At 35.9% G+C, this 72,089-nt stretch overlaps 4 protein-coding genes across 4 annotated transcripts; 3 read left to right on the forward strand and 1 right to left on the reverse strand.

The window, feature by feature from the left end:
- Positions 1 to 14,162: 14,162 nt before the first annotated feature.
- LOC136221833 (root phototropism protein 3) lies at positions 14,163 to 17,236 on the forward strand. Its single transcript, XM_066009284.1, has 2 exons — positions 14,163 to 14,968; positions 16,381 to 17,236. The coding sequence occupies exons 1-2, from the start codon at positions 14,228 to 14,230 to the stop codon at positions 16,966 to 16,968; spliced, it is 1,329 nt and encodes a 442-aa protein (XP_065865356.1). The 5' UTR covers positions 14,163 to 14,227; the 3' UTR covers positions 16,969 to 17,236.
- Positions 17,237 to 28,478: 11,242 nt separating this feature from the next.
- On the forward strand, positions 28,479 to 31,901 carry LOC136224255 (pentatricopeptide repeat-containing protein At1g15510, chloroplastic). Its single transcript, XM_066012530.1, has one exon. It carries the CDS (start codon positions 28,770 to 28,772, stop codon positions 31,377 to 31,379), a length of 2,610 nt encoding a protein of 869 aa, XP_065868602.1. The 5' UTR covers positions 28,479 to 28,769; the 3' UTR covers positions 31,380 to 31,901.
- A 1,016-nt stretch (positions 31,902 to 32,917) lies between these two features.
- LOC136221600 (uncharacterized) lies at positions 32,918 to 36,496 on the reverse strand. The gene is made up of 7 exons (XM_066008987.1): positions 36,222 to 36,496; positions 35,668 to 35,783; positions 35,439 to 35,557; positions 35,189 to 35,351; positions 34,865 to 35,091; positions 34,403 to 34,724; positions 32,918 to 34,304 (listed from the first exon to the last, which is right to left on the reverse strand). The coding sequence occupies exons 1-7, from the start codon at positions 36,378 to 36,380 to the stop codon at positions 33,101 to 33,103; spliced, it is 2,310 nt and encodes a 769-aa protein (XP_065865059.1). The 5' UTR covers positions 36,381 to 36,496; the 3' UTR covers positions 32,918 to 33,100.
- Positions 36,497 to 69,853: 33,357 nt separating this feature from the next.
- Positions 69,854 to 71,643, forward strand: LOC136224711 (molybdate transporter 2). The gene has a single exon (XM_066013119.1). The coding sequence runs from the start codon at positions 69,900 to 69,902 to the stop codon at positions 71,364 to 71,366; it is 1,467 nt and encodes a 488-aa protein (XP_065869191.1). The 5' UTR covers positions 69,854 to 69,899; the 3' UTR covers positions 71,367 to 71,643.
- Positions 71,644 to 72,089: the final 446 nt, after the last annotated feature.

A 72,089-nucleotide genomic window follows, 5' to 3' on the forward strand; every position in this document is an offset into this window, starting at 1 on the left:
TATTAGGGGCCCAAAACAATTACCTACTTGCTTTGCTTGCCTTTAATCTGTTTCAGTCAGTCTTCTGTTTGTGTTGTAAATATTAAATATTTAATTTAAATTATCAAGAACAGCTGCCATATATATAGTAGTATTTTTTTTGGTTTCGGAATAGTTGTGCATATTTCCTCCCTGCTCACAATTGTTTTTACAAATAAAATGGAAAAATCAGGATCTTATATTTACCTAATTTTTTTTTAATAAAGTTTCATTGTACTGATTTGTATATAATTAACTTCTGTAGTCTTAATTAATTAAGGAATAATAACAAATCTCTAAAATTTTATAAATGTGAAACAATTATTAAATTTGTAAATTTTTTAAATTTTTAACTAAAATTGAGGATTACACACAATTTATAAGTTTTCTAAAATTTTTATCCACTAATTTCTTAAGGACATGGAGCTGTTTTTATTTATTTATTAAAGATAAATTTTAAAGTATGATTCTAGTGGTTTAGAGTAATTTGGTGTTGTTAGCCCTTTAACTTTTTTATTTTAATAAAATTTGGGCTTAGATGTTTTGATAGATTCATTAACGAGTGTCAATCTAGTTGGGATGTCCGTCAAACTCATTTTCATCTAGTCTCCAGCTTATAATAAGAAAAAACTAGAATTCATATATAAAGAGATCCGATTTTTTCATCTCACTCCGAGTCTCTAAAAGATCAGAAACGGCCATTGCTATTAATTTGTGGATTCTATTATTAACATATTTAAGCTATATGTAGTGAGTAGTTATTTTCTCATTGGCATACATTTTTCAGTTTCTTGTATAAATAACTAGTCTTTCTTTTTGTTTTTTTGATCAACAGAAATTGTGATCATCTCTTAATTTCTATTCATCTAATTATAGTTTCGATTCTTATGAGTTTGATGTTCTTTTCGTTACAATTTCAATATGTAAACATAAAAATGGAAAAGATAGAAACTAGAAAATGTTCTTTTGAGGATGTTCATGTGGACCATACAGTTATATATAAGATGCATAAGAATAATAAAAAACATCCAAAGTTCACGTGGGAAGATTAGAGTAGTATTTTATTGACTTTTTTTATTATCCCAAAACAACCCAATTTCCCATAATCTTCTCCATCACTTTTTCTGTGCAAAAACATTCATCAAAATTTGTACTCATCTTTTTTTATTTTTATTACATATACTTCCAACTTTATTTATTTCTTCAACACCACCACCCAGATTCACATTCATATAACTCTGTATCAGCACTACTATATTAAGAAAAACAATTTATAAGATTATTTCCAGTTTCAATATGTTTTATGTACAACATGTGAGACATGATCCTCAATATTCAATGTTAAATATATTTTAGTAGGGTGAGTTAAGTTTTATTTACAAATTATATGAATTCAACATGTGATCTCTTCTCACCAACTTAGTTTGAATTACTAACCGAGCTACAATTTTTGATATAGTTTATCCGTTTCCTCGGTTCAAGTCTCATCAGAGCTCTTTTAGTGTATGATTAAAGCTTCTGTCTACGTTAGGATTCAAACACGAAGGCCCTGTTTGGGAATTAGCTGTTAGCTGATTACATTAGCTGTTAGCTGGTTACACTAGCTGATTTGATTAGCTATTTGTGTAGACTTGTTTGGTAAAAATTAGCTGATTGATAATAGCGGTTTGTGCAAAAAGACGAATAAGGGCATTAATTTTGGCGCAGGAGAAGAGGGAGTCTAATTATTAGGGTTAAAGAAGTCCGTTAATTTTAATATTGCAAAACGCTAATTGAAAAAGCTCATTTTAAGAGCTTTTTCTAAATTAGCGTTTTCATCCCAAAACACTCTTCCAAACCTCTCTCCACCAAACACTCCAATTAGCGGTTTCAGTGGTCAAATCTCTAAAGTTGGTCAAAACCGCTCTTTTTATCCCAAAACGCTCTTTACCAAACATGGCCGAAATCTAGTTTAAGTAATTTGAGACATTTAACTGCTGAAACATACCTTAATTGATATAATTTTTCAATTTTTATACATTGTCACATCTGAGTTTTGGATAGTTTATAATCACAATTATTAAGTTTGGAAAAATGACATGGTCAGATGAGAATATCAGATTTGGCTAAAAGCATGTGATATGTTTTATTCATATTTGAGATTGCATTTTTGACATTAGGATATCTGTGATATCTTACAGTAATAGAAATAGAAATAGGAAAATTTTTGTTACAGAGAAAGAGGAGAAGGTCGAACAGCCATGGAGAAGAAGAGAAAGCCTCTTCGTTTTCCTTTTTCGTTTCTCAAGTCCAAGAAGAAGATAAGATAATCAGTAAATTACTCAAATACAAATGCTCCCAAGTCATTTAAATATAAATGTAATAGTTAGTTATTATTTACAAGAAATTGATTTCTTACCTCATTCAAATTAATATGGTATAAGAGAAAATATCTTTCTAAGGGTTCCTCTTTTGAACCACCATGACTGCTCCTTTGATTACCTCTAGCAGCCTCTATCATCTGCCTCAAAATGAAACCCCTGCCCTGTCTCTGGTATCCCAAGTCCTCACCAGACCAAATTACACCATCAATGGTCAAGAGCCGTAAAGGTCGCCCTGATGTCAAAAAATAAGTTCTCCTTTGTCGATGGCACCATTAAAGCTCATGCACTCGACGATGCAATGTACAACCAATGGGAGAGGTGCAACAACATAGTCATGTCGTGGATCCACCATGCGTTGTCACCATCTATCGCTCGGAGCATCATGTGGCTTGATAAGACGGACCAAGTCTGGGCAGACCTAAAAGAGCGTTTTGCACAAGCAGACTCACTCAGAATACTAGAGTTACGCAGGGAAATACATAGCCTTAAGCAAGGAAGTGGTAATGTTTCAGAATATTATACCTGCTTGAAAATCCTTTATGATGAGTTGATGAACCTCAGGCCAATGCCCAAATGCACCGGCAGATTGTGACGCTTTCAAGATCCTCCGAGATTAACAGGCCGCACACCAAGTCATAACCTTTCTCCAGGGGTTAAACGACTCTTACTCGACCATTTGCTCACAAATCCTTTTGATTGAGCCCTTGCCCCCACTAAACAAGGCCTTCGCGCTGGCAATCCAGCATTAACGGCAAATAGGCCTTGCACCTGCGAAAAACAGTGAAGGAGATGAAAGCAACGTATTTGCAGGGTTCACAAACACTCAGAACAAAGGATACAAACAGGGAAACTCAAGGTATAACAATTGAAAAACAAACAACAAAAACTCATCTTTGTGTACATATTGTGACAATCCAGGTCATACGGAGGAGATATGTTTCAAGAAACATGGGTACCCGCCAAACTATGGCAATAGAAACAGAAGCAGTCCTTTTAGAACCAACCAACCAATCCAAAGCAAATGCCGTAGTGAATCAGAGTAGGGACAATGGAGATTCAGGAGAGGAGGATAATAGACAACCAAAAACAAAACCTTTCTCCCTCACCCAAGAGCAAACCACACACTAGTCGCCCTATTGCCATAGAAGCCTCTAGGGAAAGCTCCGACCTCGGGGAGTAGTGTTAAAACCTTCGTCAAAGGAGAAGGTTTTGGTAACGCTTCAAATCCTAACTCTATCTCATCATTTTGGATAATAGACACAGGGGCCACTGACCACATCATTTGTGATACTAGGCTATACAGTTCATATGCCATAATAGAAAAGTGTTGGGTCAATTTACCAAATGGTGAAAGGGTCAGAGCCTAGTATATAGGCACATTGATTCTTAGCACAGAGCTTATACTGCATAATGTCCTATGCATACCTGCTTTTGATTACAATCTAATCTCAACCAGCAACTGTGGTGAAGCTCTTAGCCTGTTGGTTGAGAGCTTACCTATGATCCTAGAGGTCATGGGTTTGAATCACATGGGTGGGGTGGGTTGAGGGTTTTTCTTTCTCTTTAATGTAATTTTCCTTTGTTTAATGTAAGTACATTGCGCACAACTTAAAAAAAAAATCTCAACCAACAACTGTTGAACACAGTAATAACAGGTTCAATGTGTGAAATACAGGACATAGCAAGTTGGAAGAAGATTGGCTTGGCTAGAGAACATGAAGGCCTATATTACCTGAAATACCCACTACCGAATAGTTTTCATTCCGCTTTTTCAATCAAAGCCGATATGTGGCACTTACGTTTTGGCCATCCCTCTTATGAGCGATTAAAAGGCCTTAACCTATCATGTAATGATTTCAATTTCTTCAAGGCAATACCATGTGATATTTGTCAAAGAGCCAAACAGAAAAACAATCATTTCCCTTAAGTCACAATATATCAGAGGAATGTTTCGACGTAATTCATGCTGCCATATGGGGACCAGTAAAAGAATCCCACTCTAACAAGCATTATTTTTTAACCATACTTGATGGCCATAAAAGGTATACATGGATAACATTAATGCAGACTAAAGGTGAGGCAAGCATCGCACTACAACATTTTTGCAAATACATCAACAATCAATTCAGCAAAAACGTGAAAGTTATAAGAACAGACAATGGCCCCGAGTTCATCATGAAGGAATTCTATGCCACAAATGGGATTACGCATCAAACATCCTGTCCTGAGACCCCACAACAAAATGGACGAGTAGAAAGAAAACACATCGACATTATTAACACCACAAGGGCACTCATGTTTCAGAGTTGTTTTTATCAAAGAGTATTGGCCGGAAGCAGTCAGTCATGACGTCTATCTTATAAACAGGCTACCCTCAGTGCCTATTTAAGGAAAACCCCCTTATGAGCGTCTATATGGAAAACAAAGCAACTTAGAAGACCTCAAGATCTTTGGGTGCTTAGCTTACGCATCACCTCTAGATAGACATAAAAACAAGTTTACAGACATAGCAATAAAATGCGCCTTTTTAGGCTACAGACACGGCACAAAGGGGTTCAAATTGCTAAACTTAGCCACTAATATGATTTTCTTTTCCAGACACGTCAAGTTCTTTGAGGATCATTTTCCCTTCAGCAAACAAACGACAAAAACATCATACTGCAGTGAGGAGGAGCTAGACACTCTACACATAGTGTCTATGAATGATGATGAAATTGATTTGGAAGAAGACCAGTTGCCACAAGATGAGATACAATAGGTGGATATTGTGCAAGCAGAAAATGACACAATATATACAACACATGAGCAACCACAACAAACAACAAACAGACCAACAAGAACAAGGCAACCGCCTTCATATCTCAGAGATTACCACCTGGCCTTAGTGCAAGGTTCCACCCTGCCATGCCCCACAAATTCACTACATGCCCTTTCCAAGTATCTCTCATACGACAAACTATCTCCTACCAAACACATATTCACTATCAACCTCACTTTCCATAAAGAACGTGCAACATATAATGAAACCAAATCAAACACACAGTGGCAACATGCAATACAATAAGAGTTTGATGCCCTGAAAATGAATCATACGTGAGATTTAACTTCATTACCTCCTGGGAAGAGACCTATCAACTGTCGCTGGGTGTACAAAATAAAACACAAAGTGGATGGGAGTGTCGCGCGCTTCAAAGCCAAATTGGTGGCCAAAGGTTATTCACAGCAAGAGGGGGTGGATTTCACGGCTACCTTTGCCCCTGTAGCAAAATTCACAACAATTAGGGCCCTTTTAGCTATAACAATTTTAAAGAATTGACATTTACACCAACTAGACATTGAGAATGCATACTTACATGGGGATCTTGACGAGGAAGTCTACATGCAGTTGCCACCAGGGATGTCACCAAAGGGTCCTCAACAGGTTTGCAAGTTCCGAAAGTCACTTTACGGTCTCCGACAAGCCTACAGACAATGGAATGCTAAACTTACAGCAACCGTAAAGGCCATGGATTTTGTGCAGTCTGTTGCAGACCCCTCATTATTCACAAAACAGTAGGAAGGCCACACAACAACCCTTTTAATTTACGTCGATGATGTTATTTTGGCAGGGAGCGACATGTAGATGATCAATTTAGCCAAAAAAACATCTCAACGAATCTTTTTGCATCAAGGACCTGGGGCACCTCCATTACTTCCTTGGCTTCGAGTTTGCACGAAACAGGCATGGGCTCCACATGTCACAAAGAAAATACCTATTAGAATTGCTATAAGAAACAGACTTTCTAAATAGTAAACCAGCTTCCTCACCCGCCTTACCAAACCACAAACCTAGCCCAAAGACGAAACCACTCCCAGACATTACACCTTACAGGCAATTAATAGGCAAGCTATTATACCTCACCCACACAAGACCCGACATTTCGTATATCAGAAATAAACTTTCCCAGCATCTTACCCAACCAAACACAGATGATCAAAATAGAGTATACAGAGTACTATTTACATTAAAGGAACGATTGGTCTGGGCCTTTTCTTATCTGCATGTAAGTCCGTCACTGGCTACGTATTTTTCCTTGGCCCAGCTCTCATCTCTTGGCGATCCAAGAAGCAAAACACAGTCTCCCGTTCCTCCTCTGAAGCAGAATCTAGGGCTATGGCATCTACATCTTGCGAGCTTCACTGGCTCACAAATCTCCTTCGGGACTTACATCAACCACCATTTACGGTGTCTCTCCTCTTCTGCGACAACACGTCAGCCATGCATATAGCCCAAAACCCCATCTTCCATGGATGCACGAAGCACATAGACATTAATTGCCATATGATTCGTGAACGTGTTCAGGCCGACCTCATTTGTCTCATACCGATCTCCTCAGCTCTACAACTTGCAGATTTATTCACGAAGGCTCAGCACTCACCGCATCTCCATTTCCTTATTGACAAACTCGGCTTGAAGAATCCCTATCAAGTCTAGTTTGAGGGAGGATCTTACAGTAATAGAAATAGAAACAGGAAAAGTTTTGTTACAGAGAAAGAAGAGAAGGTCGAACAGCCATGGAGAAGAAGAGAAAGCCTCTTCATTTTCCTTTTTCATTTCTCAAGTCCAAGAAGAAGATAAGATGATCAGTAGATTACTCAAGTACAGTAAAACCTCGATAAATGCATATCATTGGGATCGGAAAAAATATTCATTAAGCAAGATTGTTTATTTATTGATAAATAAATAAATTATTCATTTATCGATAAATCAATATTTATTATTTTATAGATAATTTTTCATTGTAAAATGCATACAGACGAAGAAATTATCCAGTCAATAATGAATAATGATGATGGAAATGATCCAGAGCCAGATGACAGTTGCATTGTCGCAAATATATCGTCAAAAGAGGGTTTTCAAGCAATGGTCACCTTACACAACTACTTGCTACAACATGAGCAAAATATATCAGAAGTTGTGTTTGCACTACAAAAAGTTATGATGTTCATTTTGGTTTAGGTGGAAAGAAAAAACAATCAACTATAGATGCATTTTTTTTCAGAAGAAATGACTTCTAGTTGATTGATTGAAAGGTTTTGGTCTATATATATATATTTTGTATGTAATTCAATAATTATTAATTTATATTTTCATTGGGCCCTTAAGGATTTAAATATTTTTATTACTTAATGCATTTAGCGAGGTTATTACTTTAGTCCATTGGCCCAAGTCGGGACTGAAAGAATTTATTATATAAATGAGGTTATTACTTTATTGAACATTTATTTATCGAGGTTTAACTGTACAAATGCTCCCAAGTCATATAGTCATAACACGCTAACCCTTCATCTGTCCAAGGGCGTTTTAGTCTTTTCGCTAAGGCTAGGGGCAGTTCCGTCTTTTCATCATGATGATAGATTCTAAAAGAGCTCCATAAGTTTACAATGAGATCAACCACACTCAAATCCTCCACAAGAGCATCACCACCATTCATCACAAGGATTGTGATCAATGGCTACAATCAGAACACTTGTCCTTATTTTCCTTGCCCGTTAAGTTTACTTGATTAGCACATCTAGCATTTAAATATAAATGTAATAGTTAGTTATTATTTTCTCTTAATGAGAAATACAAGAAATTGATTTCTTACCTTATTCAAATTAATATGATATGATTAAACAAATCAATAATTTTTTTTAATTAAAATTTATAGTTCGAGACTGTGTTTTTAACTAATTTTGATGTTTATAGATGAGTTAAATGATAAAATGGAATTTATCTTGTATAATTGATAAATAGATGGCTGATTAAAGGAAAGTAATGATGGCTTTCTTTTTGTAATCACTCATGTGATTGCTAAAGTTTCAGTGGACCCTTATTCATATCCTATATATTGCTAACTCTTTTTCATCTCTAATTAAATTGATTTCTCTTATACATAATCTGTGCATACTTATTGATATACACAATTTTTCATTATACACCACGGTCAATGAGACAATTCCTCCCTCAATATAACCATCAAAGCTACATAGACTAGAAAGAAAAACCTCAAAGTTATATACACTCCTAACCGTGTCTGACACTGTGTTTTGCAAAATCACAGGTGCAACCATTACAACCGTTTCCAGTAGGTAGCAAGCTCTCTCCATGGATTAACTATTGCATGCACCTCGATTCTCATTTTAGGGCTCACAACCCGATTTTCCTATAAATACAAAGTACATAGTACACTTTACTCGCCTAAGTTTACACACTCAGTATCTTGTTTTCTCACTGATTTAGGAATCAGAGCAGGTCACCAGACCCCGACCTCCCTTGATAATTCTTCTATCTTATTTCAAGTACATAAGGGTCACATCAAGCTCAACTTAGATGGAATCACATCAAATTGGTAGAATGAGCATGAATATGCAAGATGAACACCATCACAGTTAAATCTCTTTGTGATTCTGGCATCCTATAACATTCCTTCGATTTCAACTCAACCATCAAGAAGTAAAGCTCTTGTGGATGCTAATGAAAACCCGCTAGAACCTCTTGAGGTTACACCGAAGTTTAACAAATGAATTGAGGCATGTTTGGGCTCTTTGGATCCAGAGCAAAGGAAGTTCATGCATGAAATTACCAAGCAGCTCCTCTATAATATGGGTTCAGTCTAAGAATCCATGAACATCCTTAGAGCCAAACATGACGCAGAGTTGGCAGCAATGAGAGCGAAATCGAATGAGGTAAGAGAAGAAAATAGACGCCCTGATAGGCAAGATTCCATTATTTGTTCTACTGCATCATATCAGTCACATTTATCTGTGAAAGAGGGATCTGTCATTAGATTCTCACTAGGATGGAACCAGAGGAAGATCAAGGAGATAAGAATCTAGCCCTCGGGGGCGAACATGTCATTATTCCAAGACACCACCTCACAAGCATCGTCACTACTCTAACGTATCCAAATCACCTTAAAGAAAGAAGACTATCCATCAAAACTCTGTCGAATCTCACTACAACAATCAAAACGAGAATCGTCTCAAAGCTTCAGGTCCAAGATCTAAAGATCAATGACAATCTAAACCGGATCAAAGAATCAGAGATGGTAAGACTCCTCGTGTCAAAGAGGAATTGTACAACCTTTTTTGCAGGGACCTCCGGAACGCTATGGGAGACACTGATATTGACTCTAAAATCCTTGAAACAATGGATACGAGCTCACCACCACTTTATACAAACATACTAACCAAATCCATGCCTAGGAGATCCCACTATGCATGTCAAAAAAATTCGAAGGTATTTAAAAATTACTACTGCCACGTATGCTCTCATGTGGCAAATTATAATCCTAGTCTCCAAGGACATATATGAAATTTTTATGGATGAAAGTTCCAATAAAGAGGGTGATGACATCGATGTTTATGTAAAAGACCCCAAAGGAATTACGTTAAGGTATGTTGCCCCTTTGTAAAAAAATCTCAGCATGCTAAGTGTGAGCGCATGATACTTCTGGGATGACGGCATCACCCGGGTTGCCTGGAAAAGAAGTGATATCTCATCACGAGTGGGACGCGCACGTTTTAGCTATGCTTGGTAAAATATGATATTGAACAACTTATCGCTGAATTAAATGGAGTTGCCACCCAATCTACCATACTGGGAAATCCAGTATAGTAGATAGAGCGATCGACTACTGCACCCTTAAAAGATTACTCATCTCTAATGTTAATTTAATTTAAATTTTTATACTTAATTTATTTCAAATGATACCACAGTTGATTGATTAATGTGAATGTGAGTATAATGGAAAGAGGTAAATAAATAAATAAATTACATATTTACATAAAATGGGATGAGTGGGCAATACAAGATACCAAGCTGGGATATACACCATGGGAACAATCTTAAATTATATACAACTATTTAACCCGCAAAACAATGACAGCTAGGGTTGCGTGACTTTGGGCCGTCTTCGGTGCTTTTGGGATGCCAGACTCGACATACACAATGTATATCAAGAAAGACAGATATGAAATATACAGAGTGAGGAATGTTATAGGGGATACCGTGAAACATGATTAATTCTAATCAAATAACCAATTAATTATTAAAAATGTCTTAACCCCCACTTCAACAATTGGATAAACACCACTAGATATCCTAGGGGGCAAAAACGCGCTATGTTATTTGGACGATAGGCTAGCATCCATCTTATTCAACTCTCGATAAGAGTCTACAACCCCTATTAGTCATTCTACAGTCAAGGTTGAAGGTTGGTCATACAACAATCAGTTTGTTTGCTTTGAAGGGGCAACCTTTTCTTTGTTTTGGGATTTTTCTGGATTTTTAGCATATTTTGACTTTTGATGAGCCATTACTGTATTTTGAATATTCAGAAAGGAGGTCGAATCTTCAGGATTCTTAAAGTTGGCAGATTTTTTAGAATTCTTTCGTCTTAAACCTTTCATGCAACAAAGAAAATAAACGGAGACAAACAAGCAAAATGAAAACTTACTATGTTGAGTTGTGGACAAATTTGCAAAAGATTGCGAAAGAAATCGGAAAAATCATTTGAAGTTTGATCTTCTTCTTTCGTGGGGTTATAAGGGAAGACAATGAGACGACGCAATTTATAATGTGGTTTTTAATCATTACGCTATTTTAAATAAATTGAAAAGTAAAAAAAAAACGGCATAAATACATTAATGATCGTCACTGATTAACCTAAACAACATGTTGGAACAACATATGTCGGGAATTCAACCTGTAAATCGTAAATGCAGTAAAAATAACATCACGATACAATTTCACATCGCCGATATTGATTAATAGCACTATCTCATACTTCCACCTACTCCTCTCATTAGATTAAAAAGAATGCGAGAACAAGTCAGCAGAAAACCTCCAAAAACAGATGGAGATTTTCAAATAGTTTTATCGAAGGATAGTTCTAACTCAATAAAAGACGAAGTTCATTCTCAACCAGATACTAACTTCCATCAAACGAAGCACCAAAGGAGTCGACCCTCGATCATCCGCCACAACGAAGTCCTTAAGCACTTCGGTCAGGCAACTTTTGGTGGGGGATATTTGACATCACACAATTTATCATAACACATGTATAAGACATCCCATCTCTCAACAGTAATTGTCGAAGTCACATGGATCGGTTTAAAGAGATCTTAAAGTCACGTACATTCCTACTCACCTCCGACACTGTGATTTTCGAAATCACATGTGCAACCGTTGCAACTGTTTCTGGTTGACAGCAGACTGTTACAATTGATTGGCTGTCTCACTCTTATTTTAGTTAAGGCACACAATTTGAATCTCTTATAAATACAAAGTACATAAAAATAATTCATTCTCTTTTTTCATCTAAGTTTTACACCATTCAATATCCTTTTTCCTTTAGGATCGCTGATTTCTGACCCTCTTTAAATTTTTTTTTTTTTTTTTGTGTGTGTTATTTGAGACACTTAAAATTCCATCAATCTCCACTGACAATTTATCACATACCCAAATTGTTATATTTAAAATCCATGGGAAATAATAATACTATTGTAGGATAGCTACAAATCTACTGTGAAGAGCATCATTAATAAATGGTGCAGCTGCTAGAGATCCCTATCGTTGCAGGTTTGGAAAATCTAAATTATAATAAATGTTGGTTGTCTTTATAATATAAAATGTCCAGAATGTGTCATTGGAATGGAATATTTGGCATTAATCGCATTTGTCTTCTCCATTTCCTATCCTTGTTCTTATGTATAATGTATACATTTCTTTTTCCAAAATTTGGTGCCTATCTTCTCTACACTATATCATAAATATTCGATTGATTTATGCATTTTAGATAACTCATATGTAAAATGGTTAATGTTTTCTTTTTTTTGGAAAATAGAGTTTTAGACATGCTCAAGTGGATTACCACATTAATTCACATCCTTTCAATTCGTAGCTCTCATGCAATTATGATTAGATAGCCTAATAGATTAATTTTAAATATCCCAATCTTTGGATCCTCTCTGGTTCATGAAAAACAGGATAGATCAAGTTAACTAAATCCTAACCCTTCATTCCACACGAAAGGTTAGGATTAAAAGTTTACAATATTAGAATGTTTTATCTAATAAATAATATTTATTCTTTTTTAATCACAAAAAACAGTAGATCCTATTTAGTAAATAATTGTTAGTTGATAGATAATTATATTAGAACATTTTCAAGAGATTTTTAGTACTGATGATACAAGAGAAACTTTTGATCGGATCACGTCCCTGTGAGGCGCCGTTGGGATCGGCCGGGGACACTCCGATGCCAAAGTCAGTAGAATATAGGGAGAATAAACTATATTGACGAAGCTTAGAGAATATAAAAGTAAGTGTACCTTGATAGCATGGAAAGGTAGGCTATATATAGTTGAGAAATTCGTAACCCCTAGGTAACTAGAAAGCCTCCATTAATGCTCATTTAATGGCGGTTACATGTTACTCTTAATTTGGCGGTTTGAGACTATTTAATGATTCATTTAATAATCACTTATGGCCGAGACGGCGGCCAGCCGTTATAAATGGAGAGATTCGCCTAAGAGATCCGCCGACGGATCTCTTAGAGCTGATCTAGGATGATCCGCCAGACGGCTTCCTTTGCTACGTGGCATATCTTAAGGTAATTACTCCTTTTGGTCCTTATGATTATATCCTAATGTTATCAAGTACACTCTCTAAAAATAATATAAGTAATTGATTTTTAGTGATTTAAGAGTAACTAAAACAATATAACCTCCAATAATACTCCTTATATTTACTCTTATTTATGGTTTTATTATTAAAATTATTAATTATTGTTATATTTATCAATAGTGAGAGGAGAGAAACTAATCAATAATAAAATATTAATAAAAAATGAAATAAAGAATCACTAACAGTGGAAAGAAGCTCTCTATTAATAGAGGGACAAAGAAACTATTAGTGATTTGAAGAGCCACTAAGAGATTGTTGGAGCTGATTTTAAACTCTCTCTCCTCAAATATTAACTTAAGAGCCAAACTAAGAGGTCGTTGGAGATGCTGTTAAGTGTTAGCTGATTATTCTTTTGGTTAGTAACTGATTATGTAAACTTGTTTGGTAAAACTTAGTTGACTGTTCATAGGTGTTTGTGTAAAATGACAAGTAAAAACATGATAACACTTTTATTTGAAGTTAAATTAGAAAAGTAATTAGGAATAAAGATGTCTTTGAGCAATAAACTAATTGAAAAACAGCTTTTTGGACTAATAAGTTTTTTCAAACAAATTTTCACCAAATGTCACTGTTAAAGATTTGACTAAAGTCACTCAAACATCTAACTTTACCTAAAAAAACTATTTACCAAAAACGAACCTTATACTTTTTCTTATGTCCATCAATAGTTAATTCAACCTACTATTTTTATTTTCTTTCTTACTATTATAATCAATCTATAAAATTTATAGATTATTTCGATAGCTCATAAATTATTTAAATTGACTTTTTGGTCCTCTAATTTGTTTAGGTTATCAAGTAAACTTATTTATAGTGATATATTAACCTTTGATTTTCCTTAACCTGATATATATTTTAATTTGTCCAAAACTTCTTTTATTCCTCTACATGAATTTAGAAAGTTAATCAATTTAAGAGACTAACGAGACACCTATAGACTAAAAAGAAAACTCCTAATAAATTAATCCAATACATAAATAATACATATATACATCCATGAATTAATATGTATATATAGTGTACAATATGTACCATCAAAATATCTGTATAAAAAGCAAAGTAAGATATCATATCATTGCACATAAAAGTAAGTAATTGCCCCTCTTCTTCTTCCTTACTTTATTGTCAGCCAAATGAAAAATTTTAGTTTACAAGACCCAGTCACTTTCCCGGGAAAAGTATCACCATTCGCGGCAGAATGCTGGTTCGACGACGCATGCATACTCAACATGGATTATTTCGTGAAGACCCTCGCCGGCGTCAAGGCAAAGGGTGTCCGTCCAGAATTGGTGGGCTCAATCATAGCTCACTACGCATCAAAATGGCTACCTGAACTATCTTCCGGTGAAAGATCAGGAATGACCAATAATTACGAAGAATCATCATCACCGGAAAGCGTGACAGCATCATGGATGAAAAAGAGATTCTTCGTAGAAACCCTGGTCGGAGTTCTTCCGCCGGAGAAAGATTCGATTCCGTGCAATTTCCTATTAAGGCTTCTCCGGACGGCGAACATGGTGGGGGTGGAGCCGACGTATAGGATTGAGCTTGAGAAGAGGATATCGTGGCAGCTAGACCAAGCTTCGTTGAAAGAGTTAATGATACCGTCGTTTAGCCACACGTGTGGGACAGTGTTGGATGTTGAGTTAGTTACGAGGTTAGTGAGGAGGTTTGTTAGTTCGGAGATAGAAGGTGGGAAAAGTGGAGTTGCTGCTTTAATTAAGGTTGGGAAGGTTGTCGATTCTTATTTAGCAGAAGCTGCTTTGGATTCCAATATGAGTTTGGAAGAGTTTGATAATCTAGCTTCTGCTATACCTTCGCATGCTCGTGCTACTGATGATGGTTTATACCGTGCCATTGATACTTATCTCAAGGTATGTTTATGTATGCTTTTTTCTTAATTAACAGGTTCCTTAAACTTTTTTGCAATTTGGTAAATTAAGGTTTTAATAAAAGGAAGTGTAAATTTCACCCTAGTTCAAAATAACTTCAATTTAATTTCATTGTTTATAAGATGATGTAATTACAACTTGTCTAATTAATCAAAGAAGAAAAAGATCGAACTTTAGGATTTAATTGACATCATTTTATAAATATTGGATTAAATTAGTACTATTTTATAAACTTTGAGATTGAGGTTAAATTATTGTTATTTTGTAAGTGTCATCAAATTGTCACTTTCCCAATAATCTTGATGTTGTTTTGGAACCTTATCACTTAATTTTGTGAAGTTAAAAACCAATATTTTGAATAATTGAAAAGATAAATACTTAAATATGCTTTTAATCTTCTTTTTATTGAATTGAATACGTTGTCTTTTATTTCAACATATTATGTTTTATATTATTTACTCTTTGTATCACATTAAATTTATGTTTATTAAATTAATTAAATTTAGAGGTTTTAGGAGTAGTTAAAAGAGTGATATTTATTTGCTCAGTGTTTGAAATGATATTTTCTCTCATTGGAAATAAGATTTTTAAAATTTGTTATATATATAGTCACATTACACATTCTCTTTAATAAAATTTTATGTTAAAAAAAGTACTTTTTCTAATTATAAATAGTTTAATATGAAAAAAAGCACATAAGGAAAAAAAAAAAAGTCATTTCTTTATAAATATTCATCTTTATTAAAATGCTTTATTCTCCTTCTATATTTATCTATAATTGATCTATGAACCTCATAAATTTATAAATTTTAATTTGTCAAAATCTTTTTATATTTATATTGTGCCATATTAATTTAGAGGATTAGATGTGACTTTAAATAAATTTAAAGTCTATTCATTAAATGTGTATACAGTTGAAATTGTAGATTAGAGGAATAGAGATAACTGTAAATTAAAAGGAAATGAAAATTAGGAATAAGGAAGTGGTGACAACTGGTATTCAGATTCTTTCGTAAGATACAAATCGCCAATTTGGTAGTGTGGACCGTGGTGGGTCAAGGTTTGTTGCATGGTGCAGTACAGTACACAAATATATTTACTTATATGCCCTTTATCTGCATCACCTGATGTTAGCCTTTAGTTTTGTGTGATCACTATAACCTCTTGGACTTTATGTGTCATAATATGATATCTATTCTCAATTAGATTTAAACTTTGTTTTATATCATCCTCGAAATAAAATCGTTACTAAGATTCCTATCCCCATATATAGTGGAGGAAAGTGATTCCTACATAAAAGATAAAGATGACGATTAAAAGTTAATTTGTAATTAATTAAGATCCTATTATGATTAATTAATTTGAAAATGATGAAACATTTGTAATTAGAACAGGCACATCCAGGAACAACAAAGCAAGAAAGAAAAGCAGTATGCAGATTAATAGACAGCAGGAAGTTAACCCCAGAAGCATCACTCCATGCTGCTCAAAACGAAAGATTACCAGTTCGTGCTGTAATTCAAGTCTTATTCTGTGAGCAAACCAAGCTCAATCGTCACATAGACTTGAGTGGCTCATTCAGCGCTGCTCGGAGTCCCAACCCAGGCTTCGACCCTTCCGCAGGGCCTGCGCCTGGGCGCTGCCATTCGAAGCGTGAAATAAATGCACAACAAATGGAGCTGAAGCAGCTGAGGGAAGATGTAGTGAGGCTGCAGGGGCAGTGCAATGCGATGCAAATGCAAATGGATAGAATGGGGGAGGCTAAGAAGCAGAAGAAGAAAGGTTTGTTTAAATGGAAGAAATTTGGGATCATTTCTGGGTTTAAAAGTAGCAGTGTTAATGTTGTTGAAAGGGAAAGGGAAAAGGAAAGGGTTGAAGAAGGTGAAGTTGGATTTTGGAAGCAGACTCCGGTTAATATCAAGACTAAGTTGGTTAAAGGTAAAACTCATCCTCCCAAGTGGAGAAGATCTACTGTCTCTTGAATCTTACTATATCTTCACTAATCACTTTAATTACCTCTTTGTTGCACCTTTTCTTTAATGAAGTAACAATTTAGATTAACATGCCTCATCTTCTCATGAAATGTTGTGTTTTTAGCAATGTACATTGCTAATATATTGTCACAAAACATAAGAATATGATGTTTATGTTTAACTTTAAGATCTTTCAACAAAAATATTAGCCATTGTAACTCACATCATGTTGTTGCCATTATATTATTTATTATTTGCAAGAAGAGGTTCTTTTGTATCACTCAAATTTATGACTGACAATTTACTAACTAATTGTTAATATTAACAATTTACTAACAAATTGTCAACATTCTATGTTATGCAAATGAAAGATAATACGAGACAAAATATAAATTTTGAGTATATAGCTCAGTAGAAGTAAAAGTAAATAGTAATGAAAGAAATACTCAGTAGATTTATGTTAGTTCGGCCTCTTGCCTACGTCCAATCTTCAAGATACATTCTCTTGAACTTTAATCCACTATTGATCTCTTTCATAGGTAGAGAACAAACTTTTACAGAAATATCTAAGCTTGATTGAATTGCTCTCCTTCATCTAACGCTTACTCTATTTCTCACTTTGCTACTTATAACCGAAGTTACAAACACTGCCGAGTACAATCGAAAAATTACAAGTTCTTTAGATAAAAATTGTATGAATTAATCTCTCTCAAACGATTACACAAGTAGGGAGTTTTGATGTGTTTTTGCACTTGCTCTATTATTCTTGTATATCTCCGTTTGCTTTTGTTCGTCTTGTTGCACTTTGAGCTGGAGCTTGCATTATATAGTCAATAATTCAAACTAGCCCGTTTGAATGCAGAAGATGTCTCAATTGTTCTCTTGGATTCTGATCTGTCTCGAGAATTGCCATATCTGGAAACTACTTGTTTTGACTCAGAGGACCAGTGAGAAGTGTTATCTTCAGTTTTTCTTTGCGATTCTGGTCAGGCTGGAGCATTTCCATTTTCGTGTATGGAAAGAGATGGGTTGTTGCAGAGACATTACTTTCTGCGCAGAACTAGAACAAGGCAAGTTTAGGGAAGACAACCTTGTTGTCTCTTCTGGGGCGTAGGGCTTCTGGTTCGTTGGGATTTTGCTTCTATTCGGGCCTTTGTTTTGGTGATGGCTTTTTTCTTCTATTTGTTCAACGGATAGAAACAACCTAATTGCTTTGAACAATATTTCATACTTATAACAAATTGTTAGCTCATAAAAGCTAAAGCAATTATTTAACTCTATGCTGGTGTCAAATAGAAGAACTTAAGGAAGACAAGAATTGGACTGTAAAGTCTGTATTTTATTGAATGAAAACACTTGCTTAAATACATAAATATCTTAACAGAAAATGCAATAAATCAGGAACATATCCCACTTCTAATCAGATAAATAGGAAGTAACAAACAAACAACTAAATCCCTATAAAATAGGAAATAACAACTAAAGAATCAGAAAATATATTTTAAATAGGCTGTTGTAATTCAAAAGAATATCTGTAGCCTTGTCATCATGCCAACTCAGCGCAATCTAATTTACAGCTCATGAGGCATATTTCAACACTCCTCCTTGCATCAAGAGCTGCAAACTCCAAGCTTCATCCTCAAATATTCAAACACACTTGCTGGAAGTGCTTTAGTGAAAATATCAGCAGTCTGAACTTCTGTTTTGCAGTACACCAGATTTACTTCACCTCTGTTTTGCACTTCTCTCAAAAAATAAAGTTTTACATTGAAATGCTTGGTTTTTCCATGGAATACTGGGTTGTTAGAGATGGCAATAGCAGCTTGGTTGTCCATGAATACCTTGATGCTTTCCTTTTCCTCCAAACCTAGATCAACCAAGTTTTTCTTTATCCACAAGGCTTGATTAACAGCTGCTGTAGCAGCAATGAACTCAGCCTCAGCTGTTGATTGAGCCACAATTTCTTGTTTCTTTGAACACCAAGAGAAACTACCTGAGCCAAAATTGAAACAGTACCCTGAGGTGCTTTTCATATCTTCAATAGACCCCGCCCAATCACTGTCAGAAAAACCTTGAAGGCCAAAGTTCTTACTTTTGCTAAATCTTACTCCAAAGTCCATTATTCCTTTGACATATCTAAGCACCCTTTTTGCAGCCTTCATATGCATTATGCTAGGAGAGTTCAAAAATCTAGATAATACACTTACAGTATACAATATATCTGGTCTTGTTGCTGTAAGGTACATCAAACATCCAATCAAGCTTCTGTAGCTTCCCTCATCTGCTTGATCAGCACCATCTTCCTTCATCAACTTCTCCTTTTGATTTTTGGGAGTACTCAAGCTTTTGCAATCTTCCATTTTGAACTTCTTCAAAATTTCTTTTGCATATTTTTTCTGACATATGAATATTTGATCTTGAGATTGTTTAATCTCCATGCCAAGAAAGAAGGCCATTTCTCCAAGGTCTGTCATTTCAAAGACCTTCATCATCTCTCCTTTAAATGCTTCAATAAGAGCAGTGTTGCTTCCTGTCACTAACAGATCATCAACATACAGAGAAATTATCACAATGTCAGATTGAGTATGTTTTACATACAAAGTTGATTCACTTAGGCTTTTTTGAAAACCCAAATCAACAAGATGATTATCAATTCTACTGTACCAAGCCCTTGGGGCTTGCTTTAACCCATAAAGAGCCTTTTTTAGTAAGTAGACTTTGTCTTCCTATCCCTTTACAGCAAATCCCTCTGGCTGTTCAACATAGATTTCTTCGTGTAAAAAGCCATTGAGAAAAGCTGATTTGACATCCATCTGGTAGATTTTCCACCTTTTTTGTGCTGCACTTGCTATAAGAAGTCTGATTGTGTCCAGTCTTGCAACTGGCGCAAACGTTTCTGAAAAATCTACACCGAAAACTTGAGCATAGCCTTTCACCACAAGACGTGCTTTGTGTTTATTCACAGAACCATCTGCATTTAGCTTTGTTCGGAAGACCCATTTGACTCCAATGTTTTTTCTGTCATTAGGTCTTTTAATCAGCTCCCGTGTTTTATTTTTTTCAATCATGGCTAGCTCCTCCTGCATTGCTGCTACCCATTTTTCTTCCTTTTCAGCTTCAGAATATTCTGCAGGTTCAAGGACTGCTACGCTGCAATTTTGATAAATTTCTGAGAGGGAACGAGTTCCTCGAACGGGAAAGTCATCAATTTTCTCGTCGAAACTTGTCAGCTCATCAACTTTCACCTCTTGTTCTTTTTCTTCCCAATTCCATTGCTTTTGTTCATCGAAATGCACATCTCTGATTATTAGAATTTTTCCAGTTTGTGGTTGAAAAATTCTATAAGCTTTAGAATGCAATGCATAACCAATGAAAATTCCAAGTTCTGCCTTCTTATCAAGTTTATCCCTTTTCACTTGAGGAATGTAAGAAAAACACAAACAACCAAAATTTTTGAAGTTGGTTAGTGAAGGTTTATACCCATGCCAAGCTTCAAAAGGTGTTTGTCCAGCAACTGCTTTTGTAGGCAGCCTATTCAATAAGAATACAGTAGTGTTTGCTGCTTCTGCCCATAATTTCTTTGGAAGCCCCTTCTCGTGCAACATACATCTTGACATCTCTATGATAGTTCTATTCTTCCTCTCGCTTACTCCATTTTGTTGCGGAGAGTAAAGTACAGAAAATTGTTGTTCAATTCCAGCATCAGCACAAAAGTTTTTGAATTGATTTGAAGTATACTCAGTTCCATTGTCTGATCTGAGCACTTGTATTTTGCAGCCACTTTGATTTTCAACCAAGGCTTTAAACTTCCAAAAAACTTCAGCAACTTCGGATTTAAATCTTAAAAAATAAATCCAACACATTCTTCTTAGATCATCAATAAAAATGATGTAGTACCTGCTCTCGTTTAGCGATGGAGTTCTTTGAGGACCTCCAACATCTGTATGAATGAGCTGCAACTTTTGGGTTGCTCTCCAGGTTGTTTTTGTGAATGGAAGCCTTGTGAGTTTGCCAAATTGGCATGCCTCGCAGTTTGAGAGTTCATTTTGAAGTGGAGGTAAACCTCTTGCTAGCTCATTTTGTTGCATAAACAAGAGAGCTTTATGATGAAAATGGCCCAACCTCTTATGCCATATATCGGTGTTGGATATCGAACATGAAAAAGCTATTTGCTCCTTCTCCATAGGCTCCAATGTGAAATTTTTGCTCTTCATTTTGACTCTGAATACTTCATGATCTTTGACATCTTTAATTAGACATTCTTGGTGTTGGTGTGCCCTAGTTCTTAGGCATTGGTTCATGTATATTGTATTATGCTTTTTTATTATTCTTGCATAGATACACTATTTGTGTTACATTAATAAAGGCATTAATCTAGTTCATTTATATCTTGTGCTATAATATGAATAGAGAATCCATTGATTGATAATCGTAAAACCATATCCCAAGTCTATTCTATCATGGGAATGATTAGGACCACAGACTTGTATATTCGACGACTGTATGGTAGTAATTGATACTAGCCATAGCACTTGATAAGTCAGTTGTGAATATGGGTACATGTTGTATACATGTGACTGGATCGATCCGCCTGAGAAAACTACATGGTAGTTGTGTCATTAGTTTTCTTAAGTAGGCCTCTAACTATCTTTAGACCAGATTTTATTATAATATCAATATGGGATCCGGTTCACTTTGACATACGCCTAACAGGTCTGTAACAGGATGCTAAATACGGGTATGATTGGGTGAACAGGTGAACACGTTGGTATTGATATTGAAGTGATGGAATTACCACCCATGTAATAGTGAGATGATATCACAGGCCGCTTGATAAGTGAGATTGATAAGTGTGTGGCCACACCCTGATAAGTAGTTTACTTATCTGTTTCATCAATCTACTTAAGATCAAGAAATATCATAAACATCAAAGAGGATGACAGCCGCCATGCCTCTAGTTTATAATATCGATATCAAATGGTAAAAGAAGTTAAGAGATAACTACAGGGTCTCTGCATCTTTAGATTACTGAAACTCTATCTTGGTTAGGGGCAGTAATGGTTTGCTAGAACCCACTTACTGTCTGTGGGTCGTGAGTCCACTGCTAGCTAAGGATGGTCCCATAGGATCGTGCACATCGAACATCTGAGTTAGAACTTATAGAACGGTACATTGGAGAGATGAAATTAATTAATTGATTGATAGTAAAATATCAAGGTAATTAATTGGTGGTTAATTAATTGATTAATTGATACTTTGTATCAAGGTAATTGATTAATGGTCTTAAGTGTTGAGTATTTAATTGATTAATTAGTTTACGGGATGTAATTAATTAATTTGTAAATTAATGAAATTGCATTCGGTGAATAATTAATTAAACTAATCGTTAATTTATTAATTAGTGTTGTTTGTTTAATTGGGGTACTTAAATTTAATCTAATCATAATTAATTGCATAGAATAAATATTATTGGTATTTATTTATGTAATTAGATTAAGATTGGATTAGTTTTGTAATTAACCAATTAACCCTAAACCAATTAGGTTTAGGAATACACTATATATATAAATTAAAACACTCTAAAACCCTAATTAACCTACACATATTCGGCCACCACTAATCCAGAGAAAAGTATTTTCCGCCACTCATATGGAAAGTGGAGGAATTGTTTTGGAAAAATTCAAAATCTCTCCCGTTCTTCGTTCGTTCTTCGGCTAGCACCGGTTCTAGCTCGATAGCTGTTCGTGCACCTGACTACGGAGATCTTACTACCTTGTGGATTCTTCAGCCGTTTCTAGAAGAGACATTCCGGGTATGTTTATATCCTTAAACGGATCCAAAAAGGTTTTATTCAATCAATGGTTAACGGACAAAGATCAAACTAAAAGGGATTAAAAATAAATTTTAAACCGCAATTCCGCTGCGCTACAGTTGATTAATTGGCTATAATCCGTAACACTTGGTTCTCAAAAAACACCTTGAAACCTTTCAGCAATAGTTGTCCAACACTCAACAGATTTTGATCAATTTCAGGCACATACAATACATCAGAAATAGTTTTAGTACCTGAATAGCTTTCAAAAGCTACCGTTCCTTTTCCTTTCACTGCAATATAGTCGCCATTCCCGATTCTTACTTTTGAGGTTTCAGATTTGTCAAGCTCTCTGAAGAGTTTTTCATCATTTGTCATGTGGTTAGTGCAACCACTATCAATCAACCAATTATCACTTGAACTGCAGCCCACAAAACAAGTTGCAACAAACAGGTGCTCTTCTTCTTGTTGATCTGCAACTTGAGCTTCAATTTCTTGCTGTTGGTCTTTGTTCTTGTATATTACTTCAGCATGCCCAAGCTTGTGGCACTTATTGCATCTCATGTCAGGCTTTCTCCAACATTTGAAATGAGGATGATTATTCCTTCCACAATGCTGACATGGAGGAAACTTTCCTCCTTTTTTGTTGTTGGAGTAATTACTACCATTGGTAGTAGTTTTAACGAGGTTCTTGTTTCCCTTCTCCTTCTTGTAAGGACTTCCAACACTACGTTGTAGCTTGGCTTGTAATGCACCCTCCGCTGACACTTCTTGTCTCATCATCTTTCGTTGCTCTTGTGCCTGCAATGCACTTAGTAATTCTGCCAAAGTAATCTTTGACATGTCCTTAGTATTTTGTAAGGAAGCTATTGTTACTTCAAACTTCTCAGGTATTGTTACAAGAATTTGCTCAATAATTCTACTATCAGGAAGTTCAGAACCAAATAATCTTACCTTGTTTACAATACTGAGAAGTCTGTCTAAGTATTCCTTAATTGTTTATGATTCCTTCATTCTCAGCCTTTGGAATTCTCTACGAAGATTCATCACCTTCATGCCTTTGATTTTTTCATCACCTTGGTATTCCTCCTTGAGAAATATCCATATTGTATTAGCTGATTCCAGAGTCATAATTCTGGAAAAAATTGTTGGAGTTAATGCAGCATATAGGCAAGCTTTTGCCTTGAACTTCCTTGCCTTTTTGTCTTTGTGATGTTTCATTTGAGCCATTGTTGGGTTGTCAGCTAAAGGTGGAATGACGTAATCCTCCTCTACTGCTTCCCAGAGATCAGATGCTTCCATATGAGTTTTCATCCTTACAGCCCAAACCTGATAGTTCTCTCCATCAAACACAGGTGGAGCATTTGAAATAGAAGAAAAAGAACTTTCTGTTTCCATGTGTTTAGATGGATTTTTAGGGAATAGGTTGGGTTTTAGGTTTCACTCTGATAACAATCACAAATCTCTCACAAGTCCCTTAAGAAAATCAGCTCTGATACCAATTTGCTGGTGTCAAATAGAAGAACTTAAGGAAGACAAGAATTGGACTGTAAAGTCTGTATTTTATTGAATGAAAACACTTGCTTAAATACATAAATATATTAACAGAAAATGCAATAAATCAGGAACATATCCCACTTCTAATCAGATAAATAGGAAGTAACAAACAAACAACTAAATCCCTATAAAATAGGAAATAACAACTAAAGAATCAGAAAATATATTTTAAATAGGCTGTTGTAATTCAAAAGAATATCTGTAGCCTTGTCATCATGCCAACTCAGCACAATCTAATTTACAGCTCATGAGGCATATTTCAACACTCTAAATTTTAACTATAGAGGGATCTTATTCCTTTAATGTTATTTTTGTCATAATCAAAACTTAATCAAAATTGGGTTTCAACAACAAATACATGTAAACCAATTTATAAACTTAGATACATGATCAGTAGCTCTCGAATCAACAATCTAGTTCTCTTTATTTGCAAAACAACTAAAAATAGCTCTACCTAAATTACATGTACCAAAGTCAACACTAGAAGTATTAACAAAATTAGATTCCCGAGCAACTACAGAATTAAAGGATGGTGCTGGAGAAGGTTATGCAATAGAAACGTTACTAGATTTGTCCATAGTCTGCAAAGGAGTCAACATCTTGTTATATAGTTCAAGTGTGAACATTGTAGATGGAATAGATTCAGAAATATCAGTTTCTCTAGCTACATTTGCTGCAACTCTCTGCTTATGCTTAGAATTTGGTGGATACTCATGCTTCTTAAGGCATTGGTCCATTATATGTCCTTCTTGTCACAATAAGAGTAAAATGGTCATTCTCATTTCTTTTAATTCCCATAATTCCTCTTTTCATACTGACCACCATGATCTTTCCCGATTTGTCCTAAAACAGTCTTTATTGTAGCACAAGTATGTGAAATTTGTGGTGTAAATTTGCAAGAAGGAAATGCACGCAAATTGATCAATTCTTCCCAAACTATTTGCAATTTTGTAAAGTAATCTGTAACAGAAAAATCTCATTAAACAATAGTAAGAATCGCATCTTGCAATTTTGCAATATGTAGTACTTCCTTGTGTAAAACGATTTTTGAGATTTTACCTAACTTGTGCGGAAGTATCAACTAAAGTATAGACTGTCATTAAAGGAGATAAAGCATGCTTAATCCAAGAAAAAACTAACTGATTACATTTATCCCAAACATATTGATTTTGTTCATGAATCATAGCTAATGACAGAGATCCATCAACAAAACTATATTTATTCTTCATAATTAAAGATCTTTTTTTATAGATGTACTCTAAGAAAAATAGTTTTTACTATTAAGAGGTTGAGTCATACGCACCAAATCTAGATTCCTACCAGGATGAACAAAGAAACTCGAAGGATTTTGAAATGCATCCAGTGATGCCGACATATTTCTTAAACATATATTAGAATTTTTAACTTTTCCTATCCAAGCAGCAATATAAGACATTCAAGTTTCATAAAAACCTTTGCGATACTGAATAAGAAGTCACGATCTAAAGATATGAAACTAAAAAAAGAACTCAATCAAAGCGGAACGAGTTTAATTAAATAAAGAACATCAACCGATTTCCATATCATTCTTAATCTTTGACGAAATGTAGAATTTTCTTCTCTAATACCATAATAGAATTGAGAATGAAAAAAAGAATGAATAGGTTCATTAAAGTAGATTTCAGAAAATGGATTCAGAGAGAGAAAACAAAGTACCATATAACAGCTAGTGTATAGAATACTGATCTATTTATAAAACTACATTTCTTATTAATTAACACCTATAATTCTATTAGTAAATTATTGTATTAAAACAATGAGTGAAAAAATATTTCAGAAACTATAAGATTAGAAGAAGAGCTATATAAAATTTTATACGTGAATTTTTAATTTCTGATAAATTTTATGGATAAAATAAAAAAATTATAACTTTAAAAAATTATCAAGATTCATAATGTTTAATATTAGTTTTAAGATATTATATCAAATAATAAACAAAATGATAATATGAATTTAAGAGAATAAATAATATATTTATAATATATTATAGAAATTTTGTTATTGCTTTTGTGCTTCCAAAGGGCAATCCTGTAATTATCCCAAACTCCTTTGCACTATATCTCAACTCCAATCCCCTCACATTGAAACATATCTCCTTATCACATGTTTCAATTAGAGTAATTTGTCTAGTTAACAACGTGTGGATAAACAACCCGGACAGAGAGGGAAAATCTCGTCTGAGATAAGCTCCGAAACAACATTCACTAAATAATGCTAATTGTTTGGCAGTCAAATTTTCTCTGATAACTTCACGCACGGGCGTGTTAAACCTGTTAGATACTTGCGCGGATGAATTTAGGGCAAATGGATATTTGAAGTTTATCTCAGTCTTTCTCTTTTTGTTCGGTTGTGATACCCTTTGATAATGCTGCAAATAAGACAAATAATCAGAAAAATACAGAAAAAATGCGACAGGCGACAGAGTATCTAGTCTGTCGTACCTGTTGTATTTTTTAAAAATGCGACAGTCTAGTCTGTCGTACCTGTCGTATTTTTGAAAATACGACAGACAACATAGTATATTTTCAAATTTGCACCATCATAGTTTGTCGTACCTGTCGTATTTTTGAAAATACGACAGGCAACATAGTATATTTTCAAATTTGCACCATCATATGCACCCCTGAGATGATGTAACTTATCAATTTGAATCCTACAATCATTAATATCAATCTGATTGTATCATATAATCATCAAAATTGAGATTAATCATTAATGCCCATCTATTTGTATCATATAATCATCAAAATTGTTCCTACACTTAAATTATTCCTACATCCATCCTCTTCGAAGAAAAACATTCATATAAATGTGTATTTCACATCATAACAAAATGAGATTAATGCACTTTTGACAGAATGTTGCAACAAAGCTTCTAAGGATATCACATCAAATGATTAACTTTTTTTCATACACAATACACCTGATCTCCTTCTAGTTCATCCAATCACAATCATAATACCCCAAAGTCAATATGAATTATCAAAAGAGCCATAAAGTATCCACTCAAAAATAAGTTAACTTGACATCATTGAAAAATCACAAATACCACATAATCAGAGCAGGTTTAGGAATGTGAAACCAAGAAATATGTAAAAGACAATTGGTAAATCTATGCAAATACTGACACTAACTAAAGAACCAGTAAAGCCAAGAACATGTTGAAAGGTGTTAGCACAGTTGCCCATCGCAAAAGGTTTGGTATTTGATTTAGGGAAATAACTAACGTACCTTTCGTTTGCTCCGAGATTCCTTCTTATCCTTACCCATGGTGGAACGAGATTGCCGGAACGAGATTCGATGTTCGCCGTCGCTGTTCGCTGTTCGCAGTCGCCGTCCGCCGTTCGCAGTTCGCTGTTCGCAGTCGTCGTTCGCCGTTCGCTATTCGCAGTCGCCATTCGCCGTCTTCCTTCCCTCCTATCGCAATCGCCGTCGTCTTCCTTCCTTCCTCTCGCAATCGTCGTCTTCCTTCCTTCCTATCGCAATCGAACCGTTTGATAGTTTAGGGCGAAAAACAGGGTTGGGAAAGAAAGGATAAATTTATCCAAATTCCCTAAAATTGCCTATATTTATAAAAAGTTGGAGAACTACACTAAAAATGTAAATGAGTTTTAAAATAGGGTCAGTTTTATAATTATCCCAAGATTAAATATAAAATTTAAGAATACATATACAAAAATAAATGGACTAATTAAAAGGTCAATTAAACAAATTTATTTTTTTTAATGAGAAATATATGTTTCATTATTGTTTTGTGTTTTTGTATGCTTTTATGAAATTGTTTGCTATAATCATTTTAGTTTTTTTTTTTTTTTTTTAGATTTTGTGAGGTTTGATTTCTTACTGTTGTTTTTTTATTGTACTTATTGTATAAATTACTGTTGTTTATTTTAATCTAATAAAGTTATAAGCATCATACAAAACTTAATTTTTTTTTAAAAAAATATATGTATAAATTAACTAGTTTAATGGATAAAAACATAATTAAAAAGTAAAAAATTGTTCATCGTATGAGAAATTGTACAATAATGATAGATTAATACACCATAAGAATGTAAAAAGAAGAAAAAAAAAACACCATAAGAATCAATCGAAGCCACCTGTAATTATCCTATGTAATCTAATTAGAAGATATAAACAAGAATTTCATGCCTTGATCGTGTCTTTACTAAGACCAGCAAATTTCATCCCATCCATACCCGTTTCCACTTATGGTGTCCATTAAAAAGAAATTAAGAAAAAGCTACTGTGAGAAATGGCACGGAGCCGTTGAAACATGGAACAGGTTGTTTCCTCTTTCAGAAAGTTACAGTTAACCCAGTTTCTATTCCAAGCTAAAAACCGATAAACCCCATTCAAAACCCCATCTCTCAGACCATGCTCTTCCGCTTCATTTTCAAATATGGCTTTCTCTGCTAAAACCCCGCGAATTCCTCTTCCACTTAATCACCACCATCTTAATTCCCGCAACCTCGAAAAAACCTTTACTTTCTCTTTCAAAAATCCTCACAATTCCCATCTTTTCTCCCCACTGCATCCTCCTCAAACCTCACTCTCCACCACCACTTCACTCGCAAAGCAAAACCCCACAAACTCACTCTTGCTTCAACTATGCCTCCGGGGAAGCCTGGACCAAGCACTGGAAGTGCTTCAATCTATGCAAGAATTGGAAACTCCAGTCGAAGAGGAAAGTTTTATTGCTTTGATAAGATTATGCGAGAACAAGAGAGCATTTAATGAGGGTGATTATGTTTGTAAGTCTGTTTTAAATTCATTAGTTACCCCATTGAGTCTTCGACTTGGAAATGCTTTGTTGAGTATGTTTGTGCGGTTTGGTGACGTGGGTAACGCCTGGAATGTGTTTGGGAGAATGGGTGAAAGAGATTTGTTTTCCTGGAATGTTTTGGTTGGTGGGTATGCAAAAGCTGGGTTTTTTGACGAGGCTTTGTGTTTGTATCATAGGATGTTGTGGGGTGGAATTAGGCCTGATATATATACTTTCCCCTGTATTTTGAGGAGCTGTGGTGGGGCGCATGATTTAGAAAGAGGAAGAGAGATTCATGCTCATGTCATCAGATTTGGGTTTGAGATGGATGTTAGTGTGATTAATGCTTTAATCACTATGTATGTAAAATGTGGCCATGTTAGGTTAGCACGTTTGGTGTTTGATAAAATGCCTAGGAGAGATAGGATTTCTTGGAATGCGATTATTTCTGGGTATTTTGAGAATAGGGAGTGCATGGAAGGGTTAAAATTGTTTTTCCTCATGCGTGAGCTTTCAATTGAGCCTGATTTGATGACCATGACTAGTATAATTTCAGCTTGTGAGCTTCTTGGTGATGATAGATTAGGGAGGGGAATTCATGGGTTTGTGATGAGGACAGAGTATGGCAATGATGCTTCAGTTTATGCTTCGTTGATCCAAATGTACTCTAGTTTCGGATGTTGGAAGGAAGCAGAAGGGGTGTTTACAGGGACTGAGTCTAAAAATGTTGTTTCATGGACAGCTATGATTTCATGCTATGAACACAATTTGCTACATGAAGAGGCATTGGAAACTTACAAAAATATGGAGTTAGAAGGTATTATGCCTGATGAAATAACAATAGCCTGTGTTTTGTCTTCCTGTGCTTGTTTAGGGCAGTTAGATATTGGTATTAGGCTTCATGAGCTTGCTGAAAGGACTGGATTAATATCCTATGTTATTGTTTCGAATTCGCTCATTGATATGTATTCAAAGTGCAAATGTATAGATAAGGCTTTGGAAGTCTTCCATCGGATTCCTGACAAAAATGTGATATCATGGACTTCGATCATTTCAGGGCTTAGGATGAATGACCGCAGCATCGAATCTTTGATATTCTTTCGGCAAATGAAACACATCTTAAAGCCTAATTCTGTTACTTTGATTTCTGTACTGTCTGCATGTGCTAGAATTGGAGCTGTGATGTGTGGAAAAGAGATTCATGCATATGCTTTAAAGACTAGAGTAGCCTCTGAAGGATTTTTACCGAATGCAATCCTGGACATGTATGTGAGGTGTGGAAGAATAGGACTGGCATTGAATCAATTTAAGTCTCAACAGAAGGATGTTGCAGCTTGGAATATTTTTCTTAGAGGGTACGCACAGCGGAGACAAGGGGCAGTGACCGTAGAGTTATTCCATAAAATGCTGAAGTCTAAAATCAATCCAGATGATGTCACGTATATTGCTCTATTATGTGCTTGTAGTAGATCTGGAATGGTGAAGGAGGGTTTGGACTATTTCAACAATATGAAACTGAGAGGGGTCGATCCAAATTTGAAACACTACGCCTGTGTGGTTGATTTACTCGGTCGTGCAGGAAAATTGAAAGAAGCATATGAATTTATTGAGGAAATGCCTATAAAGCCAGATGCAGCCATATGGGGAGCCTTATTGAATGCGTGTAGGCTTCATAAGGAAGTTCAGCTTGGGGAACTTGCTGCTCAGCATATTTTCAAGGAGCACGCAGAAAGTATTGGGTATTATATTCTCCTGTGTAATCTTTACGCCGACAGCTCTAAATGGGATGAACTTGCAAAAGTAAGAAGGATAATGAAAGAGGAAGGGCTAATTGTTGATCCTGGATGTAGTTGGGTTGAAGTAAAGGGAAAGGTTCATGCTTTCCTTAGTGGAGATAGTTTTCATCCTCAAATAAAAGAAATAGATGCAGTTTTGAATGGGTTTTATGAGAAAATGAAGGCAGCAGGTTTCAGTAGTGAAGAATTCAGTTGTACTGATGAAGTTGAAACATCAAGAGCCAATGTCCTCTGTGGCCATAGTGAAAGACTTGCCATTGCATTTGGACTCATTAATACTGCTCCTGGGACACCTATATTGGTTACAAAGAATCTCTATATGTGTCAAAGCTGTCATAGATGCATAAATTTTATTTCCAAGATCGTTCGCAGAGAGATCTCGGTAAGGGATACAGAGCAGTTCCACCATTTCAGAGATGGCATATGTTCTTGTGGTGATGAAGGCTTCTAGAATAAATAAGAAGCTCAAAGTAATATGAATATGCAGTCCTCTATAACGGGTATTCTACGACAGGTACTCTATAGTTGTGATTGAGGGATGCCAAAAACCTTGGTGATCCAGTGCTCCAAGAAACTCGAGCAATATGACCATACTGCAGTTGAACACTCACTGGAGAGGCAGCTTCAATTTTGTGGCATAGCAACTCCTAATTGGGATGTGGATCAATGATGAGGTAAGCTCCTTGAAAACTAAGCATATTGCTTTAAATAAAGAAGATGAGTAGCCATGCCATGACATCAAATGGACAAAAATGTGGAACACATACACAATTATGTTAAATACTGGTGCACAGACGTTCTATCTAGTTCACAATGGCTGAACGTTTGTTACCATGTACCAACTCCTTAGGGTATCATGCTACTAAGCTTTCTTGTCTATGTAAGATGTGATATTTTATTTGCTGGAAAACAGATACATAATTATGTTGAATATTAGTGCACATATTTACATCATACCAATGAAAGCTTTATTAATGCATTTGTTAGTGAAAGGTAAGTTTGATTTCGATTTCATTTTATATGTTACAATTTCTTATGTCGTAATCCATAACTTAGGAAATGTTAAAAATTTATCTCTAATATTTCCAAGCAAGTTCAATTTTACTCTAACTACCAGAAAATTTGAACGGACTGGTTTTACCACATCGAACATTCTAAACATCAATTATGTCTAACGTGGTAATAATACAGTTACAAACAATATGATAAAATCAACTACTAAGTTTGTCATATATAACAACTGAGTCTGTTATATATATATATATATATATATATATATATATATATATATATAAGTTAATCATAAAAAAATATCTCAAAGTGTCCAAAATGTTTATTGTGTTACTAATGGTCTATAAACAATTATCTGCCAAAATGCACATTCCAAATTTTCTACAAATTTGTCTGGAAGGTACAATGTGAGTCAAATAACTATCAAATCAGTCTATTCAAATTTTCAATTAACTAGGGGTCAAAATTAATCTTGCTTCGAAACTTCCGGGGTAAATTTTTACTCTTTTGGAAGTTACAAGTAAATATGCATTTTCCCAAAAACTATATCGTAAATTTGGACCTTATCCCTTTAAAAAAAGACAAGAGTTTATTAGTACAGGCAAGTATCTTATGAAGTTGAAGTTTGTATTTTGTATGCTGTATAATTCAAAACATCAAGCAACTTATTCAACACATGGTTTCCTCAGCTCAAGTTTTTAAGCTTACATATCAGCTCCTTTAGTATTTAAACTTTGTGCAAAATTGTAGATGTTGTGATACAAGAATTATAGTTCAAAACATCAAGCAACTTATTCAACACATGGTTTGCTCAGCTCAAGTTTTTAAGCTTACATATCAGCTCCTTTAGTATTTAAACTTTGTGCAAAATTGTAGATGTTGTGATACAAGAATTATTTGCAAAAATTATGTTCCACGAGATTGAAAATTACCCGTGAGGATTTTTTTTTTTTTCTTTTTTTTTTTGGAGTGAGGGTATGCAACAAAGATCCAACTTGATTATTTGGAAAACAACAAGCTGTTATACATCTCTCAGAATCTCTCATATAGAAATCAAATACAAAAACAATATACAAAGATCTCAACACAGTTATTCAGCTCATATAGCTTTTACACTCTATATATGGTACAAATGAATTAACACACAAAAAAATGGAGTTATTATATTTTTACTGCTTTCTTGATCGACTTCATGGATGACTTAATGAAGCTGTTTCCTGCAGCAGCATGACTCTCGTAGCAGTAGTTATCATCCTCATCGGTTACCATTGGCTTCTTTCTCATGCATTCTACTCCCTTTCTCATGCCCAAGAGCAAGGGAGACGATGGGATTTGACGCAAGGACCTTGCACTTTCAGACCTTGCAAGCCCTTTTCCTTTTCCATTTTCTGTCCTTTCTTTCCCTTCACCACCACCTACATTTCTTTTCCCTATCAAGCTATTGCTTGCTATCTCAACAACCTCTTCTACTGTATTTCCTTTGTCCTTCTCATGGGTTATCTGCTGGCGCTCCTCTGTTAAAGCCTCCTTGTTGTCATATCCTTTCTTCTTCGCTTCTTTCTGAGGGAACTTTTGATTTAGTCTTGCAATTATATCATCACTCCTCCTGCTTTTATCAAGGTCATTTGAGTTTTCAGGTTCCACATCATCTTGAGAGTTATCTAGCAGCAGTTGTAGCCATCTCTCCACGTTTCCTTTCCCACGTTGTTTCCTGCCCTCTTCATCTTCTTCATCTTCTTTTATTTCTGGCTCTCGAATAATTGGGAATTGAATTCTTTCTCTTTTACCTTCTGCAAGTTGTTCCCCTCTCTTTTCATCTTCTTCATCTTCCTCTAATTCTGACTCTCGGATAATTGGGAATTGAATTTGGTCTCTTTTGCCTTCTCCTATATTTAGAGCTCGAAGCTTATGCTCAATCAGAAATTCATTATCTGAGACAACAATGATTGATTCATTGTGCCCATCAAGATCTGCTCTGATAATATCTGTTGCAGGATTTTTCAATTCTTCAATTTCTTCATACTTGCCATCTTCATTTGCAGACATGCCAGCATCAGATGCTTTATGTTCCTCCTCGAGAAATACTCTCAGCTCCTTGTGCAGAGGTGTTCTTGGCCTGGTTCCTGGCAAATACAGAACAGCTTTATGGTCTCTATCTTCAGATAAGGTATCATCCATTCTTGATCTCTTCCTTGCATACTCCCATTCAGGCCTTATCTGCCTCTCAATCTCATCCCTTTGTTTGAATTTCTTATGGAGTTCTCTCTCCGAGTTATCACACATTGTCTTTTGTGCTTCAAGCCTTGCCATGAGTGCACTAGTTGCAGCTTGGTTGAGTCTCGCTTGTTCCTTATAAATGACACTCCTGCAGAAAAGAAAATAAAAAAGCTTCAATAATTGGTCTTTTCAGTCTATAATTAATCCTAGAATGAAATATTTTTTGATGGTTTAATGAAAACGTACTGGTGCATAGCATCTCTAATCATCTTCTCTAGCATAGCCCTATATGATGATTGTGCCTCTGCTAGCCTCCTGCACTTTTCTGCCCTTCTCCTACGTTTAATGAGTTGCATCTCCAAGTCCTGAATAGCAAGCTTTTCCTCGTCGTTCTTTCTCCTCATTTCATGAACTTCATCATCCAATTTCTGTATTTCAGTTTGTATCTTTTGAGATTCTTCTCTTTGCTTCAATGAGTCCCTGGCTAAGACAATGGCTTGGTATGGATTTGTAACAAAGTCTGGGTTCTCATTTTCTTTCAGATCACTATGCCTTACTTTCCTTGCAGCTGAAATAGCAGAATGCACAAACAGAATAAGATGTGTATGCTATGAACTCCAAGCCAACATGAATATACAAGCAAGAAAAAGGAAAGAACTGAAACGTTTATGGAAAACATAAACTTTTTATTCACATTCTTGTACTAACCAATTGCAGGAGAACCTGCCCTTATCTGCCTATTGTAATCAAGTGATTTCAAAGCCATTGAAGAATCATAGGACTCTCTTCGAGATACAACAAGAGCAGCTGGAGCAAGGCCTATTTGCTCTTTTGATTCAAAGAAATGTTGTGGAAATAAATGCGAGTCCACAGTCTGAGAATCATTTATTTCTTCATTTTCAGCCTCCGCGAATAAAAATGAAAATGCCCTATGCCTGCCATTATTATGGAATATAACAGATTACAAAGATTTCTTTTACATTTCTCATATGGAAAATGATCGCAGAAGCGAGAGTTGTGATGCAGACCCACCTGAAATCCGAGTTGGAGGAAGCAAATATGGATATAAACTGGTTAACTGAAATTCCCAACTGAAAATCCCACCATGGAACAAGAAACTCTAACTTGGTATGCTTTCTCTTGCATACTTGCCATTGTAGAATCCGCAGATTACTTGGAACTGTCAGTCCTCCCCCTAAAAGCATAATCAAAACTCTGAGGTAATGTAAAGGAAGAAGAATTGGAAAGGGGAAAGAAAGTTAAAAGTAGAGTGATTTTGTACTTTGGCAAGGAAACCAATGGTCAATGTCCCAAGCAAGAGGAGAGGCCTTATCAGCGTGGAGATATAGAACATTGCCATATGTATCTACTCTAATTACTGCAGGATCAAAACCAGCATTCCTGGAAATCAAATTTGGACATCAGGAACCATATATATATATATATATATATATATATATATATTGTCATAAGAACATGTTGTAGGAATCGAGTTACAACGAAGTGATTACCCTAGGTGACTCAATTGCTTCCACAAGAGACTCGCAAAAATCTTGGGCTTGCCTGTTTTCTTTGCTTTTGGGTCAATAACTGGGAACAATTGTTCCAATTCTCTTGCTCTTAATTTCTGTATGCAAAATCATGACAATAAATCAACATAGAAAAAGTGAATCCGGCGAAATCAATCCATATGAAGAAGCATCGACGGAAAATTACTTTCTCAAAATCAAAATTCACACAAAACCCATGATCTGATCATGAGTTTCAGACTTAAATATTTGGTTCTGAGTCAAAACTAGCTACGTTTCTTGCTTTGAATTAATCGGCTTGAATTTAACTCAAAATCCCAATTCCTACTGATACTAAAAGCACAATTTAAGAGACTAAAAAATATAAATAGGCAGTTTCTCATACTTGTCCTTCAATTGCATACAATTCATTACGAAAAGTCAACATGTCTAACCAAGAATTTGGTTTTGATATGAGTTTAATTTCCCTTGTCTGGCATATTTAAACGGAAAAGTAGGGAGAAAAATAAAAATTGTTCTCTTGTGCTTTTGATTACCTCATTTTGCTGCAATGAGTATGGAGTGAAAGTGAAGGGAGGAGCATAGCAGTAAGGCCCAGCTCCGCGATCTCTACAAAGCTTTGCATATGCTTTAGGGTAGCCAACACCGTCGTCGACCATCATATCTTCCTCAGTGAAGGCGAATTCAGCAGCCATTATTGATTTCTCTTTTTGAGAGAATGGGATATGTTTTAATGGAAGCAGATAATAGGAGTGGTTTGTGTTTTGATTTGATGGTTTGTTTGGTTGAAGAAGAGATGAAAAAATCCAACGGTCGAATTCGGAATTTCTTTGTTTTATAAAAGGTGTTTTTGAATTTGGAAATGCCACATCAGCAAGATAAATGGTGGAATATAAGTTATAACGGCTACATGGAAGTAAATGGGCCCATTTTGATTGCGGTGGCGTAAATGCTGGTCATGGGATACACGGCCTTATTCATGTCTTGTCTTGTATTGTCAAAGAGAAAATGCTCTTCCAAATACCTAACTACACTGGGTTAATAATTAATAATTATAGGGTAATTAATTTATTAGTCCTTATATTTTGACAAAACATACTGTTTAGTCTCTATATTTTAAAAAACACATGATAAGGTCCTTAACATTTTTCTCGATAAACTGTTTAGTCCCTAACGTTTTTCTCGGTGAACTGTTTAGTCCCTAACGTTTTGCTCGGTGAACTGTTTAGTCCCTGCCGTTAGACTTTTATGAAGATTTTATTAATCAATTTGGATTTGCGTTCTTCTTTTCATTTCCTTTAAACTCTAATGCATCTGAAATCAACTTTGAGTGTTCTTCTTGATTTTCTTCTTAATCGTTCAAATTCGTAAGCATTAGATCTTTTCTTTTTCTTGTTCTCCATACAAATTGCTTCTTCTTCTAAATTGGATTTCCTCTTCTAAAGTTTGAAGGTAAATAGTAAAGGGTAATTTAGTCATTTCCGAAGTCATAAACGGTAAAAAATCTAACAAACAGACGGAAGGACTAAACAGTTCACTGAGAAAAAGGTTAGAGACCTTACCATGTGTTTTTGAAAATACAGGGACTAAACAGTGTGTTTTATCAAAATATAGGGACTAATAAATTAATTACCCATAATTATAAAGTGAAAGAGAAAAATAAAAGTGATGAGTTGAGGTGTTAAAAATTTGAGATGAAGCCATAAATGAAATAAAAGTAATAATTGAGTGTTTATGCTTGATTGGCATTGTGAAGAAAAGGAGGTGTAATTTCTCCATGTTAATGATTTCATGCAGATACCAAAAAGTAATAAGTGGAGAATTAAATGGGACACCCATTCTGAGAATCCAATTCTACTTTTTTTTTTTTTTTTGCTTTTTCCTTTTTGTGCATTTTAAACCTTATATATTGAAAAAAAAAAGGAATTTGGCTCAAATTTACGTTTAATGTTGGTAAAAGGAGTAATTTTAAGATAAAATAGTTTTAATATTTTTGGTGAAAAGTTAATTTAATTCTAACGTTACAATTTTAGTTTAAAGGTTTATCAAATGATGTAATTATAAGACTTATTAATAGAAATTGACACATTTTTTACATCTACATGTCATGTCATATTTTTACCTAATTCATATGGTCTGATATAGCCCAAAAAAAGAGCACGTACACGTGACTTATTTAATTCCAAAACCCTTCCTAAAAAACGAGGTTTCCACCTTTGTTCTAATCCCAAATTGCAGAAGAATGGAAGAAGGTGAGACTACATGATTTTATCGCAATTTGAGAATTTGGATTGTAGAGATGAAAGTTATCTGTTGGGATAAATGTTTTTTTGAATTAAAGAAGTCACATATTATTTTTGGGGGGTTTTTTTGCTACGTGAATTATGATGGAAAAATGAGGTGCTTACATGTGTCAATTTCTATTAGTAATGTCTTCAATTATATCATTTGATTAACTTTGAGACGCATATTATATTGTCTTATGGATGGAGACTAGGGTCTTCCATGGGCATGTGCACTAGGGACACTGTCCAAAGAGGGACCCTAAAATAATATTTTTAAAAAATAATATAAAATTGAATTTTTTTTATGATATATAAAATTGAATTTTAAAAAATGCAACGGTTACATAAATAATATTAGGGCTAAACAAATAGTAGCACATATCTAGGCACAAAGAAGGGAAGAGTCCAAAAATAAAAATTTATAAAAATTAAAATTTCAAAAGATACAATGATAATAATTATAATATCTAGACTTAAACAATCACAACAAATAGTTTTAAAACTATACTTTACTTTGCCAAACTTGCTAATGCCACCTTTGAAATTTTTGAGTTTGTCAAAGGAATACATTGTGATCCAAATATTTTAATTGTTTTTCGAATTTTCCTAACTGTAACAATGACCAATGTATCTGTTGCAAGAATTTTTCAAAATTAAAATTATTGAAAAACTATTTGAGATTAACAACATCAGAAGAAATATTAGATGATTTAACAATTTTATATATTGAATGAAATATGTTAGAGTATATTGATGTAAACATTATTTTTTAGTGATTCTGCATCTACATATGCTCGTAGAATATATTTTATATGAGCAACTGAGTATCTAAAGCGAAATAAATTGTTTCTTTTATATGAAATCAGATGTTATTATTAGATTATTTGTTAAATATAATAAAAAAAATTGGATTTTTTTTTACTTGATTAGGTCTCTCACTTACTATTTCGTTTATAGACCTCCAAAATGTCAGAATCAATATTCGTGGAGACTAAATCAGCTCTTTTCCAAAAACTTTAAAGTAATTTTAGTAACTTACCACTATTCTTAACATACAAAAACCATTTAATTAAGGCCCATGTTCTTTTTAAAAAAAAGGCCCAATATTATCATCTAACGCCAATTAAATGCTTGATTAACAGAATCCTTGATTTTCATGTTAATTATATTACCCCTCCATTCTATTACATAGATCATTCTAAGATATTTCACACAAATTAAAAAAATACAATTAATATAGAATCAAATTAATTAATTTATATGGATTAACTAAAAAAAATTCTCTTTCTTATCATGGTTGAGAAATAAGTCTTGAAATATTCAACACATGGTCCAAAATAAAAAATTTAAGGCATTACACCCATTTGAATCCTTATTTTATTCTAAAAGCAGAAACTGTGACTATTTGATATAAACTGTAATAATCTCTATGTTGGTTCAAAATGAGTTTAGGGAAAATGATTTGAAACTGTTCAACCGAATGATTTTGGATGAGGGGTTCAATTGATGATTTTTGGTTAGTTGAGGAACTAGTTAATGATTTTGATAGTTTAAGATTCTAATTGACTTTGAAATCCTTAGTTTAGGGAGCTAAATGAGTATTATGCCATAATTTAATGCTTGGGGAAAATTGTCAAAACTAAACTAAGTTTTTTTGGAATACTAGAACGACTATTTGGGGAAAAAAAGTGAAGGAGTATTTCGTTGCTTTTTTTTCTCTTCATGTTTGTCTTTTCACTTTAAAATAGAGAGTTTTAAGTGTTTGTTTTTTATTTTTTATTTTTTTTAGGAAAGATGTTTTTGTTAGACATCTCTTGTTTGCATTCTATAGATGAAAAGTAGTTTTTTTTTTTTTTTATAAAAGTAGAGAATATCTGTTTTTTAAAAAAACAGATTTTTTTTTAATAGAAAACAACAAACCGTAACAGTAAACAGCAAACAACATGTAAACCAAACATGTCCTAATGTACTAAAATGATTTATATAAAAGAATGGAAATATAACTACTTAACCGCAACAATGCTTTGTCTTCACCGAACCAAAATTAGCTAGATATTTAGGGATGTAAATGAGGCGGGGATTCCTCGTCCCCATCAGTGACCCACCCCGACGGGGACGGGAAATCCCCGATAAGGATCCCCATGGGATGGGGATGGATCGGGAATGGGGAAAGGTATCCCCGCCCCATTAATCCCCGACGAGGATCCCCGATTATTTCCCGTCATAATTGATTTTTTTGGATGATTTAAGTATATTTTAATTAGGTGATTGGTTGTTTTCTTTTTAGTTTTTTAATGATTTGAAAATTTTGAAAATGATTGTTAATACTTGGTATTATTTATTAAAACACCTTTCCACAAGATTTTGATTTGACAAAATCATCCATGATTAAGAGAAAATTAAATTTAAGTGCTTTATTTTAATTGTACTAATCCGTTTGTTCAATGTTGAGTATAAATATAAATAAAGATAAATATAAAAAGTAAGACAGGAAGAAGTCAGCATGAGATGAACAAAACAAGCTAAGTGGAATAAAGCTCAGCATAAGAAACCGCAACAACAACTGTCTTACGAAGCTGAGCTGACTAAAAATATACTCAGCTTAGAAATTGCCAAAGACATTTACGCAGTAGAAGCTGAGTGATCCTTCAGGACAGCATGAAAAAGTCGTTCGCTAAAAGATAATGATTACCGCCCCTCTGTACCAATAATTGAATCTTTGGAAATACGCAGAAGACACATTCCGAGATGTATGGGTCAATGGATTATTGGTAAAGGACAACTGGCACAAAAAGACAAGCCAGACGCAAGAAGACAAGCCTGACGTCTGAAGAAAAACAGAGGAAGGGAATGGCCGGAACAGTCTGAAGCTGACCAGAATCTGTCCCCTAAAAGAGCCGTTTTAACATCAACGGCTAAATAATTTCAAAATGATCCAACACAGATTTTCCCCATATAAGGACAATCAAACTTCTTGGATCATTGCCGATTTACAAAAAGAAAAGTATAAGAGAGAAAAGATACAAAAGCACTTAGATACAAAAAAGAGATCTTACACCCATCTTCTATTCCTTGTGTAAATGCTAGAGTGATTACTTGTAATCTTCTAAAGTGTTCTTTATTTGAAAAGGAACAAGTGTTTATCAATTGTAACATTGAGAGTGTTGTGCTGAGTGTTTGGTTGTAAACATTCAGTGGTAGAGAAATCTAGGTGCTGGGTTGTAGCACTTAGTAGGAGTTGAGTAGACGAATAGAGGAAGGTACTCCTGCATATTCAACTGCCTTGTAATCGGTTTGTGCTCTACCTTTAAAGAGCTCAGTATTGGATTCTAAAAGCCCGGAGGACTCTGGGGACTGGACGTAGGCGGAGAGGCCGAACCAGGATAAGTGATACTGAGTAATCTCTAAACTCTCTCTCAATATATATATTTGCATGTGTTGTGTGTGAAGTTTACTCAGCATATAAAATTGTTTAAAGTTGACTCTGAGTAATTTCAAGTGCTGAGTTAGAAGCTGACCTCCAAGAGTGTCAATATCTAACTTACAAATAAAACAGCCTTAGTTAATATCCGGCCAAAGCTGTCTTGTAACATATCTGGCCAAGCTGACCAAAAGCTGAGTTGACAAACTCACCAAATAACTAAGTCAGCATATTAATTAAACGAAAAAAAGTTATATTAGTTCCTAACCCCCCTTGGAACTAATCACACGGGACCAACAAGTGGTATCAGAGCCAAAGCTCACTACTCAAAGATCTAACAATCTTGAGCTGATCCCGAAAAATGGGTGAGAATAGCACTCCTTTCCTTCCAGGAAACCAAAAAACACAGATACTCCCTGAGGGATTATCAATCACTAGACCTCCTTTATTCTTTGGGTCTAATTATACATTCTGGAAGAATAGAATGAAGAACTTTATTCAAGCCACAAACATGAGTGCATGACTTGCAATCATTCAAGGTCCACATGTGCCATACAAAACTGTTAACAATGAGAAAGTTGTTAAAAGTGAAGCTGAGTGGACAGAGGATGATCTTAAAAAATTACAAAATAACGCTTCGGCTATAAATATGCTTCACTGTGCGTTAGATGCTGCAGAATACAATAAGATTTTAGGTTGTGAATCAGCACAGGAGATTTGGAAAAAGCTTGAAGTGACCTATGAAGGCACTAGTAAAGTTAAGGAGTCAAAAGTCAATCAGCATATGAGACTCTACGAGCTGTTCGAGATGAACGAGAACGAAGACATCTCTGAAATGAACTCAAGATTCACAAATATTATAAATGAGCTTAAAAGGCTTGGAAAGAACTTCACTGAAGAAGAACAAGTGAAGAAGATCTTGAGAAGTTTACCTAAGAGTTGGCAAGCAAAGAAAACAGCTGTAGAAGAAGCTCAGGACTTGACTACTTACAAATATGATGAGCTGATCGGATCCCTGCTGACCTACGAGATCTCTATGAAAAATTTTGAGGCAAAAGAAAAATCTGAAGATAAGAAACAGAAATCTCTAGTGATGAAAGCTGACTCCACAGAAGCTGAGTCAACTGATGATGAGGAAATAGCTATGTTCACTAGAAAGATGAAGAAGCTGTTCAAAAGAAATGACAGGAATAACAAAAGGCCATACCATAGAGGTGATAGGTATAAAGCTGAGCCAAGTGACAACAGATATAAGAAAGATAGCTCCAAGTCTGTCACTTGCTTCGAGTGTCACCAAACTGGGCATATCAAGTCAAGCTGTCCTAATTTGAAGAAAGAAAAGAAAGGAAGCAAAAAGGCAATGGTGGCAACATGGAGTGATAGTGATGAGTCAACCTCATCAGAAGCTGAGCAAAATGAAACTGCCAATATATGTTTCATGGCAGATGATGGAGCTGACCAATCTCAATCTGAGCAAGCTGACCTCTCTGATGAAACTGACCAGGAGGAACACAACAATGAGGTAACATCCCTACTTTTGCTTAGAAACGGAATGGTAAATGCCTTGAGTGATTTATATACACTAACTAAAAAGTGCAACAAGAAAATCAAATCACTCAGCAGGCGGTGTGACGAGATTGAAGAGGTCAAGCTGAGTGACCTCCGATATCTTCTCCAGGACAACTCAGATTTACATACCAACATGCAAATAATGCATAAGCTTGTCACGGAGGTTCAATCTGAGTCAAAGAAACTTAGAAAGGATGTTACAATCTTACAGAGTCAAATAAAAGGCTCAAAAAGAAATAAACCCCATGCTGAGTACGCAAGTACTAGTCAGCATATGCAGTTCACCCAGTGTGAATGTTGTGGAAAAAGGAGGCACACAAAAGAGGTGTGTTGGTTCAACAAGCGGATTGTCCAATGTGACTTCTACGGAAGAAAAGGACATACCACTAAGGTATGTTGGCATGCTCAGCATAACAATGCTGACCATACTCAGTATCACCCTCAAAGGGCATTTTATTGTGACTTCTATGGTAAAAATGGACACACTATAAAAGTATGTCGTCACAAACTAAAATATGACTTTGCACCTGTTTACACTTACAAGAAAGGACCCAAAAAGAATTGGGTACCTAAAAATGAATAGTTTAAAATGCAGGTCAGCTTGACATGCGTGGAGAAGTCAAAACTTTAGTACATAGACAGCGCATGCTCAAGACACATGACAGGTGATGAAACACAATTCATCACACTAGAGCTTAAACGAGGAGGAAGTGTAAGCTTCGGAGACAATAAGAAGGGTAAGATAGTCGGCTCAGGTACTATCGGAGGTAACCCAACTATTGAGTCTGTCTCCTTAGTCAAAGGTCTCAAATACAATCTACTGAGTGTAGCTCAGCTTTGCAAAAGTGGTAGAAAGGTTGTATTTGATAATACCAAGTGTCAAATACTCGAGGGAAATACTAATGAATTAATTTTAACTGCCCATCGGGTAGAAAATGTGTACATGCTAAATTTAGAAAAACAATTTTCCAAAAACATATGCTTAGTGTCTAAAGAGGATAACTCCTGGCTATGGCATAGAAGACTTGGGCATGTCAGCATGGACCTTCTTGCCAAATTAGCTAGAAAGCAATTAGTTGAGGGATTACCCAAATTAAAATTTGAAAAAGATCAACTGTGTAAAGCTTGTCAGCAAGGCAAACAAACTAAAAAGTCATTTCATAGTAAAAATATTGTCTCAACCAAGAGACCATTGGAATTACTACACTTGGATCTTTTCGGACCTATCCAGCCACTCAGCTTGGGAGGTAAGAAATTTTCCTTAGTCATTGTAGATGATTTCTCTCGGTACACTTGGATCATCTTGCTGAGTAGCAAGGATGAAACATTTGAGATGTTCACCACATTGATTAAAAAGCTTGAAATTGAAAAAGACCTAAAAGTAGCTCATATTAGAAGTGACAATGGTGGAGAATTAAAAAACCAACAGTTTGACGAATTCTATGAAACCAGTGGCATTGACCACAATTTATCTGCTCCTAGAACACCTCAACAGAATGGGGTTGTTGAAAGGAAGAATAGAACTATTGTCGAAATTGCTAGAACCATACTGAGTGAAAATAGGCTTCCAAAGTACTTCTGGGGTGAAGCTGTCCACACAGCATGTTATATACTGAATAGGGCTCTAGTAAGACCTATACTTAAGAAAACCCCATATGAACTTTGGAAAGGACGAAAGCCCAACATTGGGTACTTTCGTGCTTTTGGGTGTAAATGCTTTATACTCAATACAAAGGACAATCTTGCAAAATTTGATGCTAAAGCTGACGAAGCAATCTTCTTAGGGTACTCAACAAACAGCAAAGCATATAGAGTCTATAATAAACGAACTCAGGTTGTAGAAGAGTCTGTCCATGTTGAATTCGATGAAGCTAGGGATGCAACTGGGGCGGGGAATACCCGTACCCGTCGGGGCCCCGCCCCGACGGGGCGGGGATTCCCCGCCCCGTTTGTTAACAGGGACGGGGACGGGGACCAATATGGTCCCCGTAGGCGGGTACGGGGCGGGGATGGGAAATGGTATCCCCGTCCCGCGAGGATCCCCGATTAATCCCCGTTTATAAATGAAACGCAAAAATTAAGTAATTAAGTAACAAATATTAAGTAACAAATATTACAATATATTTTTAAACAATTGATAAAATAGTTTTTTTTTTGTATACAGGAACAATTGATAAAATAGTTAAAAAAAAGAATGAAAAGAAAACCCAGCACAAAACCAAGAACAGCAGTAGCAAAAAACCAGAAAAAACCAGAAAAAAAACCCAGCACAAAACCAACTAAAACAGACTCAATACTAACCAGTAAAAGCAGAAAAGAAAGAAGAAAAAGTAAACATAAAAAAAACAAGGACATAGCATATTCTCTGCTTCTCCACCACCATATTAATGTAGTGCGCAAAAATGAAAAGAAAATGGAAATGATATGAATTTAGGTATTTCAATTTCATGAGAAAAGAACTAAGGGCAAGGCTTGTAGCTGCTACTCCAAATTAAAAAAATAATAAAAGATATATATTTAAAAAAAACAATTAGTTTGGATCATGTAATTAAATGACCAATTAGCTCGGATCATGGGTAAACGGGGATTCCCCGTACCCGCGGGGATCCCCGTGGGGCGGGGACGGGGACAGTTTTTGTCCCCATTTAACTGGCGGGGACGGGGATGGGGAATCCCCGTTTAGACGGGGACGGGGATGGGAAACCAAATCCCCGTCCCGCCCCGCCCCGCCCCGTTTACATCCCTAGATGAAGCTGACCCTACATGAAAGTCAACTCAGCTCACTGAAGATGAACCAAGCTCAGCTTCCGCTAATCAAAATAGAGCCTCTGAATCATCAATACAAGGGCTGACCAAAGGTAAGCAAGAAGTTGAAATAACATTTACTGACCAATCTATTCCTGTAGAGATTGTAGAAACACCTATTCCAAATGACTCAACATTGCCCAAAGAAATAAAAATCCCAAGAGGACATTCAGAAAAGTCCATTCTTGATGCTGCTGACAACAAGCTGATGACCAGAGATCAGCTTAGGAAATACCTCAGCAATGTTGCATTCGTCTCAATACATGAGCCAAAGAATTTTGCTGATGCTGAGCACGATGAATATTGGATCAATGCCATGCAAGAAGAGCTTGACCAATTCACCAGAAATGAGGTATGGGATTTAGTGCCTAAACCTAGGAATCAAAAGCCTATAGGAACTAAGTGGGTCTTTAGAAACAAACTAGATGAGCATGGAAATGTAATAAGAAACAAAGCTCGACTTGTAGCCCAAGGCTATAGTCAGCAAGAGGGTATTGACTATGGGGAGATATTTGCACATGTTGCTAGGTTAGAAGCAATACGTATATTGTGTGCCTATGCCAGTTTCATGAACTTTAAGTTATACCAAATGGATATTAAAAGTGCATTCCTTAATGGTTTCATAAACGAAGAGGTATATGTTAACCAACCTCCCGGGTTTGAAGATCCAAAATTTCCAAACCACGTTTATAAACTCAAAAAGGCCCTGTACGGCCTAAAACAAGCTCCAAGAGCTTGGTATGAGAGGTTGACCAACTTCTTGCTAACCAGGAACTATGTCAGGGGAAAAGCTGACACAACCTTATTCATTAAGAAAAAGGGGAAACATACCCTACTTGCACAAATATATGTAGATGATATAATATTTGGTGCTACTGATGAATCTTTGTGCAAAGAATTTAGCAAACAGATGCAAACTGAGTTCGAGATGTCCATGATGGGGGAACTTAACTTCTTCATTGGACTCCAAATCAAGCAAGGTAAGAATGGCATCTTCATAAGTCAGTCCAAGTACACCAAAGAAATGTTGAAGAAATTCGATATGATGGACTGCAAACCCATATCAACCCCTATGAGTACTGATACTGTCCTATGCAAAGATGAGAAAAGTAAGTCAATAGACACTAAACTCTATCGAGGTATGATAGGTTCGTTACTTTATCTCACAGCTAGTAGACCTGATATATAGTACTCAGTATGTTATTGTGCGAGATATCAAGCTGACCCCAGAGAATCTCATCTAACAGCTGTAAAAAGAATTTTTAGATATTTACAGAGCTCAGTTGATGCAGGTCTATGGTATCCAACTTCAAATGACTTCACACTCATTGGATATACTGATGCTGACTATGGATGAGATAAGCTAGAATGTAAGAGCACTTCGGGAGGATGTCATTTCCTTGGAAGCTGTCTAGTATCTTGGTTCAGCAAGAAGCAATCATCTGTAGCCCTGTCTACAACTGAAGCTGAGTATGTGGCTGCTGGAAGCTGTGTTGCTCAAGTTCTATGGATAAAGCAACAACTTGAGGATTATGGAGTGAAGACTGAAACAATAGAGATCAAATGTGACAACAAGAGTGCCATTGATCTGTCCAAAAATCCAATCCAACATAGCAGGATGAAGCATGTCAGCATAAGGCATCACTTCATCAGAGATCACGTACTAAAAGATGAGATCAAGCTGACCTACGTGCCAACAAATGAACAGCTTGCAGATATCTTCACCAAGCCCCTGGCACGTGAACAATTCAACATACTAAGGGAAGCTATCGGTATGTCTAATCCCATTCAATAATTCTATAAGTGAATGTTGAGTGATTGCCATGTTGAGTGAAAATTTGAACGTTGTGCAAATACCATGCTGAGTAAATTAAGTAACTACTACTTACTGAGCTTGAAATGTAGAAAAATCACCCCATACTGAGTTGACATACATACTGTGTGATTATCCTGAGTAGGTACATATACTGAGCAATTATCATATACTAAGTGGCTTAGAGATAGGAAAGTTACCTTAATAGAACTAGGCTCTTAGTATCACAAACGGTTCACTTTCTAGGAAAACTGCGCTAAAACCCACTTGCACCATTAAATACCAACACGTGTAATAAATAGCACCTGGAAAAGGCAAACAATTATGAGACAACCCATGCGCCGAAAATGTCATAAATGACAGAATCTCTATCGGTTGAACGCCCCAAGGAAAAATGGCTAGTTCAATAAATAGGGCCGTTTTTAGATCTATATAAATAATGGAAGAATTACTCCTCAAATCTCCTCACGTGTAAATCCTTTGGTATTCAGAATCTCTCTCTCTCAAAACTTCCACAAAAATCTCTGAAAATGTCCAACACTCAGAACATCTCCGGTGAAAATTCCGGCAAATTGATTACCGATGAAAGGCCCAGATCTATTCCTCAATCTAACCTAACTCCGAGCGAACTCCGTCAAGCTGACCCAGCAAGCTCCTCAAAACAAAAGAAACCTAAGGCTAGAACCATGATAAAGGTTCACACGAAAGTCAGCAACCTGGAAGTACTAAAATGTCGCTGGTTCTCTCCCAGCTTCATCACCGCCGAAAAGCCATTCTGTGAATGGATTGAGAAGAACGAGTGGACAGGCCTCTTCTCTCTCCCCAGAACCACCTACCCTAGGATGGTTAGGGAATTCTGCTCCGGTCTTCATGTTGATAAAGACGATGCTGACTATCTGGAGACGCACGTTAAGGGTCACAAGATTGTAGTCACTCCGTCCTACTTGGCAACCTTACTCAACTTGCCTAACAAAGGAACCGAGTTTAGAACAACAAAGGAAAAGGTATCAACGGAACAGTTTGATCATATGAAGGGATTTTGCAAACCCAGAAATCACAAAGGTGAAATACCCAGCACCAGTATGGGGCAAAACCAGAAGATGGCGCACTACATATTCACCAACTTCATCTTCCCTAAACTCAACTCAGCCTCGTCTGCCTCCAACTTCGAGCAGTGCTTTATATGGCACATGCTAACCTATTGCCCACTCAATATGCCTGTGTTTCTGGTTGGTGCACTTCAACGTGGAGGTAAGAAACTTCGACTAGGTTCTCTAATCACCAAAATCCTTGAAGATCACAAGATCGAGATAATCTCTGAGACTAAGAGTTTGGGATCAGAAATAACTGCGGCTCTGTTATTTGGGTTGTTATTCAACCAACCTTTAAAGGGAGTTGAAGATGCTGAGGAAGATGAGGAAGAAAACGATGCTAAACAAGAAATCGAAACTGAGCAAGCAACAGATGATGTTGAGCCAGAAGTTGAACCAAAGGAAGTTCCTGCTGAGTCCCCTAAGGCAAAGAAGAAGAGAAAAGCACTTGCAACATGTGCGAAGGATATTGAAGCTGTGCCCAGGAAGAAGCGGGCTATGAACAGAGAAAAGAACATTGATGCTGACCAACCTCATGATACACCTAAGTCAGTAGAGAAAAGGAAAGGGCAAGCTGAGCCCGAAGAAGAAAGTGAAGAATCCCTAGAACAACCTTTAAGGAAGAAAAGTCGAAGTTCTGGATTGACAATTGTTGAAGCTGATCCCATTGATTGGGTTGTGACACCCAAATCTCACTGCACTCAGAACATTGGGATTGATCTTGAGAAAACTCCAGTTGAGCAAGCTGATGAAGGGGAAGAACAAAGACAGGATGATACTCAGCCTAATGCTGTAGAAAAAGATCATACTGAGCAGGATAATGTTGAGCAACATCAGGAGGCACATGTTGAACAAGAAGAAGAAAATAATCAAAGAGAGAATCTGGATGTTGAAGCCGAGGTTGAGGATATAAATGTTCAAACTGACCCTTCACCTCTAAAAACTAAGTCCCTCAAAAGACTGAAAAAAAGCTGTTAAAACTCCTCTTATTGATCTCTTGGCAGATTCTCCACCTTTGGAGCAACTTACGGATCTATCCGATATCCAGTTCGAGTATTTTTCCCACCATGTTGAGTCCCCTCCTAAGGAACCGGAGCAAAATCAAGCCTATGTTACTCGCACTGAGGAACATGCCAAGACTCCACAGAATCCAAATCCTGCCGAGCAAGAGCTCGAAGATCCAGCCACTCAACACGGGGAGAAAACTATGGATCCACCTATTCAAACTCATGAAGAACCAAATACTCAAGCTAATAAAAATCAAACTCCACCACCATCCAGCTCCACCTCCATTCCTGCGTCTGAGCCAAATTCCACTGATCAATTTGCATATCTATGTGCAACTCAGTCCGGTCGTCGCATCATAGAAACTGCTCAATCTCTTCTCCAAGAGTTCACCACTTCTGATGCTGCTAGGTCTGCTCATCCCGAGTCACCAAATGTCTCTACAATCTTTCAGCTTCTTACTGAAATTAAGGGACTCAAGGATCTTATTAGTGTTATGACCTCCGTCCAAACACAGCAACCTATGCAAGATCACATTGCCAAACTGACTGAGCTGTTTCTTCTAATGGTAAACCACATGAACTCCCTTGAAGGTAAAATCAACAATCTCTCTGCACCAAATCCAGGATATGCAACTTCGGCTGAGTTAGCTCAACACTTTGCCAACCTGAAATCAGAACTGCCCAACCTTGGGACAATGGTTACTCCTGAGTATGCCACATCTGCCGAGTTGCAAGAGTGTTTTGCCAAGCTGACTGCTGATCTCACTTGTACACGTGAGCTCGTTTCCTCCACTTCTCAATGTATAATTGATCAACTCAGTGAAGCCGTGAGTCTTCTCAATGTCAACAAAGCTCAGATGGATGTTGACCCCATCACCAATGACAATCTGTCAAACCTTTCACAAGGTATTCTACAGGCCATTCGCATCGACAATGCTCAACGCATCTTCTATGACTCTGCCCTACTGAAGATGTATCATCAATCCTTTGCCTAGATTACCAGCTCTCTTACTTGGCTTAGTAAGTCCCATGAGTGCATTATCAGCCTGATCACTGGGTCAATACCAGTTCCTCGACACGTTCGAGATGATAGTGTTCATGTCATTGATGGTTTGAGTGAAAGCACAAAGAGATTACAGCGCTATTCAAATGTTCTATCCTCTGCTGCGAGAAATGACACCTTTGTCTATAAACCCGATGCTGGCAAAACGGGGGAGAGAACTCAAGATGGAACTCAACAAAGGGCAGGAACTCAACAAAAGGCAGGTACATCAGGGAGCAAAGAGAAAGGAAAGGGTGAGAAAGGAAAGGGTAAGGCTGAGTGAATCTAAAGAAGAGAGAATAGTGGAACTTAAGAATTTTTATGCTTAAATTCTGTAGGCACAAGTATTTTGTATGTTTCATTATCTATCAAATGAACCTTGTTTTTTATTCTGTCCAAATGTCATGCTTATCAATGCACATTAACATAAGCAAATTGAACAAACAAATACTCAGTATACATAATAATGAATAAATCAAACTGAGTATTCAAGCATTTCTGAAAGCGGACCTAGACTCAAAAAAAAAATAGAACTTAATCTAGTCAATACACATTTGTCTCAAATTAAAATCTTAGAAAGTTTAGAGGTGAATTAACAGATGCAACCCTTACGGGGGAGCAATTTCAGAAAAATGAACAAATAATTCAATCATGGGGAATTTCAAAACTGAGTTCCATAATTATGCATTTTGCCAACATCAAAATGGGGGAGTTTGTTGAAACACCTTTCCACAAGATTTTGATTTGACAAAATCATCCATGATTAAGAGAAAATTAAATTTAAGTGCTTTATTTTAATTGTACTAATCCGTTTGTTCAATGTTGAGTATAAATATAAATAAAGATAAATATAAAAAGTAAGACAGGAAGAAGTCAACATGAGATGAACAAAACAAGCTAAGTGGAATAAAGCTCAGCATAAGAAACCGCAACAACAACTGTCTTACGAAGCTGAGCTGACTAAAAATATACTCAGCTTAGAAATTGCCAAAGACAATGATTTACGCAGTAGAAGCTGAGTGATCCTTCAGGACAGCATGAAAAAGTCGTTCGCTAAAAGACAATGATTACCACCCCTCTGTACCAATAATTGAATCCTTGGAAATACGCAGAAGACACATTCCGAGATGTATGGGTCAATGGATTATTGGTAAAGGACAACTGACATAAAAAGACAAGCCAGACGCAAGAAGACAAGCCTGACGTCTGAAGGAAAATAGAGGAAGGGAATGGCCGGAACAGTCTGAAGCTGACCAGAATCTGTCCCCTAAAAGAGCCGTTTTAACATCAACGGCTAAATCATTTCAAAATGATCCAACACAGATTTTCCCCATATAAGGACAATCAAACTTCTTGGATCATTGCCGATTTACAAAAAGAAAAGTATAAGAGAGAAAAGATACAAAAGCACTTAGATACAAAAAGAGATCTTACACCCATCTTCTATTCCTTGTGTAAATGCTAGAGTGATTACTTGTAATCTTCTAAAGTGTTCTTTATTTGAAAAGGAACAAGTGTTTATCAATTGTAACATTGAGAGTGTTGTGCTGAGTGTTTGGTTGTAAACATTCAGTGGTAGAGAAATCTAGGTGTTGGGTTGTAGCACTTAGTAGGAGTTGAGTAGACGAATAGATGAAGGTACTCCTGCATATTCAACTGCCTTGTAATCGGTTTGTGCTCTACCTTTAAAGAGCTCAGTGTTGGATTCTAAAAGCCCGGAGGACTCTGGGGACTGGACGTAGGCGGAAAGGCCGAACCAGGATAAGTGATACTGAGTAATCTCTAAACTCTCTCTCAATATATATATTTGCATGTGTTGTGTGTAAAGTTTACTCAACATATAAAATTGTTTAAAGTTGACTCTGAGTAATTTCAAGTGCTGAGTTAGAAGCTGACCTCCAAGAGTGTCAATATCTAACTTACAAATAAAACAGCCTTAGTCAATATCCGGCCAAAGCTGTCTTGTAACATATCTGGCCAAGCTGACCAAAAGCTGAGTTGACAAACTCACCAAATAACTAAGTCAGCATATTAATTAAACGAAAAAAGTTATATTAGTTCCTAACCCCCCCCCCTTGGAACTAATCACACGGGACCAACATTATTAGCCATTGTTTCTTAAGTGTTTTTGTCTTTACTGATTTTTTTAAAACATAAACGGTGATTCTCTGCGGACAAGTGGGGAATGTGGAATGTGGAATGTGGATAACGTTTTTAGAGCATCTATAAATGGGGAAAAAGGATTCCCGTGGGGACGGGGATTCCCCGCAGGATGGGGATAGGGATAAGTTTGTCCCCGTTTAGCTCGTAGGGATGAGAATATATATATATATATTGCATGATCGATGCACCCAGGGGCGGAACTAGGGGGGTTGGCCGGGGCTCGAGCCCCGGCTGGCCGCCTGAGAATTGAGAAAAAAAAAATTTAGTAACCATGTCTCGTAATATTTTGGGGAGAATTATATTGACTCTATGTAGTATTATTTCAAAATATAAATGTAGATGAGATGATTAAGTATGCTTGCTTTTATTTAAAAGGTCATGTGTTCGATTCCCTTCAGTCTCATTTTTTTTAAAATTTTTTTATTTATTTTAATTTTATTTTTCAATAATTATAAAAACATGTTACCATTATTAATTTAAATGAACTCTTTATTTTTATTTTTATTTTCATAACACTTTTGAATTCATTTTTAATATGTCTTTACAAAAAAAAAATATTTAATATTCATTTTTATTATGTCATTACCATTAAAAAAATAAACATGTTTAATTTTCTATTAGTTCAATGCTAGTTTCTAAAAAAAATGATAACATTTTTACAGTTTTAATGCGTTGGAGGTTAAAAAAATTTTGCCGAGCCCTAACGGGCTAGACTTTGAAAATTTACCGTCAATTGCACAGTTAATTTTGATTTTTTTTTTACATTTTGAATTTTTTTTATTGATATGTTTGAACCCGAGGTCCTGGTTCCGCCACTGAATGCACCATATTATTTGTGCGTCTGTCCTATAATTTAATGTCATATTCAATCGTTTAGTATAATTTCTCTTAATAATACCCTAAAAAATCCTAATACCAATTTTTTTTACCCATATTTTAACAAGTTCCAACAATATTCTAAATCCTAAATATTCACTCTCGTGCTAAAATTGTGGGTATATTTCTTGAATTCATTATGGATAATTTATAGTTGGTTTGGTGGTAAGGGTTAAGGTGCAAAAATACCCCTAACGTTTTGGGTCAGGAGCAATTTTACACATAATGTTTAAAATGGTTCAATTTTATCCCTAATGTTGGAAGCGAAGAGAAATTTTACCCGTAACGTTGATAAATTGGATCAATTTGAGAAATAATTCATCAAACTGTCTTCCCGGTTATGAATCTTGTCATCTACACTTCACACATGCGTTATTTTATCAGTAACAAATCACAAACATATGTTGGGATGTGAAAAAATAAGAAAAAAATATTAAAAATATACTGTTTTTTGTACGAATTAGATAAAAAAAATTCAAACAATTCACTGAATTTATAAATATTAATCTCCAATTTTATTATTAAATTATAAAAAACATTACATCCTTTCTTTAGAACAAATTGATATGCAATTGGTGCAAAATAAAGAAAAAAAATGACGGTATTTTATAATAGTGTCTGAAATTGATCCAATTTATCAAAATGTTAGGGATAAAATTGCTCTTGGCTACAAACATTAGGGGTAAAATTGCACCATTTTAGACGTTAGGGGTAAAATTGCTCCTGACCCAAAACGTTAGGGGTATTTTTGCACCTTAACCCTTGGTGATAATGTTGAAGTGGTGAAGGGCGGTTTATTTTACATATTGTTTACTATTTATAAATTCTAATCCTTAATATATATTAAAGCTACTGATTTTATTAGTTTGATATAAATTAAAATCATTACTTCATGTAATTGTAGATAGTTTTTTAAAAGTGAATTTATGTAAATTTTCCTTGTAAATAATTGGAGCATTGAAATTGAGGTTCAAATACAAGTTGTTGGGTGCATGGAAGGAACAACTGTTATGCCTTTAAGCTATTTTGGGTAAGAATCAATTGAACGGGCTGCGAGAGTGGGACAACCTCGACTTGCTGCAGCACGTGAATATAAGCCCAGAAGCACATATTTTTCAAAAACCCTACTTCGTGTTTACAGTTTATTCTCATACAAGTTACTGACTTTGGCATCGGAGTGTCCTCCGCCGATCCCAACGGCGCCTCACAGGGAAGAGCTCCGATCGAAAATTCCATCAGTGTCCTTGACAGCAGCTAGTCTACAGAAACTAATAGTAGTCCCAAACTACTCCTTTATATCTTATAAATAAATAGAATAAGATTATTGTATAGAGAATGTACACCATTATTCAACCATAAAGTTCATTCTTTTTCTTCTTACTCTTCTCTGAGTATTATGTTAATTTAAACATCAGAGTAGGAGTTATTTTTGACGGCCCATCATTTAATCTCTTTTCTGTCTTATATATCAGATAATCTATTTTGTTAACATAACAGCTGACCCAAAAACTAGTAAGATACTCTCACATTAGATATATACAGAAAGAAATACAAATCTGTTATGGCAAGAAATACAAAAGAGTTTTGGGTTTTGATGGATCCAATCAATCACAAATTGGGCTGGGCCAAGTTGAGGTGTCCAAATGTAAATTACATAGTGAGTGAGTGGTGAGAAGAGTCACAGATCCAAAAATATCCCCATGCTTTTTCATGATTCCAAGAGCCATCCTGTATTACCTGCCCAACAACTCATCAGATGATTCCAAACCCATCTTTTTATTCATTCAATTTTCACTTAAATCAACATACTTGGATATTATATTTCCTTTGGCTTAATAAATCAAGAGTCCCTAGACTTCATCCAAGAAATCATTTGACTCCTAAACTTACGTAATATCTCATTAACTCTTCAAACTTACTTAAACTTATTTATTGGCCATCTTAATTTATTTAAAGTGACATAATAACCTCTTGAACTTACTTATATTGATCTATTAGTCCTCTAAACTTGGTTAAAATAATCTATATTTTAACTTATATAAATCTAATCTTGTTTCCACGTGAATTTAGAGAGTTAATTATATCATTTTAAGCAAGTTCGTAGACCTAATAAAACAATTTGTAAGTTTAAATGGTGATGTCCGTCAATATGTGACGTCTTCTAGTAACCTCCTGGATGACCTGCAAGGGATGAACAATAGGCCAGAGAGGGGTCGAAGTCCAGCGAACCCAACCTGATAACTAAGTCAGCAAGGGTTTTAGGAGGGTTGAAGATAATAAGAATATTGGTGACTGTAATAAAACATGCTTATTTAGGGTGTCTCACATTTTCTATATATACAGTGGAATTAATAATAGTTGTTGTAATATGGGAAATGTGTCCTAGTGACTCATCAATAATCTTATTTAATTAGGATAACGGATGCGTCATCGTGGTTTCAATTGCCTAAACCGCCTATAAATACCTGCCCTCAAAATCTTTTTACTCTTTACCTGCGCTATTACTCCTTTTATTCTCTGCAATTTGTTTGTGGTCTCATTTTTTTCGGCAACACCTGCTTTCTCAGATCAAGTAAGTGTGCTCAAATTCTTCTTTCTTCTTTTAACTTCTTGTTAATATGTCCCCTCTAAGAAGTCTAATCAATATGACCAAGTCGGTACCAGCAAACCTAAAAAAAAAACAGGAAGTATAAACCTAAGAACGATGAGCAAGTTTCTTATATGAACTGTCTTTCGCTGGCTAATCTTATGGCTAAGTATCCTAAATGCTCCCTAGTGATGACCAAGTTATCACATATGCAATAAAAGTTCACTTGGGGATTTATAAAATCTTCTTGGAGCAAGGGTGAAGTTTCCACTATCTAACGACATCGTGAATGTCCTGAACAAATTCGACATTTCCCCTAGCAAATTTACTCTAAAGTGTTGGTCGATCTTCTATCCATAGTCAAGATTTCCAAGGATCTGGATGTTATCATGACTAGGCCCCTCTTCGAAGCCATCTACACCCCCATTCTTCAGCCATCAATGGATGACGTTGTATGGTTCAACAAATACCCTTCGAAAAAATCCCTTTCATCTATAACAAGTCTACTAGCGTAAAAGATTTTAAGTCGTATTGATTATGGGTGAAGAATATGCAAGATAAGGAGGGAAAGGCCATTGAAGGTGCCATGTATCCCGATTGGTTCCCTTTTAAAAGATTGTGGAACTCCTAGCTTATGAAGGAGTCATGGGAACTATAAATATATCTCGCGATAAATGAGAATGAGATTAAGGACTTCTTAGTTTTCCTCCAGTTGCCCTTTGATTGTAAGGACTTCTTGCATCACCTTCAGGAAGACATCACATTCCTCCTTAGAGATACCAAATGGAATGTGTATCATGAAGGGCTTGATTGAATACAATGAATTGCTTAAAGGTATATTTTTTCTTAATCTTTATTGATTTATCATATTTCCTGTTTGTGCATGTACTAATATTTCTTCTGCGTGAAAAACCATATTAGCTCGAGCTGCTGCAACGAAGGCTTCTTCCTCGGGATTAGTGAACCCTAACATTTTTTCGTGTTCGGAGACCATTGGGGGGACTCCTCAAGTTACTCTTCTTAGATCGAGCACAACCATTTATCCTCTAAGTCATTCTAAGTCGACCTCAGAATCCAAATAGTAGGGAAATTCAGTTCTCTAGACGGTTATTACCTCTATTGGTAATGCCCATCTTGTAATGATAATGTCTTATTCTTCCTATTCTAGTTCCGTTCCGGACATCCAACCCCTCTTAGATCATATACATGAAGTTATTCAGCAGGCTAGAGGGATCCAAGGTTCGATGGTTCTCAATTAGGTGCTCCCTAATAGTCTGTATACACTACTAGAAAATTGTCAAACTGTGACGGAAAGTTGTGACGGAATCAATTCCGTCTCAAATTTTAGACGTATTTCCGTCACTGAATGTTCTGTCAACGCTTGTGACGGAAATTTGAGACGAAATGAAATTTTCCGTCATAAAAAACTGGCGGGAGAATTCCCGCTATCATGTGTAACGGAATTCGAGACGGAAATTATTCCGTCTCAATATATTGACGTTTTTTGTGACGTTTTTATTCGTTCCGTCACAATAGAAAAATAATTTTATAATTTTACTTTATCTATAATAAAAAAACCTTTCAAAAAATATGTTAAATAAAACCAAAAAAATATATATATACGGTTTTATAATATTTTAATATCTATCATATATATCTTTTAAGGTGCAAAAATACCCCCTAATACTTACAGAAATGAGCAATTTTATCCTTAAAATCTAAAATTGTGCAATTTTACCCATAACGTTGGCACCCAAGAGCAATTTTACTTCTAACGTTGGCTAGTTAGGACAATATTAGACATTATTATAAAACACAAAGATTTTGTTCCTTATTCTGTACCAATTGCACATAAGTTGATTCTAAAAAAAAATTTAATATTTTTTGTGATTGAATAAATATTTGAATTTTTTTTGTCCAACTCATACAAAATGCAGTATATTTTTTAATTTTTTAAAAAAAAATTCAAGTTCAACCATATGTTCGTGGTCTGTTACTAATGAGTTATAAAATGGCGCACACGTGAAGTGTAGATGATAAGATTCATGACCGAGATTGATGAATAATTTCTTCAATTAACCCAACTTGTCAACATTAGGGGGGAAATTGCACTTGGCTGCCAAAGTTAAGAGTAAAATTGCACAATTTTAAACGTTAGGGGTAAAATTGCTCCTAAGGGTAAACGTTGAAGGTATTTTTGCATTTTATCTCTGTCTTTAAAAAAAAATCTATACTCCTGGAACCAATTTGAATTAGATATTAATCTATTTATTTACACATTTGACCTTATTTTTTTGGTTTTTCCGAACACGTCACTTAAACCACGTCGTTTATAAGGAAGAAGGGATAAACGATACACCTCCTCTCTCTCTCATCCGTGTTGTCTCCTTTTGCTCTTTCTTCCTCATTTTCTCTATTTTCCTCTCAAATAAACCCTAGCCTCCACTCCGCCGATGTGTGTTTTCACGCCGCCGACTCCAAGTTCTACCTCTCTGGTGAGTTTCTTACTCCCTCTTTCCTTTACTTTCTCCATTTTTCCCGATTCCATGATCTCAATTTTCGTTGGGGGTTTGAGACCTGCGATTCCATTTTCTGCGTGTCTGGTGGTTCCTTCTATTTTCCCCATTTACTGATTCTTTATTTATTCTACTTTTTGTTCTTGCTAATTTAGTGATTCATGTGGTTAATAATTTCAGAGTTGTTTTTTTCCCTTTTTTGTGAATCTTATTGAATCCATGTCTTCTCATACTGTTGATGAACTCCTCTCAATTTCTCAATCTATAATTTAGCTCCTTAGTTGTGTCTCTATACTTAATAAATTTAGTTGGGGATAATATTTCATCATATAGCAGCAAAACATTAGCTTTTACTAATGTGGGTTTTCTTGAGCAGTATTTGGCTAAAATTGAAATGTTGGATATCTTATTCATTTTGATGTCAATCTATGCATACATATTGAATTGATTTGTTCTTAAGTCTTAATTCTTTAGTTTTACAAGGTATCCTCAACCCCCGAGCATTTTCTATTGTAAATTATTAATTTTATTACCCAAAATATTAATTACAAAATGTTTTGCACTAATCCTTCTACTAAATGAATTAAGCATTTGGTTCAAACTTTGGGTTCAATTGAAAACTGCACATTTATATTAAGAACTAGCTTTCAGGAAAACAATAATTATGTTTGTATCATTCCCTCATTTTTTTCATATTTCAACAAATCACATAATTCTAACTTCCTCAAATTTTTCCTATTTTTTTATGTTGCATATTAATTTAATACTATCACAAACAAGTCTGTATCTGCGTGTGATGACTTTTTTCAATTTTTTCTTGTCTAACAGCTTGTATGCTCCAAATCAGAAACTTAGAGAAACAAGTGTGCCAATTGCAAAATCCTACCTGCTCAAAGCAATTATGGAAGATTGCAAAGACTACTTCACTGAAACCAATAAACGAGTGTCCTTTGAGTATGCAGTTTTAGGTACAATTGTTACATTTCAATGCAATTTTCTCCCCCGATCCCCATTGTATACTTAAGGTTTTAAAACATAATGTTAATGTCAAAGACATTATTCTTAAAACAAATTTGTCTCTTGTCTCTTGTCTCCGCAACTGGGGTGAATGATAGAAAAAGCATGCTATTGAACTTGTTGACCTGCTTCATGAGTGGGGATGTGGCTCTCATGCGAATTTAATCCCTTTTAATCCAATTGAGGGCTTTGATTATCGCAGGCCATAAAAAAGGCAGTATGACTATGTTTTCTTTAATTGCGTGCATAAAAACAAATGATGAGGCTGTCAAATTCATGCCTTTTACTTTGACTAATCACCCATGCCTTTTGTTAGGTAGAAGCATTTACAAATGCTCTGTAATCTCGTAAAATAACTGTGAGCATATGTCAGAGACGAGGCCTGAATGCAAATGCAGCTTGTGTTCAGCTTAAAAATGAATTCCAGAAAAGCCCAGCTTACATCCAGAACTAGAACAGGAAATTGCAGTCACATATTGGCAGCTGCTCAGGAGATCAGTCTCCTTGAGGGCTAGAATGTTCATATACCTTTCCCTATTGGGATTGTACCCAAGGATGGACCTTCTGCTGGCGTGACACTTATAATAGCTCTTGTTTCACTCCTAGTCTTATCAATACCATGTCTCAGGTACTTCATTTTCCAATCTTTTTTGGAATGGGAAACCTAGAACATCCAGCGATATTTGTTTTGTTTTTCACTATAGAATTAGGTGGATTTAACAGAAAATTTTGATGATCTGTGATTAGTTTTGTATATTGTATTCAAATCCACCAAGAACTTTTGGTTTTATAGATTCGTTTTGAAGATTAAAAGCCACTTGAGGGACTTCTTTTCTAGTAGTTGGCTAATTAATGTCGATGTGTATTTTTGTGTTCAGATGGATAACAAAAACTCCTCAGCGGCGGCCATACTGGCTAGAACTGATGGTATATGCAAGGAACACTCTCGGTTCTCTATGCTCTTTTGCAGATCTAGGAATCTAGACGACTGATGGATGCATGAGTTTTTCCTTGTCATTAGATATGAATTTTTTATATTCCATCCTTTAATTTGAAGAACCAACGTGATAGGAGTGGAAGATTCTGTGGAAATCTGGCGGTGTCAGAGCATCATGCATAAATTGGAGACCAAGGATTTGTTGATGCAGGATCTATCCATGCTTATTCATTTTATTGTTTTCCTATGTTCTAGCATGTCATTCTTATACAAGAATATAAAAGATGCATTGATGAATTAAGCGTATTTTGTACTTGTTTTTGCAGTTATTTTTTTTATTCATTTTTTTATATGTTTTATACACCTGCATTGTTATTTTGGATTCATAACTATTCCATTGATTCTTTCCTACAGAAATCTGCTCCCAAGCCAGTGCTACCTCTTTAAAATTATCCATCTTCAGCTCCTTGTGTAGGTTCTAGTGTAACACCACTATATAGATCCTCATGTTTCAATGGATCTTCAATTCGTCCATTTGAGGTGCTATTTTCTGGTGGGTCATCTTATTTCTATAACTACGACAGCTGCTTTCTGCAGGCACCTTATAGGCCGCTATACATATCTGGACCACCTCCTTATTCTGGTGGTTCGTTCTTGGATCTTACTTTCCTTTTATGTTTATCTCTCAATTTGTTTTCTTAATGATGATTGATTTTGTAATATCTTAAATCTTTCTGCCCTATTTCATATATCAGGTGATACGATCTCCACCTTTTCTAATCATTGTTTTGTTAGCTGTGCAATATGCATGATCTTATGTTTAAGTCTCTGTTTTTATTTTATATGATATACTTTGAACAATTGGGTTCTTTGGTTCTTATCATGAATTTACCCTTCTTTGTCAGGTGGGATGTATGGTATGCCCCCTTATTGACCGGTATGGATTCGTTATGCCAATGACCCTTGCTGTCATGGTATGTTAAGTACAACATTCTTATTTGGAATTTAGAAAACATAGTTCAGTTTAGTGTTTTGGCATATTATAAATAGGAACATGTTGTAACTTGATTAGTTGACCATTGACAAGAACACTTAATTTTTATGACCAGTGTTGTACCTTGCATTATATTTTCATTCTCAGTTGCAGGGCTTTAAAGAGGTGCCATCAAATGTCTTTGCAACGAGACGCTATGCGTACTATATCATGACAGTATGGACAGATGCACGGGTGTCTAAGAGTTTTGAAGAGGTGCCATCAAATGTCTTTTTCGTATGCATGGTGCACATTTTTGGAGGCTAATTTTGTACGGAATCTAAAAACCTTTTAGATTATTAGAATATTATGCAAGTAATTAGCTTAGTTTTGTAATTATAATTATATAATCTTAAATTTTTGGATTTATTAATATATGTTAGTTTAAATTATATTGATTTTTAGTATATATCTATTATATATATATATGAATTATGAAATGAATATTCATTGAAATGAATTATTTAGTATTAAAAAAACATAAACATTATATTAAGACGGAATTCCGTTAGCAATTTCTATTTCTGACGGATTAAAGATTAGGGTAAATTCCAAAAAAAAACCCTGTGGTTTGATGTTGTTCCAAAAAAACCTTTGTGGTTTGGTTTTACAAAAAAAAAAAGGACCGTGGTTTCGCCGTTACCCGAAAAATGGAAAATGACTTAACACCGTTAAAAATGCTGACGTGGCAAGGGGTAGAGTTGGAAAAATATTTTTTTTTATTTCCCTATTCTCTCTCCTCCTCCTTCTTCCTCCTTCTTCTTCATCTCTTCTCTGAAATCTGGAAATTTCCAGATTTCTCCGCCAGAAAAAAACGCAGCCATTCCTTTCAAAGATTACTACACCGACTGGTTCAATACTCTCAAGAACCCTCTTCTTCCTCTCCTCACTCAATCCCTCTCTTCCTCGGCTGTTCTCTTCACTCCTCCCATCGCAATCTCCTCCTCCACCACTTCCTCTCTTACTACGACGCTCTCGATCTCGCCGTCACCACCGATCCAAACAATCTCCCTCACCTCCTTTACCCTTGCTGCTAATCGATTAAGGAGGAACATTGAGTTTGTGCGTTTGGGATTCTGATTTTTCATGGAGCAATTAGGGATTTTGATTTTTCATGAATTGCATGATTCAATCGGTGAGTTTGTGGGATTATGTTGTTGAAAAAAAAAACAAGCCCAAGCATCAATTCAAACAAAATCAATTTTGACTCAAATTTACATAGTAGAATTTCAACCTCTCCGTGAAAATGCAATCCCCATTGCTCACCTTAAATTGATGCGATCCAACCTACATAAAGCAAAACATAAATCATCACAGAGAATACGAGAGAAAAAGATGGGAGATAATGAGCGGAATTAAATAAACCTGAACAACCAGTTTCTGTTTCGCCTTCACTTTCAGTATGCTCTCCCTCTGTCTTTTCGTCTTCCTCGTCATTTTCGCTTTCGTCACGAGAGCTTGAGGAGAAATTGCGATGGTGGTAGTGGACCCTGAGGGAATGATACGAGGCGGTTTCGATGCCGGTAGCTTTCAGAGACGATCTGGAGATCAGAAGAAGCGGAAGGAAGGAAGAAGAAGGAGGAGAGAGAGGAAAAAGAAAAAAGAAAAAGAAAAAAATAAAAAAATCGATTTTTCCAACTTTACCCCTGTGCCACGTCAGCTTTTTAACGGTGTTAAGTCATTTTCCGTTTTTCGGGGTAACGGCGAAACCACGGTCCTTTTTTTTTGTAAAACCAAACCACAAGGGTTTTTTTGGAACAACATCAAACCACAGGGTTTTTTTTGGAATTTACCCTAAAGATTATTACGTTTAGTTCTGTCTTTCTAATCCGTCAGAATTTTGTGACGGAAAAACGTCATTGAATAGCGTAAGGATATCTTAACGTTTATTTTCGTCTCAAATTCTGTCTCCACTGTTGACGGAATTCCGTCACCAGTCCGTCAGAAAATTCCGTCACAAAAACGTAAGTGAAATTTGCGTCGACTGATATAACCACGGTTTCGTTCCGTCACTAAGACGATTTAGTGACGGAATCAGGTGATTTATGACGGAATTTTCCGTCACAGTTCAACAATTTTCTAGTAGTGATAGGAACCCCCTAAAACCATGTTTGCCCTTGCTTAAATCCCAATGGAACGAGTTTAACTGGCCCCACCAGTCATATCATCTTAACTTTAAACTCCTTCTGAACATGTTGCATTGGTACCAGTTACCGAGAAAGGGGTACCGACTGACAAGGGGCCATTAGTGTCCAACAAGTGAGTTAGTGGCCTCTCTAAATAAGCCAAGCAATCCAAAATGAAAAAGGTTGCAACTGTGACATCTCGTATCTTCACTCTTATCACTTAGGTTCCTCCCACTAAACATGCTCTAGATGTGGCTCACAGGGTGGGGAAAGCTCCAATTATCTTCCCTCATTGGCTAGAAGTGATTCTTAATCCCTTGGGCCTTGACCCCTAGAAGCATACCTTGTTCAATAAATACACCACCTAAAACTTATGTTCTTTTTACCTTTTTTTTGTTTTTCATTTTTATGCATTATTGAATTCTAATTGATTCCTCTATTGTGCCAGTGGTAGGCAGAAAGGTATCCAGAAGGGCCTTTTCTAGTGTACCCTCACATAGTTAGCAGTTTGGCTCAAATGACTCTAGTCCTTGCAGAAAGGTCCATGATCTATCGCTAACGCAATGAGGCGATTATAGACATTTCGAGTAGCTGTTTTGCACTAGTATGACTTGAACCTATTCTTACATTCTTATTTTCTTTCGCCTTAGGGCTTACAAATTATCTTTTGAGCATGCCTTCTCTGCTCACACGAGGTCATCATTAGGTTGGAAGGAGCTCTAAAATGAATTCACCAGCTGGAGTAGAGCATTTGAGTTTCTTCTAGCAAAATCAACGAGGAAGCCCTTAAAAAGGCCCATTAGGAGCTGGTGATGAGGACATCCCTTTTGGATCCCTTTGAAATGAGACTAGGTGGATGCTTCACTAAAAGCAATGAGGATCACATGGAAAATCTTGGAACCTAAAAGGCGGATACATCACTGGTGAATCCCTTCTTATCGGATGCAATGAGTTTACTTCCTTGAGAAGGAGTCCAACATTACTTCTTGTCTAAGGAGACAAGCCTGACAATCAAAACTGGATTGTGTCTTATTTACTATCTATGTCATTGTACCATTTTTTATCCTTTCTTACACTTATTATTGCCTTGTGTTGTAACCCTAGCAAGGGCATTTATGCCCATAGTCTTTCTCTTAGGGGAAGTATATTTCAACCCCACTAGTTTGTAAGGATGGTTAGCTTTTTATCAATCAAACAATATTTCTCTTTGAGAGTAAGCTTTTCATACCTATATCTTGGGATTAACTCCTATTAGTTTAGCTAGTGAAGAAACTCTTTGTTGATTTACGATCAAAATCATCACGTTCGTCTTTAATCTGTATTAGTTGGTATCAGAGCCAATCGTTTCCTGACCCGAAACTTCTTTTGGCAATGGTTCAACCAAAGGCAACCTCAAGACTCCATTTATTGAACAAAGTAAAACCTTATTGTTTCGATAATAATATTATAGAAATATAAATAAATATTAAAACAGAAATGTGTTTTGTAGAAATAAAGAAAGTGTCAATATCAAATAAGTACAAACAACTATTCATGAAAAGCTCTAAAAATTGTTGTTTCCATAAAAAAATGCTAAATGTTGTTGTTATAACCTAACAAAACGCTATATTTCCTGCGATTTGGAATGAAACGCTAAATGTTCATTCGAAAAGTTAAAACAAATACCCCCTAATTCTAATATAACTTAGAACAGTAAACGACATACAAAAATTATATAATAATAAATCTAATTTTGTTTCAAAAATAATAATAAAATCTAATTTCTAATTATACTTAATTTATTTCGGTCGGTTGGGTTAATTCAATAATTTTCGTTTAACAACCGAAATGATCAAAATTACTGAAATATTACAAAAATGAAACTGAAATTTTGAAACAAAAAACCCAAAATTCTTTGGTTCGATTGACTATTTTAGTTCGATTTGATTTTTTAACACCCTAATTTCAATGACCAAAGTATCATCGTGCCATTGGTTGGGCTTTGTTGAGCGATTTCCGCAAGTGCACGATATACGCTTGTAGTAATAAAAGATATCGAACCCACAGGGAACGCTTTTTAATAAAAAACTTATTTTTAATTCAGATTTAATTCACGTCTTTTAGGTTTAACTAGAAAATCGTTTATTTGTTTGGATTTATTTGGTTTGGATGGAAATAAATTGCTGAGACTTAGAATGCAAATCTGTCAGAAGATTTAATTATACAACAGGAACTTTTGTGTTTAAGAATAAGAAGTACACGAAACTTGCTTGCATTGAGCAAGAAAGCAACTATAACGTTGATTAGATTATAATTATGTAATAATTTATCATTTAACGCAATTAACGGGCCTCAAACTGCAGACGATCTTTCTATGGTCGGAACAGATCGCTACCTTAATCAAATTGGTGTTTTATGTCTGATAAGCCGAGCTATCGATCATATCATTCATAAATCCTAATCCTTTTAAGTGTTCAACAAAGTTTCCTTAGAAATATATTTTGTGCAAAAGGTTTTTAATGAAAACACCAGTATATTATTTTGAAGAACATATTGTCAGAACATACTTCAGAACAACAACAGAAAACATAAATTGAATAGAAAAGATATATTATTATTGAATTGTGAATCTTCATAAGTTAACAGAGAAGAAGAAACATGGATAGCATTTTAACTAATTTGAGTTCCGGGTTGTCAATCCTTTCCTCAAACTTCGTAGGTTTGTCAGACCCTGGGGCGCTTCAGCCGCTAGTTCTTCTCGTTGAATCCTCAAAATAGAGATTGCTGAATCCACTAGCAGGATGTAAACTTGACTTCGAACAATTCTTGAATCTAAACTAATTGAAACTGTGTTTGTAACTAAACTAAAGAACAACTTGTGTACAACAAGTTTGTTTTTACAGAAATGAAACTAAATCTAACTCTTCTCTGAATCAGAGTTTTCTTCAACAAATTATCCAACTCTCTAACAACCTTGAATTCTGAAATGAAGCATCTATTTATAATTGCTAAAAGGTTGTGTTTGAAGTGTCGTGTCCGCTGGTGAATGGTTGTTTCTATCCGGACGAATAGACGCGTTATTTGGATCTAAAACATGTGAAATCAGTGCTGAAACTTTGCTGCTGCTACCGAGATTATTGAAATCTTAGTCGTGACATGGGGCTGAGGGAGATTGCCGAACAAACGTGTATTTTCGAGACTGAAACATGCATATCGCGATCGAGATATTGGGAATCTCGGTCGTGACACGGACTTATGTTCCCGTTCGTGATCGTTTCCCAACTCCTCATATCGGTCTCCTGAATTTGCACGTGCTTTTAGCTCGTAAATGTAATTTATCTCTCATTTTTGCTCCGTTTTAGCTCCTATTTAGATTTTACCAAATAATTAAGTACCTTGCACAATAGAAACAAATATAGACGTAAAAGTACTCTAAATAAATATAATTAGCATGATTTCAATATAAAACCGACGTAATTATTAATGATTTTTAGGTATATTTTGGGCTTATCAGGCTTGTTCTTAAGTTTCCCAAAGTAAAAGTGAGACCGAGTCTCACATATTGCTTCCAAGCAGGCGAAATCCCTCTTTCTCTTGGGTGCCTGGCTTGGGCCTGGTGCACCCATGATCACAATAATTACCCCACGATCACGATAATTACCCCATTCGACATCATGCCATCTGCTCTCTTCTCTTTACAAGAGCTCTCTCCTCCATATTTCTTTAGAAAATGGTCTAGCTTGCCACTCTTAGCAATCTTTTCCAACTCGATAATGAGTTTTCTGTAATTTTTCATGTAATGGCCTTCATTTTCGTGGAATTCACAATAGGTGCAACTGCTGCGACCCGGTGTTCTTTTCAACTTACTCAGATGCTGAATGTGCAACTTATTCTTTTCAACCCAATACAGATTCTCCTTATTTGGGCGTTAAAAAGGACCAACACCTTGTCCCTCTACACCCATTGCTTCTATTGGTCTCTATCTTTATCTCCTTTCCCTGGCTTCTTATCGTTAGTCAGGTCGAGTCGATCTGTTACTAATGGATTAAGCTTATGCTCATCCCAGCAGGTGTAGCTTCTTGCCCACTTCATCAAGTCTTGGAAATCCCGAGGCTTGGAGGTGACGATACTCTTGTAAAGCTCGACTCCTATGGTTCCCTTCCATAGAGTCTATTGCTCTGTCAATATTAAATTCCATTATCTGAAGGGCCAGTGCTTGGAACCGTTTGATAAACTACGCTAGAGTTTGCCATTCAGATTGGATCAGCCTATTTAAGTCATGCATCGTCTTCCCTTCAGGGATGGATGTTATGAACCGTTCCACAAATGCTGATGCCATTTGGTTGAAGTTTCGAATGGAATCAGGAAAAGCTTCTCATACCAATAAGACGTCAAATCCTTCAAGGTTGTTGGGAACAGTCAGCAAAAAACAACATCAATTTTCATCGCAGCTTTTATGGTCCTTCAGAATTTCTTCACATGAGTGGTTGGGCTACTTGTGCCTCCTTACACCTTAAAAGTGGATATGCGAAACCCCCTAAGCATCGGCAGACGCTTGATAGACACAGATAGTAGGTATATGTTACCTTTGGTGGTCGTACATGTATTCTTGCCTCAGTTATTGCGTTTTGCAACCCCTTCCAGATTATTTCATACATTTTGTTCTTGTTGAGGGGCTCATCTTCTGCCTTTTCCGTTGATTTCCTCCTATTCCCAAGCCTTTCCCTTACTAAGCGGTGATTTTGTGGCTTACGCTTCTCCTCATCGTGCCTACCCCTGGAATGGTGCCTGTGTTCCACCACTAGTTGCTGCTCTAGCTCATTTTGTCCTTGAATATCGGGCATCCGATCTTGATAGTAGTGGTCGTCCTCATGTCCTAACACTGGACCATGACGCACAATGTTATCTGGATACCGCTCAGGCCGGCTACGGGATCTAGAGTGTCTTCTCTCCACTGATGGGTTCCTTACATGACAGTCATAATGTCTCATAGAATGATGCCCTATTGTGTAGGTACTCTCACGATAGGCTCACTGGATGGCCTTTTTCACTACGTGAAATTTTTCTTTTATCTCCGCTGCATGATCTACCCTCATTCTGTCCATATCCTTTTAAACATAAGTGAGATTATGGTTGAACTGTCGGTTAATCTCATCAAGGAACCGCTGGTGTTGAGGATCTATAGGTTCCTGGTGTTGTACTTCATGAGAGATATGTAGAAAATCTATTTGAGATTCTGCCACCCTTCGTCTTGGACAACCAGTTTTGGAGCCCGACTAGTTGTAGCTCTATGGATCGTGCTAGTAATATGATTCCTTACTTGTTGAGATTTCGATCCACGCTCACTGCACCAATTGATGTCTGTCAATATGTGTCGTTTTTTGGTAACCTCTTAGATGACCTGTAAGGGATGAACAATAGTCAAAGAGGGGTCAGAGTTCGACGAACCCGCTCCGATGTCTAAGTCAGCAAGGTTAAAGACAATAAGGATATCGATGACTATAATAGAACATACCTCTTTAGGGTGTCTCAGCTTTTCTATATATATAATGGAATCGAAAGTACTTGTTGTAATCTTGAAAAATGTATCATAGCAACTCATCAGACAAGTGTTGTTCTCTGATTGGTCTTGAAGACTCCGGACTGTTATGATTTCGGACGAATCTACCTAAAAGGTGTCTAGCGATCCTCGTAAATCCTGCAAACTATATACATATATATAAAATTAATGTAGAACAAATCTCCAACGAACTAGCAATCTGATAAACAATAGTATAGCATAAAAATCTAAAAGATGAGGGCATGGCGATGTCTCTTCCCTACTAATTACGAATAAATGCTAGTAGTAAATATCGTAACGATAACGCAAACAATATATTAATTGAACTGAGAGTGACATCCGAAATCGTCTCTACGATGACGGAAGAGTCCATCAGAAAAATTGTTTATGTCGATAAATTCATACGCACAACGCAGCGACTGTCACAATCCAATCATGGACTCTTCTTCCTCCACAAACCCTCTGCTCCGCCGAGACCGGTGGTGGTTCCGTCACCTCCGTCTCAAAACCACCATCTCCTCCGAACTCTCCGGCGCAGTAGGTGACTTAGGCACCTTCATTCCCATAGTCCTCACTCTCACTTTAGTATCCCACTTAGACCTTTCCACTACTCTAATCTTCACTGCCCTTTACAACATCTCCACCGGCCTCCTCTTCGGCATTCCCATGCCCGTCCAGCCTATGAAATCCATCGCCGCCGTCGCCGTTTCCGAGCTTCCTCATCTCACTACTGCCCAAATCGCCACTGCTGGCGCCACCACGGCAGCCACTCTTCTCATCCTCGGCGCTACCGGTCTCATGTCCTTCTTCTACCGATTCATTCCTCTCCCCGTCGTCCGTGGCGTCCAGCTCTCTCAGGGACTTTCCTTCGCCTTCTCCGCCATTAAATACATTCGCTACAATCAGGACTTCGTCTCTTCCAAATCGACTACTCCTCGTCCTTGGTTAGGTCTCGACGGTCTTGTCCTTGCTATTTCTGCCCTTGTTTTTTTAGTCCTCACCACCGGTTCCGGCTCCGATCACCAAACAATAATCAACGATCATGACGACGACGATGATGATGAGAATCCGTTGACTCGATCCTCCCGGAGACGAGTGAGTAAAAGATTGCGTATATTATCAGCAATTCCTGCTGCTCTAACCGTGTTCTTATTTGGATTACTGTTATGCTTCATCCGCGATCCATCTATATTCAAGGATCTGAAATTTGGTCCATCGAGAATTCAAATTTTGAAAATTACATGGGAAGATTGGAAAATAGGGTTTTTGAGGGGAGCAATTCCACAAATACCATTATCAATTTTGAATTCAGTGATTGCAGTGTGTAAATTATCAACTGATATGTTCCCTGAGAAAGAAGTATCAGCCACAAAGGTGTCAATAAGTGTTGGGTTAATGAATTTGATTGGGTGCTGGTTTGGGGCAATGCCGGTGTGCCATGGGGCTGGTGGACTGGCTGGGCAATACAGGTTTGGTGCAAGGAGTGGTGCATCAGTTGTATTTCTCGGGATCGGGAAATTAGTGATTGGATTGGTGTTTGGGAATTCATTTGTGAGGATATTGAATGAATTTCCAATTGGGATATTGGGTGTATTATTGTTGTTTGCTGGGATTGAATTGGGTATGGCATCTAAAGATATGAATACTAAAGAGGAATCATTTGTGATGTTAATTTGTGCTGCTGTTTCTTTGACCGGATCTAGTGCTGCTTTGGGTTTTGGGTGTGGGATTTTGCTGCATTTGTTGCTCAAATTGAGAAGTTGTGAATGTGACTGTGCTTCTTCATTTGGGTTTTCTAAAATGTTCTCTAAATCTTCTGCTGATGATGATGGTGATTCTACTCTAGTTCCTTAGAATTTGAATCAAACCAGGCTGCAGAAGATATATGGAATGGGACTTAAAGATGTGCATATTTTAGGATTATAGTGGGAAGGTTACAGCATTAGTGGTCTCTCCTTAAATAATGTAAAAGAAAGGAGGATATTGTATTTATTGGTGGAACTTCAATCGAATAGTCTCACATTTATTATTTTTCTTCCAACACTTGTATTCCATTTTTATTAGAATAATCAGTGCAATACTGAATCGGCCCAATGCAATGTCAGCCCAATCTTCAATTTTGAATTTAATTCATTAAGCTTATATATTTTCAAAAAAGTAATATAACAATGAAGTTATAACATTTTGATTTTAATGATAGAAACTTAGTATATTTAAAAATTATACTATATAATCCAACTTTTTACGTATTGTTTTTTAGATAAATTTTTTAAGACGTTTTTATTTAATAATGTATGTCGACTTTTTCTTTATGATGAATCTAAGGAAATATAAAATGTTAGAATACATTTGATGTAACACATAATTCATACATTAGTCAAATGTATTAATGCCAGGTAATTCATTATTTCACAGTCACAAAAATATTATGACAGAAGAGATTATTCTTTAAATAATCCTAATATAAACACGAGTTTAAAATTATCTCTTATAAAACAGAATCCGTTGAGTTGATGAGCATCGTAAGAGTCAAATCTAGTACAATTCGGTTACGAATCAGCCATCTAGATGTTAGTT

The sequence above is a fragment of the Euphorbia lathyris genome, chromosome 3 (genome assembly GCF_963576675.1).
Source record: "Euphorbia lathyris chromosome 3, ddEupLath1.1, whole genome shotgun sequence".
Lineage (NCBI taxonomy): Eukaryota > Viridiplantae > Streptophyta > Magnoliopsida > Malpighiales > Euphorbiaceae > Euphorbia > Euphorbia lathyris.

Coding starts and splice junctions, on each gene's coding strand:
- LOC136221833 (XM_066009284.1), top strand. CDS start 14,228: ATGAAAAATTTTAGTTTACAAGACCCAGTCACTTTCCCGGGAAAAGTA. Junction 14,969..16,380: donor CCATTGATACTTATCTCAAG/GTATGTTTATGT, acceptor TAATTAGAACAG/GCACATCCAGGAACAACAAA.
- LOC136224255 (XM_066012530.1), top strand. CDS start 28,770: ATGGCTTTCTCTGCTAAAACCCCGCGAATTCCTCTTCCACTTAATCAC.
- LOC136224711 (XM_066013119.1), top strand. CDS start 69,900: ATGTCGATAAATTCATACGCACAACGCAGCGACTGTCACAATCCAATC.
- LOC136221600 (XM_066008987.1), bottom strand. CDS start 36,380: ATGGCTGCTGAATTCGCCTTCACTGAGGAAGATATGATGGTCGACGAC. Junction 35,092..35,188: donor TCCTCCAACTCGGATTTCAG/GTGGGTCTGCAT, acceptor TAATAATGGCAG/GCATAGGGCATTTTCATTTT. Junction 34,305..34,402: donor ATTAGAGATGCTATGCACCA/GTACGTTTTCAT, acceptor TCTTTTCTGCAG/GAGTGTCATTTATAAGGAAC.